The sequence below is a fragment of the Mytilus californianus genome, unplaced genomic scaffold (genome assembly GCF_021869535.1).
Source record: "Mytilus californianus isolate M0D057914Y unplaced genomic scaffold, xbMytCali1.0.p SCAF_8, whole genome shotgun sequence".
In the NCBI taxonomy this organism is placed as follows: domain Eukaryota; kingdom Metazoa; phylum Mollusca; class Bivalvia; order Mytilida; family Mytilidae; genus Mytilus; species Mytilus californianus.
Window position 1 is genome coordinate 4,634,652 of NW_026262734.1, and position 72,089 is coordinate 4,706,740.

The 72,089-nt window shown below is 31.5% G+C and overlaps 2 protein-coding genes across 2 annotated transcripts in view; one reads left to right on the forward strand and one right to left on the reverse strand.

Moving 5' to 3' along the window:
• Positions 1-45,910: 45,910 nt before the first annotated feature.
• LOC127711162 (cubilin-like) lies at positions 45,911-60,255 on the reverse strand. The gene is made up of 3 exons (XM_052217112.1): positions 59,359-60,255; positions 55,208-55,359; positions 45,911-48,943 (listed from the first exon to the last, which is right to left on the reverse strand). The coding sequence occupies exons 1-3, from the start codon at positions 59,816-59,818 to the stop codon at positions 48,776-48,778; spliced, it is 780 nt and encodes a 259-aa protein (XP_052073072.1). The 5' UTR covers positions 59,819-60,255; the 3' UTR covers positions 45,911-48,775.
• A 5,277-nt stretch (positions 60,256-65,532) lies between these two features.
• LOC127711847 (fibrinolytic enzyme, isozyme C-like) overlaps positions 65,533-72,089 on the forward strand; it is a 23,562-nt gene continuing 17,005 nt past the window's right edge. Inside the window, exons 1-3 of the mRNA XM_052218011.1 lie at positions 65,533-65,563; positions 67,396-67,454; positions 67,548-67,702. Of these exons, the coding sequence (XP_052073971.1) occupies positions 65,533-65,563; positions 67,396-67,454; positions 67,548-67,702 (245 nt within the window). The remainder of the gene's footprint in view (positions 65,564-67,395; positions 67,455-67,547; positions 67,703-72,089) is intronic.

Consider the following 72,089-nt stretch of genomic DNA (forward strand, 5'->3'; position numbering starts at 1 on the left):
TATTGGAAAGAGTTCAAAATATCTATTACTTTTAGCAGTTTAGTATTGTTTCACTAATAATGTATGATTTTGTAATCTGTTTCAATCCTGATATACAGTTAATTAATTTAATTTCCATCCTGAAAATGTTGTCCGTGTTTGCTTTTCCTTGCTTAGAAAAGAACCTTGATCGTTATAATCATTTCTCAAATAAACTGTTCCGGTTTCTCTGACATATTTGATTATAAACCCAGTAGAACAGGCGTCATCCTCATATGATTCCGTGTCTGCATGTAATGTTCCACAAATCTGTCCATCAACAACCAGCTCTGTTCCAAATTCTCCATATCCACCGTCTGTTATTCTAGAATCTACACAAAGTGTCCAGGTAAAGGCATACATTCCGCTAGATGGTGCTGTAAAGACACCTGTTTTCGTGATATAGACAGAATCTGAGTTTGTTTCCGTTTGGTCAAAAATCAGCGTATGCCCTTTGGTCAAAGATTTACTATGAGCTTCCACAAAATTTTCAGACATATATGCTGAAAATCCTATGAATGCTTTTTCATTTCGATTCATCCAATCTGAAATAATCAAACAAAATAATTATAGTATGATTATTTTTGACGATCGTTTAGCATGCAGATAAGGTAAATTGTAAATCATATATATGCATTGAAAAAAGTAAAATAACAAAAATACCGAACTCCAAGGAAAATTCTAAACGGAAAGTCCCTAAGCAAATGGTAAAATCAAAAGCTCAAACACATCAAACAAATGGATAACAACTGTCATCTTCCTGACTTGGTACAGGCATTTTCTTATGTAGAAAATGGTGGATTAAACCTGGTTTTATAGCTAGCTAAACCTCTCACTTGTATGACAGTCGAATAAAATTCCATTATATTGACAACAATGTGTGAACCAAACAAACAGATATAATAGGTAAAAATGTCAAAAATAGGGGTACAGCAGTCAACATTGTGTTATAATCTTAATCACTACAAAAATCCAGCAAATATGCCAACAAAGACAAACAAAAAGGCATACAGACAAAGCACATTAGCAAAAACGAAAGAATACAAAAATTTACCATAGCACAACAACACAATGACGGGATGTACAAGTACCGAGCCACGTCAAATGGATCACTACAAAAACAAGCTAACGTGTCAACAAAGACAAACAAAAAGGCATATAGACAAAGCACATTAGCAAAACATGTACTTGTTTCGGTATATTTATGCTAAGACATTTTTTTAGTTCGTGCTTAATTCAACCATGAAAGTTCATTTTTTTTAATTTCTGTCCTTAGTCCTGTTTTCTTCAATTCATTAATTTCATAAATGATAATTTTTTAAATGTTCAATATAGTACCATATGGTTTAAGGATGTTCGCTACTCAGTTTCAAAATAACAAGCTTTTTGAAAGACTGTCATAAATTGATAGTATATAAATGAAGGAACTAAAAAAGCAGAAAAAAATGAAGGGTCCGTGTGCTTGTTTTCGAGATATAAGCCAGTGAAAATTTGGCGGGAAATGATTCTCTCTAGATTTTTCATACATTTAACATTGGCACCTTTTTTCTTTCAAAAACATTGAAAAAATAACAAGGATTTTATAAGATTTTCGAATATGGCTTTTTAAACTATATGTAATAAAATTATGAAAAGAAAAGTAGGGGTTAGTGGACAAAATTTCTTAATGGAAAAATATAGATAAAACCAGAGGATTCCAAATATCTGACAAAAAATCAAAAACAAAAGGAGCGAACATCCTTAAATACATTTTGGTCAATTACCAAATAAAAAATAAACAAGGCGAGAAACAAAATAGAGAAATAACCAGAGATGGTGTCCCCGCTAAATTATAGTTCAACAAATATTGTGTCAAGTAACAGTGTTATTAAAGTACAACATTACGCAGAACACAGATATCAAGGAAGCAATCAACACCACATACCGAAAAAAATAGAAAAAAAAAACCAAAAGAACGGACCACAAATAAAAAAAAAAAAAACACAAACAAAACAACAGTCCAGATGCCACTACACAGAAGCGGGATTGATTTATTATTTCAATCTGTATTCAACTTAACAACGTGAAATACCTTGTGTAAAGTATAAGGTTAAACGTTTTTATACTATTGCATTGGAAGTCGATAAGTGGTTTATAAAATAGAAGTAAATTATTTGGTGAAAGTATTCGTTGTGTATTTGGTGTATTACCGAGCAATATAATTTTGCTTGCAAGGTAATCTTACCAAAATTCTAAAATGTATTTACTCGCTTTCTCTTCGAAGCTGATATGAAGAAATAGAAATCAATCATATAACTCATTTTAAATAGATTGATGAGAAGCAAACCTCATCTTATACTGCATTAGACCAATATCACATGTATCTTTTCTATCTTTTTGTTTCATTGTATATATCATGCGCTAAGTATTAACATATACAATGGAAACGGAGAATGTGGCAAAGAGACAGCAACACGACCAAAGAGCAGAAAACAACCCGAGGCTACCAATGGTTCTCAACGCAGCGAAAAACAATCCGCACCCGGAGGTGGGCTTCAGCTGACCCCTTAACAATAAGGTAAACTAGTTCAGCGAAATGTTTGCTACACTAAACACCGAAACATACAAAGGAACCAAAATTATATATAAAAAAAAAAAATTTTAACGACAGTCTAGTACGTACTTTTATCGGTACGAAATCTCTACAGAACTTACGTTCAATAAATCTTGTATGCTTTATACCTTTAAATGCTACTCATGTTTCTATCATGTTCTGTTTGCTTTTATAACAAAAAGCTTAAAAGAGTGTTCAAATATATTTTCCAAAATAATATTTTTTTTATTTCGAAATACATGCATATATCTATGATAACTAAATAGAACAAGTATTTAATTAATTCGTTTATGATTTGAAATACGCCTACTATCGGCTAATATAGTCGTTGCTAAATCAAGAAACGATTAAGAAATAGTAAGGAGTCACAATACCATGGCACAGAACAAGTATTGTGATATCTTGTCAAATATATCATATTCAAAATAAGTTTGCTAATTGGAAGGCTTGTACTAAATTAAGTACCGTTAATAGTGTCAAAATATTAAATTCAATTTTAGTAATAAAGAAAATTTGGGATGCACATATCAAGACAATTGAATTATCAATAGCATCCGGAAACAAGCAAGTGGCGTTAATGACAACATGTTTTGAAATTTTGACCTCTCAATAGGGAGAGTGGATGAGTATTTGGTATTGTGTTGTGATAGTAACAGCTAGCTTTAATGAAATGTTGATTTCCCATTCTGGCATCTGAAAATTGGAGATTTTCCTTCGTATGTTTCAAAATACTATGGAGAACATTGGTTAGAAAATATATTGAAAAACATTTTATTATCCAGTCTATTATATGACCCTTACCTACAATTAAAGATTGACCCTCTTTAATACCATGACATTTATAAAAAATTAATAACAGCATAGCATTTTAATCTCTTTATTTATATCTATTATTTATCTATAATACTAAAATAACGAGGTCAAATTTGTAAGCCGGCATGACGTAAATACAACGAATCAAACAATTCAACTGTATATATAAGTATTATAGGACAATGGTGTTGACTAAAAATTACACCATTCCTGGCCCTATTGTTTTCCACATAATTAATATTATCAATAATTAACAAGTTCCAGGTCGAATCGGATACCGATACCAATAGTATATGTCACATGTAGTTTCCGGTTGTATGTATGTTCTATATCTTGCTCCTTTGGTAGGAGCACCATCATGGGGTATGGTGTAAAGGCGGACATTTACCACACTGTATCGGTACAGATTTAACGTGAGCATTTCCCTAACCTGTTTACCAGCCTGCCCGTGACGAGTCTAACTACCAGAAAGTTAACCTTTCCCACAAACAGTAAATTCAATGCAATAAAACATAAGAACATACACTCGCCTGATTCGCTCATCTTAAAAATATAAAAATTGAAAAATATAAAAACAATTATATACAAAATAAGTTATAAAGTTGTAGTAAGAAAACCAGGACGGGTTCAAAAAGAAAGATTTTGAAGGCAGAGAAAACTGTGCATCTTTTAATCAGCATGACTTTATCAGGTGATAATACGAATACTGAAAATAAGGGGTTGGTACTCTAATTCAGTCACGGACCCGTGATGTCGCAGGTGTGTTCTAGTATCTATATATGAAGATCCAATAATGATGGAACACAAATAAGTTGAAACAAACAATCTAGCATAAAAGAGAAATGTTGGGAAAGATAATACAACAACTTATCTAAACAACGATACCTTGTACCCTCAGTCTTGTTATAATTACCCCTCAAACAACGATACCTTGTACCCTCAGTCTTGTTATAATTACCCCTCAAACAACGATACCTTGTACCCTCAGTCTTGTTATAATTACCCCTCAAACAACGATACCTTGTACCCTCAGTCTTGTTATAATTACCCCTCAAACAACGATACCTTGTACCTCAGTCTTGTTATAATTACCCCTCAAACAACGATAACTTGTACCCTCAGTCTTGTTAAAATTACCCCTCAAACAACGATACCTTGTACCCTCAGTCTTGTTAAAATTACCCCTCAAACAACGATACCTTGTACCCTCAGTCTTGTTAAAATTACCCCTCAAACAACGATACCTTGTACCCTCAGTCTTGTTATAATTACCCCTCAAACAACGATACCTTGTACCCTCAGTCTTGTTATAATTACCCCTCAAACAACGATACCTTGTACCCTCAGTCTTGTTATAATTACCCCTCAAACAACGATACCTTGTACCCTCAGTCTTGTTATAATTACCCCTCAAACAACGATACCTTGTACCTCAGTCTTGTTATAATTACCCCTCAAACAACGATACCTTGTACCCTCAGTCTTGTTAAAATTACCCCTCAAACAACGATACCTTGTACCTCAGTCTTGTTATAATTACCCCTCAAACAACGATACCTTGTACCCTCAGTCTTGTTAAAATTACCCCTCAAACAACGATACCTTGTACCTCAGTCTTGTTATAATTACCCCTCAAACAACGATACCTTGTACCCTCAGTCTTGTTATAATTACCCCTCAAACAACGATACCTTGTACCCTCAGTCTTGTTATAATTACCCCTCAAACAACGATACCTTGTACCTCAGTCTTGTTATAATTACCCCTCAAACAACGATACCTTGTACCCTCAGTCTTGTTATAATTACCCCTCAAACAACGATACCTTGTACCTCAGTCTTGTTATAATTACCCCTCAAACAACGATACCTTGTACCTCAGTCTTGTTATAATTACCCCTCAAACAACGATACCTTGTACCTCAGTCTTGTTATAATTACCCCTCAAACAACGATACCTTGTACCCTCAGTCTTGTTAAAATTACCCCTCAAACAACGATACCTTGTACTTACCCCTCAAACAACGATACCTTGTACCCTCAGTCTTGTTATAATTACCCCTCAAACAACGATACCTTATACCCTCAGTCTTGTTATAATTACCCCTCAAACAACGATACCTTGTACCCTCAGTCTTTTTATAATTACCCCTCAAACAACGATACCTTGTACCCTCAGTCTTGTTATAATTACCCCTCAAACAACGATACCTTGTACCCTCAGTCTTGTTATAATTACCCCTCAAACAACGATACCTTGTACCCTCAGTCTTGTTATAATTACCCCTCAAACAACGATACCTTGAACCCTCAGTCTTGTTATAATTACCCCTCAAACAACGATACCTTGTACCCTCAGTCTTGTTATAATTACCCCTCAAACAACGATACCTTGTACCCTCAGTCTTGTTATAATTACCCCTCAAACAACGATACCTTGTACCCTCAGTCTTGTTATAATTACCCCTCAAACAACGATACCTTGTACCCTCAGTCTTGTTATAATTACCCCTCAAACAACGATACCTTGTACCCTCAGTCTTGTTATAATTACCCCTCAAATCCTTAAATGATAGACATACGTGAAATTGATCCCCAGGTCACTCTCCGGGTAGGGGTAAATTACATCATACAACAACGGTTTGTTGTAAAGCAGGCTGTTACTACATCTAGCTTGAAATGGGACTCTTTATTCATATATGCAATTGATATGCCTAACATAATTCTGAAGGGTTACTCCTATGGTTTAGAATAACATGTATGAATATGAAAGAGTTCCTGATATATATATATATATATATATATATATATATATATATATATATATATATATAAAATACCGTTTCGATCCCTAACATCACTGAAGAGACATTAATTGTCGAAATCTGGATATGATGTTCAAATTTTTGCACCTAATGTTTGTGGTATACCATCTTTTCAACAAGTTTATTGTTTTCTGTTTGGTATTAAATTAATATTAAGATCCATTTCGTAAGATCTGGTGATCAATTTATTTGGCAATCGCCAATGGCAGTCAGCAGGGTTTAAGAACATCAGTTGTTCGACCTGTTAGTCAAATGCGTTTTGTTACAGTAGACTTTTTCACTTTTTTTGGTCTTTTGGAAATTGTTGTTTGTGCTGTATTTAGACCCCTCTACCAAGAAATTTGTTTTACATGCACACGTATAAAAATTGCGGTTTTTATCCAACGCAATCATAGGTTTGAACGTTGTTTTCAATTTAGATTTTTATATATTTTTTCGTTTGGGCTTGTATTATATTTTCCCTCGGGTTTATATGATCCGTTCATCCTATTTCGACTCTTTAAAATTCAAGAGTCTATCCTAAATTGAGGTAAATTATATGGCCTTCCAAATACAGTTTCGATCCCTAACATCACTGAAGAGACATTAATTGTCGAAATCCGGATATGGTGTACAAATTTTTGCACCTAATGTTTGTGGTATACCATCTTTTCAATAAGTTTATTGTTTTCTGTTTGGTATTAAATTAATATTAAGATCCATTTCGTAAGATCTGGTGATCAATTTATTTGGCAATCGCCAATGGCAGTCAGCAGGGTTTAAGAACATCAGTTGTTCGACCTGTTAGTCAAATGCGTTTTGTTACAATAGACTTTTTCACTTTTTTTGGTCTTTTGGAAATTGTTGTTTGTGCTGTATTTAGACCCCTCTACCAAGAAATTTGTTTTACATGCACACGTATAAAAATTGCGGTTTTTATCCAACACAATCATAGGTTTGAACGTTGTTTTCAATTTAGATTTTTATATATTTTTTCGTTTGGGCTTGTATTATATTTTCCCTCGGGTTTATATGATCCGTTCATCCTATTTCGACTCTTTAAAATTCAAGAGTCTATCCTAAATTGAGGTAAATTATATGGCCTTCCAAATACCGTTTCGATCCCTAACATCACTGAAGAGACATTAATTGTCGAAATCCGGATATGGTGTACAAATGTTTGCACCTAATGTTTGTGGTATACCATCTTTTCAACAAGCTTAAGTTTATTGTTTTCTGTTTGGTATTAAATTAATATTAAGATCCATTTCGTAAGATCTGGTGATCAATTTATTTGGCAATCGCCAATGGCAGTCAGCAGGGTTTAAGAACATCAGTTGTTCGACCTGTTAGTCAAATGCGTTTTGTTACAGTAGACTTTTTCACTTTTTTTAGTCTTTTGGAAATTGTTGTTTGTGCTGTATTTAGACCCCTCTACCAAGAAATTTGTTTTACATGCACACGTATAAAAATTGCGGTTTTTATCCAACGCAATCATAGGTTTGAACGTTGTTTTCAATTTAGATTTTTATATATTTTTTCGTTTGGGCTTGTATTATATTTTCCCTCGGGTTTATATGATCCGTTCATCCTATTTCGACTCTTTAAAATTCAAGAGTCTATCCTAAATTGAGGTAAATTATATGGCCTTCCAAATACCGTTTCGATCCCTAACATCACTGAAGAGACATTAATTGTCGAAATCCGGATATGGTGTACAAAATTTTTGCACCTCATTTTTGCGGTATACCATCTTTTCCGCAAGTTTATTGTTTTCTGTTTGGTAATAAATTATTAAGATTAATTTTGTAACTTTTTGTGATCCGTTTATTTGGCAGTCGCCAATGGCAGTCGGCAGGGTTTAAGAACATTTGTTGTTCGACCTGCTAGTCAAATGCGTTTTGTTAAAATATACTTTTTCACTTTTTTTGGTCTTTTGGAAAATGTTGTTTGTGCTGTATTTAGACCCCTCTACCAAGAAATTTGTTTTGCATGCACACGTATAAAAATTGCGGTTTTTATCCAACGCAATCAAAGGTTTGAACGTTGTTTTCAATTGAGACTTGTTTATATTTTTTCGTTTGGGCTTGTATTGTATCTGCCTTCGGGTTTATATGATCGGTTCATCCTATTTCGACTCCTCAAAATTCAAGAGTCTATCCTAAATTGAGGTAAATTATATGGCCTTCCAAATACTGTTTCGATTCCGAACATCACTGGAGAGACATTAATTGTCGAAATCCGGATATGGTGTACAAAATTTTTTGCACCTTTTGTTTGCGGTATACCATCTTTTCCGGAAGTTTATTGTTTTCTGTTTGGTATTAAATTAATAATTAAGATCCATTTTGTTACAACTGTGATCCGTTTATTTGGCAATCGCCAATGGCAGTCAGCAGGGTATAAAAACATTTGTTGTTCGACCTGTTAGTCAAATGCGTTTTGTTAAAATATACTTTTTCACTTTTTTGGTCTTTTGAAAAATGTTGTTTGTGCTGTATTTAGACCCCTCTACCAAGAAATTTGTTTTGCATGCACACGTATAAAAATTGCGGTTTTTATCCAACGCAATCATAGGTTTGAACGTTGTTTTCAATTTAGACTTGTATATATATATATATATATATATATAACAAGTCTAAAAGGGTACAACATCACCAAAAAAATAATAATAAAATGAACAAATGTTAAATATTTCGGATAACAGATATCCTTCGTCAGTATGATCACGATGTAAAATGAATCATATCAATCTATTCTGATTATAAAACTATAACAATCTTGAAATTTATAAAACAGTCAAAACTGAAAATCATAGAGACGCTTGTACAATTCTAAATTTTTTAAATATGACGTAGGTTATATAGCTATTTACAACAGAGAATACAGAGATATGCTTCAGATAAAAATAATAATGTGCAATATTAATCAGATCATATCGCACATTACTATATATATATATATATATATATATATATATAACCATTTTCTACATAAGGAAATGCCTGTACAAGTAAGGAATATGACAGTTGTTTCCCATTCGTTTGATGTGTTTGAGCTTTTGATTTTGCCATTTGAGAAGGGACTTTCCTTGGTAATTTTGTTATTTTACTTTTTCTATCAGTAGCAATTATTAGCATGTGATAACATCTAAAATTATTACTTTTAACACAAGTTTTTAAGCCCCCTCCCCTCCCAATCCCCATCCCAATCCATATGATCATACATATACGAACCTGATTTAAGTGTTTGTAGTTGTTGATTAAATGACGCCCACGAATCCGTAAATGACTTCTTAGTTTTCGACAACTGACTTCTTGTTTCATTAAGTTCGAATTGATTCTGTATAGCGATATCGTTTAACTTTTCAGTTTTGCATGAACAAAGTCTTATCGTGTTTTCAAGTTCATTTTTTTGTTTTTTCAAGACAGAAATTTCGATTTCATTATTAATAACTCTTTTTAGTAGATCATGGGTATTTCCTTTCATCACGTTAAATTCCGCTATGAAGTCTGAGATGTCTGTTCGCTTACATTCAAAATTCTCCGAACTAAGACTAAACACAAATCCATTACAGCAGAATGACAGAAAAGAAATTATCACAACTAACCACGTTTTCATTTCACCAAAATTAACTTGTAGATAATTTTTATAAGATGTACATGAACGAGAGATTATGTCAATGCTTGCAAAGAGCAAACAAAATATGTTGCATCAAAACAGTCGAGATATTTTAGAGACTTTTTAATTCTATCTTACACGGGATTGGCCATCATGTTGAACTGAACTAACGGTTATCACCCTCTTAAGATCACGACATGATCAAGTGGAAAGTACTTATGATGGTTATTGCAGAGCATTTTCATTATTGAAAGGCGGCCTTTAAAAACATGTCATTAGTCATAAATGTATTTGAAATGGAAAACAAAATGTGGCATATTAAAAGATATAAAAGTCAATAGAAATAGAAATAGAAAAAGAAATAGAAATATAAATTCTTTATTTGACCAATCATGGATCCTTGCGGGTTTTAAATTTCATACAATGATCCCAATGATTTTTTTTTTATTACAATAAAATGATAAAATTCGACATTATAGAAGAATGTATAGTCAGTGCATGCACGTTAGAGAGAATTAGATTTTAATAGGGGAGACAATCAATCAATATTGTAAGGATTAATTCCCTTTAAGCAGTATCTAATAAGCTTTAAAGATATTATGCAAAGCCCCAACTAATTCAATATGAGGGTAAGTTTCTCCCAATATAAACATAGAATACAAGTTTCACAGTTTCAAACGGTAAAATCATTAAAACACTACCATTTTATTTTGTATAATCACATTTGAAGTATTGAAGTTGGTCCATTTATAGTGAAAGTGTGTAGAATCAGAGAATACATTTAAGTTTAAACGTCAATTTGACAGCAAATCACCATTGCAAGTTGACCGAAAACCAACAACAGATGGGCGTCTGCTGGAAGTCTTGCCTGCTAAATTCAATAAACGATTTATAAAACTAGTTAAGAAATATGTTAACATTCTTTGTGATAAAGGTCTTGATTTGTGTACCAGAAACGTTAACACTGATAAACGAATAATATAAATGACGTCAAGGTCTTACAATTGCAGTCAGATTGACAAGTAAGCCGTAAAAATGAGAGTATAGGATGAGTTTAAAACCGAAAAACTGACGAAAGGACGAAAACTTATCACTGTTCATTCAACCATGAAAATTAGGTCAAGGTCAAGGTCAAATGACCATTTTCAGACATAAATGTATGCCTTACAAGTGTCATAGTTAGAAATTGCACTAAATTTCCTTTAGATTTTTATTCTTTATTAACTTAACTTGTCAAAAGACGTCTAATTACATAAAGTATTTATTTGTTAACCACTACAAAAGAACTAATGGACATTATATAATTTAATCTGTCGCCTTGCTTTTTCATAGACGAGATAATACATACAAGATAACTTGAAAATAATATTTTCTTTGTTTAGCAGATTTACACCTTATATTTCTGTTTTAAGATAGATAATAAAGTGAAAGAAAACTTGTGAACCAAACTTCAAAATGTTATTAGCCAAATATAAAATTAAATTTCCAAAATGTCCAAACTATTGGACATAAAAATAAGAATATTCCCTATAAAAACCTAAAGGAAATTTAGTGCAATTTCTAACTATGACACAAGGACTGTATGACTGTATGACTCTGAATAACCGAGAAACTGTCGTTTTAGTACGAACTCTTAACATTGAACAACGGAAATGTGGTCAAGATCAAGTGACCGTTAGAATGATATATACACCTTATAGTTTTACTATATAAAATCTTGTCATAACGCACAACAAATTTGTAAAGGAAGAAACATAAATCTTTTATCTACTCAGGAAAAGGGACAATATTTTTTTCCGACTAAAGAAGGAAATTTATATGAAATTATCTTATAACATTGGAATAGAAACAATCTTTGGATTAACTAATTTCATTTAGAAAAAAGACTACACTAATTTTCGAAACGTTCTTCGTCTATAATCTAGCAAAACATATAACTAAAAGAATATAATTGTTCTTTCGCAAAACATTTTTTAAAGAGGTGAAATAAAAATAGTCAGTGAAGCAGGAGTTGCTGACCCTTCAGGAGCACGTGAAGTCGCTTAACATATTGATTAAGTGTGTATTGCGCAATATTTAATTTTCTGTGTAGTGTTTTGTGGATGTTTTTTTTATCTTATCGACCTATGTTTCCATTGTCCATCGTACTTTTTATACATAAGCAATACCAGAGTTATATTTCTTCTCGCATAATTGGCTTTTCTTAAAACGAAAAATGGAGTATAATTTTCTAACATGAGTTATAAGAATTCTATGATAAAACCAAAGAAAAAAAATAAGTTAAACTGTTATATTTTGTTTACGTTTGAGTATTAGAAAGGTGGAACAATAATAAGTGGAAGAATTTATGTCAAACATTTTAACAAATTGTGACTTAAGTGACTAAGACTTAACACATTCGTGCTTTTGAGTACTGCTTCCCTAATTTCTTGATAAGGTTTAAAGTGCATGGGAACCCCGCTACTGATATAATGAAGTACTGCTCATGAACCATATAGATATATATATATATATATATATATATATATATGTGTTTTTGTTAACTGACTGACATTTTGCTTGTCAAACAGTTCAAAGAAAGAAAAAGTCGTGCGTTTTTGCATTTGTCCGTGCACACTTTTGAACTGTTACCTTGTAAACTAACACGCTAAAAATCGGACTCAGCGTGTAGGTCTAAAACAGGGTTCAGTATTCATATTTCATTAATATGTTCTCGTCCTGATATTAATGTGCTATTAACCACTGGACGTAAAACACAAAACCATCATTATTATCATTATCAGCATTATCTAAATTGTTTGGAGCTCCATGGTACATGATCTTTACATAAAGGTCAAGACAAGAGGTCAAATCAAATATGCATTAGACGGGCGTAACGTACGGTCCAGGCGCAGTTGTTTATCCATTATTATTATCATTTTATACTGTCTTTCATCTTTTCGTGCGAAACTAAACATTTAGAGTAACACCTCTCCTCTGTTGTCTTTTATTTATTATAGAAATCGATTTTGCTTGGATACAAATCGCAAGTAGCACCCCAATATCAACTGGTAAGTAAATTATAATTTGAATATGATCGTTTGCTCAGAATAGATTCAGGCTGCCAGGAACCATTGTCGGTATACTATACAAATAAAACATAAGTTTTTTTCCGCCTGCATTTGTTTATAATAAAATGATCGATTTGGCATAAACAAAGCTTTATCTTTCATTTATATCATACCGAAATGCCAATCACTGCACCATAGGTCAAATTTGTAAAAAGTGTAATATTGATATTAGTCTCAGTGAAATGAATCATATGTAATATTGAGGGATAGAGCGAATTTCTAAGTTGAGTTAGGACTGAGGCATTGACATTAGAAGCATACCTGTTGTGGTTCCATCAGTCACGCCAAAAAACAAAATAGCTGCAATCATCTTTTCCCAATGAGTATGTACATGTATTAGTGCAGAAATATTCAATAACAGCAGGAGCAGATTTAGCAATTAGCATAACTCGCAAATAGTGAAAGTTCATTGTTAAACATTATTTTCCATTCTTTACGTTTTGAAAGATTGATTTTAAGTACGGAACAGACCCTTCTATGAGAAAGACAAATTTCAAAGTATATACAAATCCATAAGTACACAAAAATGTACTACAATTTGAAAATCTTTTAAATTTTTACTATTTCTTGGTTACAAATATGGACACAAGCAGATGATTTTTGTCTCAAACACATCAAATGCTACCACAAGCTAAACAATACACTGACCCTGGATTAGGAATATCAAAAATGAAATTCATAATTTTCCTCTGTGTTGTAGGTGAGTAAAAATCTGCATTACTCAGTTAACTGATTATTTTGGCGTTTTGTCTTTGATTTTTGTCGTCAATTTGGGATGGTGTTCTTAACAATTTATTTCTACCTTTATTTAACGAATTATGACTTATTTGTTGCTATAGCTTAATTAGATAAAGGAAAAGTAATGTCTTATGATTTATACTGATAAGATTTAAATACTTTGTCCTTTGGAAACGCGTGTACTAAACTATATGCTTGGTATATCTGAGGGTTTTTAGTCCATACCATATACAGGTATCGTAATTTCTGCTCCTTGCTAAGTCTTGTCTAGTCAAAAAGCAGAGAAATACGAATAAAACTTACAAACCGTGTAATAACGAACTTTAAGGATAAATGATTACGACCGTCAAGTCTGATGTCTGTCTTCTCTCAGTATTGTTTGCGTGAATAAATAATCCATATAGTAAAAAATTATACGTTTATTAAGATTCAATAATAAATGTACATTCTCTGGAACAGCTGACATCTTTACGTACATGTTCACAGTTCCTACGTTTTCCCAGAACAACTATATAGTTTTCATAAAGTGCGGAGCTAATAAAATAACCAAAAGACAAACAACAATATATACAAACACTAGAGACGGAGAAACACGAACCCAACCAAAAATCGAGGGTGATCTCAGGTGCTCGGTCCGGAAGGGTAAGTAGATCCTGCTCGACATGTGGCACCCGTCGTGTTGTAAGTACAAACCCGGTAATAAGTCTTATTCGGTAGCTCGGGGGAAAGGAGGACGGGATTGTGGTTACAACGATTGTAACATATCCATCGTCATCTGTTAAACAGATATTGAATAACGGTCGATCAGACAAATCGTGATGGGATGTTCGAAGGGATGATTTCAACTTCCCCGCTTGGAACTCTTGGTTTAATGGCTTCCTTTTTATCAGTAACCCTCTATTAAGGAACTCGTGATAGGAAACGCAAGCCCTGGAATATCGTATCAACTGGGAGATATATACTCAGCCAATCTAGGCATACCAATCCTTCAACTCATAAGTGTACACCTTCGAGTACTCGCTTAAAATATTGACCTAACGGTAACGTTTTACTCAATTCATGACACATTTGTGTCATATTTGACGTTAACGAAACAGCTAACAATTTAAAGTGACTTGTGAAATAATTGTTCATATAATATACTTGAAACTATGAATAGCTACAGAATAACTTATACAAACTCTCAAAATTTAAAAGTAACAATATTTCATTACTAGGGAATCATCAGTGCACAGATTCACAACAATATTTTTACAGGGTGACAATAGAAATGCAACACCTATCCGTATGTTGATTGAAACATATATGCTACGTTTGGAGAACGTATTTCTCAAACAGACCGTCGGCATTTCTATTGGAACCAACTGTTCTCCTCTACTATCCAACTTGTTACTTTATTCACATGATATACAGACCTCATAAAAGTGTTGAGTGAAAAGTTGTTGTCATTTTTCTTTAACTTCACGTTCCGATATATTCAAAATTATAATTTATTCTATTTAACCGAAAATTAACTAATCACATTTTCAGTTTAGTGGTCACATATCTTACATCTAGAAATTCACAATTGGGGGAAATGGAAATCAAATTTAATTATTTGTTTGCGACCTAAGCGCGGTTAAGGATTTTCCTTCATCAGAAACGCTCAAAACCAAACATTTTAAAAGCTAGGGATCCTTAAGACATAAACACATATCTTTATGAGGGTACGTTAAGACAAAAGAGATGATGTTAGCTTTCCCCTTTGAATTTTCCATTTCTATGTAGCAACATTCAAGCAGCGCCTGCATATTAAATATATTCTTCCCAATTGAAATGATATTTCACAGCTTTTGTTTTCTATGATATATACTTGCTGCTTACAAGGAGGATATTGAACAAAATATTTATAGTGATGAAGTTGAAGTCTTCTCTTCGAAGGTCTTACGGTAGCCATCATCAGATTGTTGAACTTTTTTAAATATCTGTGTCACAGATTATCACGGATATCTTCCAATTGTTGTAGCCATTCTCCCGTCCCATTATCCTCAATTGTGTTTTTACCAAATAAATATGCCGAATACATACTTACCATGAATAACATGGCAGGTGCCTCATGTGGCGCAGCATTTGCTTACCATTCTGGAGCAGATGAGATCACTCCGATTTTTGGTTGGGTTCGATTTTCTCAATATTTATTTTTTTATAAGGTGATGTGTAGACTGTTCGTCCTTTCGTCGTTTTCATTTTTCCTGATTTTGGTTGTTTCACTTCGAAGTATAAGTTTATGATTCTCCCTTTGGCATCTTCTGCCTCATTTTTCATTTAATAAAAATCCGAATCAATAAAGCTTCTTTGAAAGTTAAAATTTTAGAATATGCCTGCAGAAATTTTTTTCCAGCTTTTTGAATGTACCAATCAAAAAATCATTTTCTAACATAAAAACTTGACAATTTGCACTTAGGATCGTCCCTATAGATAAATGAAAATGCATTATAGGAATTTGAAAATGTTTCTTGTTATCTTTAATGCTTATTATCGAAGGCCCTACGGTGGCCTATAGTTGCTTACTTTTACGTTATGTTGTCTTTGTTGGAGAATTATTTCATTGGCAATCATATCATATCTTTTTATTTTTACAATTACCTTTAAAATATATACACTATACATAAAATTGCGAATGGAAACGGGGAATGTGTCAAAGAGATAACAACCCGACCAAAGAGCAGAAAACAGCCGAAGGCCACCAATGGGTCTTCAACACAGCGATAAAATACACTATACATGTATTGATATACATTTCACAAATAAGAAGATATTTAAAAAATACAAGACATGATAATTTAATAAATAGATTTTATAATATTTCTTTAAATTGTAGTTATTACATATGAAGAAGTCTTGATTTCTGAAGAGGAAGAGCTGTCAAATCAAGCCAAGCTAAACATATAGCTTATTAAGATTATCATTAAATATTGTACTATGATATTTCTTTTTTCTTTGGTCTTTCAATAAAAAATTTTGAAAATGTCTTGTATTAATGCGATCATTGATGTCTGGTTGTGTTTTTATAATAGAAAAAAAAAGGAACAAAACGAAGTGTAAATAGTTGCTTACTTTTACGTTATGTTGTCTTTGGTGGAGAATTATTTCATTTGTAATCATATCATATCATCTTATTTTTACAAAAAAAGGAACAAAAAAGAAATTCAACTTAATAGTTTTAACAGTTTATCCAATCGGAAAAGTTTAAAAAGGAAATAAATTATAATTTTTTAGATTCTGATTGTTAAGCAATTTGGAAGACTACAATGGAATATTTTAAAAACAAAATCGAAAACACGAAAATCGCTGAAAATATTAATTATGCTTGCTTTAATTGAGATTAAATAAAAATCTTCCCAAAATTTTTATCGAGAAATGATACAAACATATCATGCAATTAAGTCCAAAGTTGATTTCAATATAGATGTCAAGCATATCTATAAATATCCATTGTTTTGTAATCCGGTTATTAATACGAAAGGCAAAGCATTTTTGTAAGAGAATTTATAAATTCCGGTAGTGTTCAAATCAAAGATATTTGCTACGAATTCATTTGCGGTTTTCTTTCAGAAGATTCAATTGTTTAAAAAGTACAAGAAAAAAGATTTATGAAGTCAAACTTCTCTGACAAAGTATTTCACAGCCGCCCACATCAGACATATTCTGGATGAAGAAGCACTTTCCTTCAATGTATTTTCGTACCCTATACCGGGTTGCCAATCGATGTCATATCCCGCCTGAATGTATCACTCTAAACTACAACAAACACTATATTTACGCTTGATAAACTGCAACGTATAAGCAAGATAAATAGTAACATGTGTATGTCATACAAATCATGCCATGAGGATATGTTTCACCTTGGGAGAAATTGTCAGTAACATATCGATATCAAAAAGTATTTTATCGACATAATACACAATGTACTTTTATAGATACAAAATATCCAATTATGCATTATGATCAGCTGATCTTAAATAGATTAGGTTGGTGCAAGAGCAGTTAACACATATTTTCTACTAAATGTTACTAGATTATCAGTATATATTAAGGTAGATTCATGGTATACCGCCATCTTGGATTGTACAATCGCAGTACAGAATCGGTCTAGTTATTTGCCCAAATCTGCAAATTAGGAGACAGATTTGCAATTTATTTGTCACACTGTTTATTTATTTAAAGAGAACTTGGTGATTTATTGTATTATTCAAAATTTTCCAACAAATATTAAATTTTGTGTTTTGGAATCATTTTTTTCAACTAAGCCATTTAAGGGGAGATAACTCTTTTAGTAAAAAATTACACTGGCTTGATAGGGAAAGTTTTTATTTTTACTTGTAGCAAGAAAACAAGTTCGGTGACACCATTTTTTCTTTTTATTTTCTTAAAACATGTTATAAAACCTATCTTCTCACAATTTATTTCAAAATTCTATCTCATAGATTTCTTTTTATGCATACAAATGTGTTTTTTCATGAACAATCTAACCAGATTTAGGAAATTTTCAACAACTCATAGCTTGAAAAATAGCACGGTGACCCATACTTTTTATTATATTTTTGAAAAAAGCATAGTAAAATCTTCATTTTAGCAAAGTATAAGAAAATTCTATCTCAAAAAATATATACCGATGATCTACCTTAAATAAGACAAATAAAAATTTACGAAAAAAAAGATGTAAGTACAAAAAGATTATTTATATTTACAAAGCACAAATATGTTGAATATGAATACACATATTACAAAAGGATCAACATATTGATTGTTTTTATTAAATATTTTGAGGAAAGAATCCACTCCTGTTGTATATGTATGACACAGGTAACTACACACTTTTAATTTAAAAACGTCTCTCCAGGAGTTTTACTGTACATAAAATTAAAGAGTTACTCCTCTTGCTGTAGTACATGTATTTAACTGTGCCTGTGTTATGTAGTTTATATTTTAAAAATGATAATTTTTTTTAGCTTTTGTGTAGACAGTTAACATAATATCAAGTTGGAATTTGGTAAAGATTTACACTTAAGATAACACTTAACATGGTAAATTACCAAATGTTGTGTTTCCAATACAAGTGAATTCGGAGATTTACCGATTCACTTTTATTGTATACATAATGAATAAAAGTTTATTGTAAGAGAGAAAAAACAGAATAGGTGAAGCTTTCAAGTATGACATATATATGATAGTCCGCTATTTTTGTAATCCGAACACAACATTCAACGGTAAAATGCTACTGTTTGACAAATTCATTCACGCAAGCATTAAATCTATTTAAGCTCTAGTTTCGAGTACAAAATACACTCACACAGAATTAAAATAGATCGTCTTAAAAGTGGGCACCTTTAAAAATGCAGAGTCATTTATATAACATACGAGTTATTTAACAGCAGAACGTTTTGGGTTTAGTGAGCGGAGCTATCACTGAGCATTCATTATGCTCAATGTGTTATTCATTGAGACCGTGACATAAAAACCCTACAAATATTATCTAAGCGAACAACGCCTGTTACATTCGGTCCCGAGAGGCGGATAAGGATTTTGCAAATACACATGGCAAATAATTTGTATTGAGAATTAGATTTGGAAATTAAATAAAATAAATCGATATAACCCTTTGTATGGTGCATACAGGAGAAGAAAGGAGTCCAGTTTTCCGATGTTGACACCACTTGACAGGACTTTAGAAATAGAGATTGTGATACATGTATCAAGGTAGAAAGCAGGCATCTGTTTTATTTTTAACTTGAATCAGTTAAAATTATAATTTATCCCATCTAACCGAAAATTAATTAACCACATATTCAGTTTAGTGGTCACATATTTTACATCTAGAAATTCACAATTGGGGGAAATGAAAATAAAATTTAATTATTTACTTTGCGACCTAAGCGCTGTTTAGGATTTTCTTTCATCAGAAACGCTCAAAACCAAACATTTTGAAAGTTAGGGATCTTTAAGACCTAAACACGTATCTTTATGAGGGTACGTTAAGACAAAAGAAATAATTTTAGATTTCTCCTTTGAACTTTCCATTTCTATGTAGCAGCATTCAAACAACGCCACCTGTTTTATTTTTAACTTGAATCAGTTAAAAAGATAAGATATCATACTAAAACAGATGAAAGTAAAAATTATGAAAGTATCTTATCAGTATCTTATGATTGTGGGAGTAAATGCATCAAATTTGGTATAACATGTATAAGCTGTTTATGGAAATGATATTTTATTTCCCACCCTTGGTTCTGATATAACTGACCAAACGGCTCATCAAGGGTCATATTTGAGGATACACACGCATCTGATTGAGACGAAAATGCCATTTTCTAACCTGTCAGGTGCGTTTTTCCCAGCCGCGAAAAAGCAATAACATGTCATCACCAGATGTATGGAAAACAACATAAAAATGACAAATGACCGAATCATTTGATGACTCCTGTTATATCTCGAAAATATTAACAGATAGGTAGAAACTATAAACAGCAAAAATGATCGGCAATACAAGATAGTTTGACAGGTGAGCGGATTATGCCCTAATGAGCCTCTTGTCTCCAGTTGAAGTCTGAATGTTTTTACTTATATTTGCCTGCTCTTGTTTTATTACATTACTGTCTCATGACCTCCTCATCTATTTTTTTGCATGTCACATCAAGTCATGCTTTTCTCATATAGAAACACTAATAATATTTTTTTATATGTTTTGATTGTTGAAGCACGTAAGGCGACGTCCATTGTTTTATGGTCTTTTCCAATAGTCGTATTTTTGTCTTTTACGCTCGAGCTCTTTAATATTATGGAAAAGAAATAAGTTACTAATCAATAACCGAGGAGGCAACAGGACATAGGATGACCCTTATCCCTCAAAAAGATACAGACATAAAAAAAGACTGAACAAATGAAGACTGGTTGAATTCTTTTGTACATTTTTTTAATTTTATTATTCTCATAATTCCAATGAAGTGCGTTTTTAGTTGCATTTTGTTTCTTTCTAATTTTTCGCTTCTTTGTGGCATTCTATATTCTTGTTTTTGGTTATCTAAAACATAAAATTGTGTCCATAAAATAAAATTAAATGGTAAAGCTTTTAAGAATTATGTTACAACAAATTTATGATCTTGCGAACGTTTGTTTCCATCTTGATAAGTTTAGTTTCCATCCAGTTAATGTTGTCCATGTTTGATTATCTCTGCTCAGAATGGTACCTTAATGAACATAAATGGTTCTCAAATAAGCAGTTCCACTTTCATTGATCTTTTTTATTACAAATGCAGTAGAACAGTCGTCATCCATGCGTCTTTCTGTGTCTGCGTGTACCTTTCCACAAATCTGTCTTTCATCAACCAACTCTGCTCCAAATTCTCCCCAATCTTCATCACGTATTCTAGAATCTACACAAAGTGTCTAGGTAAAGGCATTCATTCCGCTAGATGGTGCTGTGAAGACACCGGTTGCCTTGTTATAACCAGAAGCTTCGTTGGTTTCCGTTCTGTCAAAAATCAGTTTGCTCCCTAAGAACAACTTTCTACTATGAGCTTTCACAAAACCTATAAAAATAGAGATGATGACCCCCACGATAGGCTTCGTATAAATAAACCTGAATATCATTAAAAGCATTTTCTGAAAATATTATACAGGGTTGTAAATATTATTAACCTATCTAGTCATAAAGTACTCTTTTTACTGCACCAGATGCGCATTTCGACAATCTTTTTCTACAGATATGTTCGAGGTAACAATATTTGAAATTCGAAAACCTAATTCAAGCTTATATAACCGGAAAGGACAGAAACATTTCGCCGAACCTGGTCAGGGAATTAGACCTATGCATGAGAGGATACATTCCTTAATTCAAAATTATTATCTAAGATTTACAACAGTAAGAGTCAAAAACTGAATATCCGTATTTGCCTGCCATTACTATTACTATGCTACCTGGCTAGTTATACCCTCTGGGGCTTACAGTCCACGAGCAGAGGTATCAACCCAATTTGCTGTATGATTATATGCAGACTTTTTGAAAACACAAAATCAAATATCCACGAAAATGAAAGTTTTCCACAATCCATGAAAATTGGCACCCACGAAAATAAATGAATCCACAGTATTTTCAAGAAGTTTGCTTATTGTGAATAGTATAAACATATTGTATTGATTACATTTAGTTAGGAAAAAACAAAGCGACTAATGTCGTTTGTACATTATCGTTTAATTAGTATGAAAATAAATATTAAACATACTTACCTCCAGTTTTATTGACCAAAGCCGGAATATTTGTCCCAGAAATATTTTGTTTTGTCATCAGCAACGCATAATTCTTTTCGATTTTCACTTCAAGTTCAGCTAAAATAAGTTGTATATAAAAAGGTGATGTTCTGATGTAAATTAAAAAAATGAACTACTCGTTTTTTTTTACATTTGGTATTCTTAAAAATAAGTGATTTGTCTATTCCTGATTGTTCCACTTTTTAATTTATTTTTAGATCTGATTGTCCCACATTATTTAATGGTGTTAAATGTTCTTAACTAAACAATGTAATTGTTGTTTGTTTTAATATGAATTTAAGAATAAAAATTAATTATTGCATGAGCATACTAGTTTAGTAGTTGATATTAATTTCACAAAAAATGAAATGTTGAATAAATTATCAAATAAAATGCACTACATAATATTTTTAATTCATATAATGTTAGGTTTACTTTTAAAACTATTATCAATAACATAATGACAAAACAATCAGTACATGCACAGCAAAAAAAAAAAAACACAAAAAGCAAAGGAACAGCGCTTTTATTGCTGTTCTTCATCTCAAAGTCGTATATGTCATAGTATACTTGTCTTACATTATCCGTTGATAAATCAAAAAGTAATTAAGAAACTAAGGTTCCAACTCTACATTAAGAGGTGACCTTAGATGAGTAAGGCTTACCTTTTGAAGTCTCTTTTTGTCTATAGCTCTTAACGTATTCAGTATTTAAACTTCTTGGCTTTCAAATGTTGGGGTTTAAGCGTTCCTAGTTTAGGTAAATCTAGAAAAGCGATTCGGACGCATTAATACGGAAAAGTGCTATTTTCATCATCTGTTCATTTGGGGTCACTTTTTAAAAGTAAGGAGTCAAAAAACCATGGCACATAAAAAGTGTTGTGATATATTGTCAAATCTATATTCAATAAGTTTGCTTATTGTGAATAGTATAAAAAATATTTTGTTGATTGCATTTAATTTAGAAAAAACAAAGCGCCCAATGTCGGTTGTACATTATCGTTTAATATAAGTTTAGTTTGAAAATAAATATCAAACATACTAACCTCTAGTTTTATTGACCAAAGCAGGAATATATCTGTAGCAGAACTATTTTGTTTTGTCATCAGCAACGCATAATTCTTTCCGATTCTCACTTCAAGTTCAGCTAAAATAAGTTGAAAGGTGATGTACTGTTGTAAATTTAAAAAAAAAGTAAACTTCTACTCGTTTTATTTTTTACATTTGGTTTTCTTTAAAGTAAATGATTCGAATATGTTTAGAAATCAAGGAGGGACAATTAAAAAGCATAGGCCACAAGAAGAAGCCATTGCCTAAAACAAATATAAACGAACAGACAATTAACGTTTATTCCCGATTGTCCCACTTTTAAAAAAAATTGATTTCTGATGGTATCAAATGAAAAGTTCTGATTGTCCCACATTATTTAATGGTGTTAATTGTTCTTAAATAAATAATGTAATTGTTGTTTGTTTTGATATAAAAAATGAAAATTAATTATTCCATGAGCAAACTGGTAAAATGGTTGATATTAATTTCACACAGTTAAATATGAAATGTTGAATAAATCATCAGATACAATGCACAACGTAAGATTTTTAATTTATACAATTTATCTATAATGTTAGGTTTATTTTAAAACTATCATCAATAACATAATTTTCAATTTCACTACTTTTTTTAAATTTCATTTTTCTTTCTTCTTTGGCGTACACAATTTCAATCCTGGTATCTATGATGAGTTTCTTTATATGTTCATGAGCACTTAGACTAAAGGGTTTTGATATGGATTTAAAAAGAAAAACTATTTACTTACACAATGATAGATAATAAGATATTATATCAAACATAAACGTGTAATATAACGTACAAGTAAAAAGAGGGTTAGGGCTCAAACCAATGGAATTAATATGTAAGTTGCCAAATTGAATATGCATATGAATAGATGGCTGGGAAAAATTTACAGGACATCTTAAAATCTTTATTGTTCTATTTGTATTCTATTCAATTCATTTACATATTATCTAAGGAATCGTAATTTGTAAGAGTGACAATGATTGATTCAACGTTTTATTTTTGAAAAGACAAACATAGCATTAAGGGGAGAACATATTTTAAGATCGGCTTTTCATATCATTTTTAGAAGGAAAGGCATTATGTTTTATTTCTTTAATTTCATGAATAAATTCATTATCAGCGCAAACTGGTCAAGTCGAGAACGAGTGACCGAAATATGTGAGGATATTCTTATAATGCATTGGTTAATTACCTGTAATTATCGGCTATACACTTACACGAATATGTTAATATACAAAAATTCCCGATTGTCAAACATCTAAACTTACCAATTGTCCCACACAATTTTATTACTTTTTTACCTGTAGTTTTAAAAAGTGGGACAATCAGGAAGACATCCTGCATTAACAGAACACGGATCTAAACACACTAAAGATTGAGCAACACATAAAACACAAAGTTCATTGGATGATATTGAAAAAGAGTAACTAATTCATTATAAAATGCATTAAAAATGTGCGACTCTCCTTGCCCCTTATAAGATTACTAAGGGGCATAATACGGTTTTCAACAATAGAAAATCTGACTTGAAATATGTAATATACGAGAGTTAAACTATATTTAGCTCATTTCATATTATTGTCAATATGGAAATGAATCATCTAATAACAAATATGTTTGATTTGTTAAAGAAATTTTACGTGAAAATATCAATTTTTTTTTTACATTATTTCAACTGCAAGATCATTGCAGAAGCATGTATAAGAATTAAATTACTAATTATTTTGACTTACCACACACTGTAAAATAAATTACAGCCAATATCAGACCAGACGTCACCAACGATATTGTTAGTGTCAGTAGGAAAAAAACTAACTACTGCCTCCACGAAATATTTACTCTATTGTCCTTCTTATCATGGCTTATGTTAATCAGGTCGTATACCGGGTCATCATGTTCTGTTTTAATCATGTTGTATGCCTGCTCTTCTCCATGGCTTAGGGTTAGTTAATATCATTCCATTTCTTCTCTTGAAGAAACACCCTGTATTTTGTAGTTTTAATTTTTACAATATATGGTTTCTGATCTAACCTTTATAGGAATTTAAAGTAACACTAAGGAAGCATTAAACATTAACCAATGACATATTCATGTATATAGGACCATATTTTTACACAGTACGGACTGTAACCTTCTACGCCAAATCATTCCGAAAGTTTGGATATAAAGTTTTAGTAAATGAGTAAAACATCCTTATTGTGAACTCATAGCAAGCGGAATTTAACACTCACATGTACTTCTGATTTTAATGATCGATTAGATTGTATTTCTATTGTGATTATTTTAACCTAATAATTGTTCAAAGTGTAGATTTTTTTTCTATTATTCTATTAAGATAATCCTCTTTTTAATCTTTGGTGATCTTTTAAAGCTACAATATCATGAATATCATCTAGGTAGTAGAAAAAAAGCCTTAGGTTAGTTTTGACATTTTAGAAGATTTAATCCTCAGAAAATGTTCAATCTAATCACGTGTTAAATGTTGAAGTCAGAAGAATCTAAACTTGTTTATTCATGAATGTTTTTTTAATATGGTAGGGATACCTGTCCATAGGAACTTTTCCTTTAACATTTATATATTTATTAATTTTTTTTGTGTAACTTGTATTTTATTTTTTTGGTAGCAGCTAATACATATGATTTATAGTTCCATTAGTTCTTCCTGTTGATATAATAAGGACTTCCGTGATATATTGTTATGCTTACAACTAATGCAATGTATTTTGTCAAACTGACGTCATAGTCTGAAGTTTACGTATTTTGTTTAGATGTTAAAGTTCTATTAACGACCTATAAAAACACTCACCAAAGATGCGAGGCTAACAATTGTGTGTACAACTGTGTACGCAAAAAGCACGTTGCGTCTTTAAAAGACCCATCAGTGACGCTCGAATCAAAAAAGGTTAAAAGGCCAAAGAAGGTACGAAATAGACGGTAGGATGAGAAACACGGAAAACAGTTTGTTTGCAGAAAAAGGCGCTGATGTATATGAATTTGTTGAACGTATTCAAAAACGGGTTGTATTTGTTACACTGTAAAATAGAGATAGATATATTAGCTGAACAATAGGGAAGCAAAACGTCAAGTGGTTTATAGCAGGAACATATATATTGACGTTATATATACTATTCCCAGTTTATAGTAAACATATTTTCAATTATACTTATGAGCTTTGTCATGTAGAAGTAGCGTGTCGTTATCATTCCATACACATGCATGTTAACGTAAAACAGACCCACAGATAAGAAAAAAATTCCCTTGGTTTAAGACCTTCCTTGTAAGCTGCAACCCTCTATCGAGGAAATCAATATAGGAAACACAAGTTCAGGAATATTGTATCAGTTGGGAGATATTGACTTCATATGCTGGCGCTACTGTAATGTTGCTATATAGAAATGGAAAGTTCACAACTAGAAAGCTGACATCATTTTTTTAGGTAAAGTTTTGTTCTCAACCGACCCTCTTTTTCAATTTCTAGATGTTAATCAAGGTATTCATTGTTTTTAATGAATTGATAATCGGTTTTGACCAGATTTATAATTATTTATACATGTGCGTATTTATACTTCATCAAATTTTATTTCGAATTTAATTAGAATCAATGACATAGAGGTTATACAGAGCCCCCTGAATATGACTTCACTTGTACTTACACTAAAAGAGAGGAAGATGATAACCAAAGACAACCATAGATGAAAATAACATTCAATAAATTTCGTGCGTCTGAAGCGCTTTTTTTCTGATTCTAAACTTCATCAATAGAAACGCTCATTTCTTAACATTTTATGCAAGGAGGTATAAATACTGAAACTCGTGATGATCTTTATCTCTAAAGGAGACATAACTAGAATAGCCAAATTTATTTTCGGTCAACTTTCATTGAGGGGGTTGAAAGCTTAGTTTCTGAATTATGACTAAATTTATCAACGGAGAATGTAACAAGAGATTTACAAGATCTCGAATCGCTCGACTGGTATAAATCAATTAAGAAAAGCGATTCGCTTGCAGTCAATTTAGGTTTGTTCAGTCTATATGTAAGTCCCAAATCTATGTCCTTCCTTTCCTCAAATGTGTATCCTTGTCAACAAACGTATTGACGTCAGAATCAACATGTATACCCTATACTTTAAGGAATGTGTTAACCTTATTGTTGAAGGTCGTACGGTGGTTGACTATTTGGGGCTAATACTCTCCTCCCTTGTTAAAAGCCCCTGGAGGATATTTGATTCATTGGCAATCATATCCCATTTCCCTTTTTTTATGATGGAAATGCTGTCAGTACCTGCGAGTATACTCTCAGATCTGTAATTAATGTCTTTTTGCTGTCGGGATGTATAAGTTCACTGCCACGTCCACTGTGTTTTTCTTAAATGTATTTCTGCTTTGTATCCATCTGATGAGTTAAGCCAATCAACTGATTTTTATAATTCTTATGCCGTACTGTTACACCACTGTCCCAGATTAGGGGAGGGGTGGCGCCTTCAGACTAGTTTTACCCCGTCACATTCTCTATTTGCCTGTCCCAAGTCAGGAGCTTGTAATTCAGTGATTGTCGTTTGTTGCTGTATATCATATTTGTTTTTCGTTCATTAATTTGTACCTAAATCAGGCCGTTAGTTTTCTCGTTTGAATTGTTTTACATTTGTCATTTTGGGGCCTTTTATAGCTGTCTATGCGGTATGGGTTTTACTTTTTGTTAAATGCCTTACGGTGACCTATTGTTGGTATTTTCTGTGTCATTTGGTCTCTTGTAGAGAATTTGGTCATTGTCAATCATACCACATCTTCTTATTCTTAGTTTGACCTGTACCTCTCCAAACGTTCCCTAATCGAAATACAAAGGATATGGGGTATTCATCCATGACACAAAATCAGGTCATGCACAGCAAAAAACAAACAAAAAGTAAAGGAACAGCACTTTTATTGCTGTTCTTCATCTCAAAGTCACAGTGAGGCCGTCAACACGGAGCAAAAAAACTCCCACCTCATTGAAAATACTTATAAAAAAATACCAGGTATATTTTGTACACCTGAGTTTATAGAGGAATTGGTCAGCAAATAACAGAATCCCTTTATGGTGCCTATATAAAAATTCAAATTTTGATCAATTGTTTTACATTATCCGAAATTTGTATGGAAATCGAATACTTCCTCAACTTATCCAGATCTCCCCCGAACTATCTGTACTGAATTTTCGCAGATCAAAGATTCTTGAATGCTAGTCAGAGCTAATTTGTCTTCTAAACCAGGATCTTTGTTAGAACGCTCTTGCAAGGCTCTTGCGAACAACATTTTGCTCACTTAGACTTAAACAGACACAGAGAACGATTTAAATCATGATTTACAATGTACCTTGTATGACAATTAATTCTATGTGCCTCCTTAAATATGGTAAGAAAAACAGACATTTCAAAACGTATGAATGGTCATCGTTACAACTATTTACAATGACTGTACGCAAGACCTTTCACTCAGTCAATATTTGAGATATTCCGATCACAATACGGCAGATCTAAATCGACTGAGTACCACTTTCATTGCCCGCAGTATGACTTTATTGCGGGAAACAAATCTATTGGATGAGTTTTGGACACGAACGTTTTAAAAAAATGATATCATTAGATGATATCATAAAGGAAATTACATATTTTTGTAAGTGCATGCTTCAGCATGTCAAAGTGGTTCAATGGTGGTACCGTTTAGGACGACTATTCAAAAGGGACCAGCTTAAATATAAATACTGACCTTTAAGAATATAACTCGAGTCCTCTTATCCATTGATTTTTTCAGAAACATGAGTGAGGTCTAAGATAAATGAGATGTCCTTCCATCATATGTTGATATGGTTCATTACTATAGAAGATATAAACATTACCCATACAAAATGCGTATTTCTTTTAGAAAATCTTCAAATTTAAGTATATGATGATATAAACTGTGTATTTTGTTTTTAAGATAAAAAGTCTGTACAATACATGTAAACTATATTTTTTGCCTATTTGTACAATTATATGCGCAAAAACAATGCATATTTAATAATGTGTTACGTTATAATTAATGTGAAATTGTTATATTTTGAGTGTATGTCTCTTGTGGGTCACTGAAATATAAAATCTTGAAATTTGGATCTTAATACTAAATTTGTCGGACTTTTAAGATTGCATTACGTTTAAGTCTGGTTTAAGACTGTTTGTTTTTATAAAGTGATAATTGCATCCAAAATGTTTAAACAAATACCAAACATTAGTGTTTTTAAAATCAATTTTTCAACTTAGCCATTTAAGGGGAGATAACTTTTATAGTAAAAATTTTATATTGGAATAATAGTGAAATTTTCATTTTTTACTTGTAGCAAGAAAACAAGTTCGGTGACACCATTTTTTATTTTTATTTTCTTTAAACATATTATGAAACCTATCTTCTCATATTTTATTTCAAAACCAAAGACTTAAAATTGGTCTTTGCTGCTTCTCCGATAAGCACGCGGCATTAAGGAGTATAAGCAAAGACTGGTCGACTCTGAGTCAGAATAATGTGTCCGAGTAAAGTGACATCACGACCTACGGTCTGTTACCTTGTGAACAAGACATTTAAAAATCCGGTTTAGCTTGTCGGTCTAGTACAAAGCAGGGTAAATAGTCATACCACATTAACATGTTCTCGTCCTGAATATGCATATTAATTTGCCGCTGGATGTTAAGCAGCCATCCATCATCATTATCATCAAAACTATAACGCTTGTTAAGAAATTTAAATTCCATTAGATCATTATACATAAAAAAATATCTAACTATATGCTTTATTAGTTATCAATGATGAATATTATACAAAAAATGTTTGTCTTTTTGTCAGTTATGTGTGCAAAAATAACTTGTTTTTTTAATTATTTGTTCAGCTATGATTATTATGAAATTGTATTTTTTTTTTGGAAAAATGGCCCTTGAGGGTCCTTGATTTGCTAATAAAAATCTAAATTCTTGAGAAAAAACGTGTATTTGTATGACGTTCCAAATTAGAGCAGAGCGTGCAAGTCTAGAGCAGAACGCTTCAGTGATGTTTAGGGTTTTCTTCATCATTATTAGTTGACTTAATAACTTACAACACGAGGAAAAAAAACAGTATATTAAATTCACGAAAGTTTGACAACAGACTGATGACAAATTGTATTACTGATCAACAGACAGTTTAAGTGTTATTTCTATGAAAATATATAGTAATTTGCATTTATTTCACAGGAAATAATTGATTTGCCATAATATTGCTTCCAAAATAGTGGAGTGACAAATCAAGAAAAAAAACGCCTTTTTTAAGAGTTTAATAGCCCGACATACCTCAAGGCTGAAAATCCACATGATGATATAGTAAACATTATGCTATCATTTTAGCCCTGTCATAGAGTTTTCCCGCAGTGCATTTTTTTTGTAAAATCGCGATAAAGTGTTACTTTTCTATTTTTTTCTTTTTAATTATCTAACTCGGGAACGCTTATAATTTATTATCATCATACTTTATTTCCTCCTTTAGGAGATTGACAAAAGACAACATGCATATATACTATGTACAATTATAAAGTTTTGAAATAATAAAAAAAGAAATGTCACTTAATATTTTGGATGGAAAAGTCCTGTTTAATTGGCACACTGAGTGCCAATTAAGAGTAAACAAAAGAGTAAATTTTGAATTATGCTTCATTTGCCAATTTCTGACTACAAAAATTTGTCAAATACAACAGAAAATTGGCATGAAGGAAAATTACTCTTTTAGAGACAACAGATGTTAGGCAAGAAAAGTTTAAGGTCGCTTTTATGATAAATTTGATTCCATTAATTTAGAACAAATAAAGTATCATAGGTCCTGTTATAAAGCCTATACAAGAAGAATAAATTTAAAAACAGTACGAACAACGTGCTATTACTCTACTCGATCAGTGGACTTTTCTTAAAGTAACTTCATACAAACATGACCAACTACTGAGTCCTTAATAAACCGATAGATGCCACTCGGCCACCGAGGCCCCTAAAACTCCGGAGATTGCCCATACATTTGATAAAGGCCGCCTGTCACAATCTACTTTTTTTCTGTATTTTAAAAAAAGACATTTGAATTAAATATCATTATTTATAAAATAAACGTGAGTGGCAGCTAGAGTAAATTGATAAAATCTGTTTGAAAGATGATTAAACGTTGATTTCCGTAACCTACCGTACCAGTACTAATTTTAGATTGTCATTTATTGTCTTGAGAATAGAACATCATATCAAAATGGAAAGGGGGCATGACAGGCCATTGTGAATTTAAAAAAAAACTAGGGCCGACTTGTATCATCATGATTTAGATCAGATACGCGCTGACATCCTCTGATGACATTTGAAGATATTTATGAACAAATAGGGTAGCGTTTATTATCTTTACATCGGTGATAGACCTGTATATATTAGTATCTTAAGTATAAATCAAAAGCAGATAGTAAACGATCCTCTTGAACACACTTGTAATATTTCCTCCTGTTGTTCATATTCAATACAGATGAAAAATTACTGATAAAAAGTGCAAAACATATATATATATATATATATATATAAGTCTGAATTGAAAACAACGTTCAAACCTATGATTGCGTTGGATAAAAACCGCAATTTTTATACGTGTGCATGCAAAACAAATTTCTTGGTAGAGGGGTCTAAATACAGCACAAACAACATTTTCCAAAAGACCAAAAACGTGAAAAAGTATATTTTAACAAAACGCATTTGGCTAACAGGTCGAACAACAAATGTTCTTAAACCCTGCTGACTGCCATTGGCGATTGCCAAATAAACGGATCACCAATGTAATAAATGGATCTTAATTTTAAATTTAATACTAAACAGAAAACAATAAACTTGCGGAAAAGATGATATACCGCAAACAAAAGGTGCAAAGGTTTTTGTACACCATATCCGGATTTCGACAATTAATGTCTCTTCATATATATATATAGTGCCTAGAACTAACAGTCATTAAACTTAACTTCAGAACATAATCTATGTACCTAGAAAAACATGAACTACATTATACAAATGTTTTAATAAGAGACGTGAGGAATATGTAAATGAGATATTGATGTTTAATATTATTTTAATTCTACACATATATCATTAAGACATAGAATACGCTAAAGTTTCCTGTACACGTTTATAAATAATAAACAAGTTTGTAGAACTGATATACAAGTGCAGAAGATGGTCAGATGTAATCATTCAGGTACAGGATTGTGTAAAAGTTCGTATTTTGATCGCCAACTTCGCCAACTTTTACGAAATCGTTACTTTTCGCCAAGCTCGCCAAGTTCACAAACATTATTTTTAGGTACTGTTCGCCAACCTCGATAAGTTCGTCAACATTTTTTTTTATGTACAGTTCGCCAAGTTCATTATGTAAATATAGCTGTATCAAAGAAAATTATAAGTCAAGTACCATCCCTACACCAATCTGTGATTTGTTATTGCAGATAATTTAAAAATTCTATCCGGTACATTTTCTTCATCTCCTTAAGACATGATGTACAATTTAACCCTTTGTAAGATTTAAGACAATGCTCTTGATTAGAATCACTACAAACCAGTAAAAGTCTGAAATGGCCTATATCTGTACTCGACTGTACTGATTTTTACTTGACCAGTCTGGATTGGTCTGAATTTTACTCGATATTACTCGACCCCAATCTTTACCATACTCGACTGTACTGATTTGTACTTGACCTTTATCTTTGCCATTGAAAACAGTCTGAACTATTACTCGACCAGTCTGAAATAGTCTTAACCCATTCTCGACCTGTATTCGACCAGTTCTCGACATAATTTTCAGTCTGAACCATACTCGACGTAAGGTCTGAACAATACTCGACCAGTCTGAACCATACTTGACCAAATAACCTCTACCTTTTTTTTAAATTGTAACTGTTTAAATAACTTTCTTTTGAACTGACATGACAACAGCCACAATAAAGTTAAGACATATTAAAACAGATTTTTACATCCTTTATCAAATTTTAAAGTCTGAGTCTTGTTAAAAAAGATTTTCTTTTACCTGAAAACCACACCTGTACGGAGGGTAATAAAACCTTATTAAGGTGCTTTGTTTTGGCATGTTTTTTTTTAACAAATCTTAATTCACCTTAATTCTTAAATAAAAACTACATAGGCTTTCATGGTTGTACATACAATAGTTATATAACTATCTTTTTAACCGGTCTCTTAAAACACCGCAAAAGACCTCCTTTGTGCACAAAGGAGCACAATGTAGCACAAAGGACCACAGAGGAGCTTTGTAAGAGCACAAAGGACATACAATTGTGTATGTTATGGGGAAAAAAGTCATTTCATACAAAAAAAATATTTATTTTTATTAAATATTAGCATTAAATCGGTAAGTTGAAGATTTATGAAACCTTGTTCAAAAATCGTTACGGACAGCATAATTATAAGATTATGGCATTGTTTTAGATTAATTATAACGAAGATTTTATCATACATTTGTATTCTAAAATATTGCAAAACATGAATCTAAAAATGAAGGCTTGCCATTAAGCAGAAAAAAAATTAAACATACATTGTTCGCCAAAATTGATATTCCACAAATAAAAACTAATTGTATAATGAGGACTTGGTTGCTCTTGGCATTAACATAGAGGTATTCTTTACAATTTATTATCAGTGTTAAAACGCAGTCTTTACAAACAAGACTGTCACAACTGTTTCAAATACAGTTATTTGTACTTAATCAATATATGAAATTAAAACAAAAGGAAACTTCGAAATTAATACTGATCACACAAGGGGTGACCAAAGACATCGTCAAAAAAAGTAAAAAGGGAAAAATAGAAACCATTGTACTCACAATTTAAAAAAAAAACTATAAAATGAGAGAGTTCTTTTATAGATTTGTTTTTAATTGCGACGGTTAGAATTTCGAAAGGAGTTATGATTTTATCAATCTATATATTTACTTGGTTATTTATTTATTTAACTGAGGTTACAAAAGCCAACAAAATCACGCTGTATGCATATAATGAGGTAAAAAGTCATTTCATATGAAAAAATAAAACACATGCTTTTTGAGAGAAAAAAAAATATCCCGACGCCAAAATTTCCCCATTTACGGTTTAAATAATTTTTGTTTTTTCAAAAAGTGATTTTAATGTTTCAGATTTTAATGTCAATAAAAATGTATAAATTTTATTTTCATATATTTTTTTAGCTTTGAACCCCGAGATACGGTATTATTTGCATCCGATTCCTTCATTTAGTTAACATTGTTGTGTGCCTAGTTTGTGTAGGTCATTGATATTTTATCAATTAACGGATAAATAAAGGCAAATATGAATGAGCTCACTCACTACTTATGTGCCAAAATTAAACACACTAATTGGACGAAGCACCAAAATTACACACACCAAAATAAAACACATGCCTTTTGAGAGAAAATCGCCAAAATATCCCGAAGGCAAAATTTCCCGATTTACGGTATAAAATAATTTTTGTTTTTCAAATTGTTGTTCAAATTTCTAGCCAAGGTGAATATCTGTTGTTAAAAACAGTTCCTAAATTGATAAAATATAATAGATAGATACAAAAAATATGTCTAGGTTGGTTAAGACTTGGTCGATTATGTTTCAGACTAGGTAGAGTATGCTTCAGACTAGGTCGAGCATGGTTCAGACTTGGTTGAGAATGGTTAAGACTATGTCGAGTATGGTTCAGAAACGTGTAAAATGGTTAAGTACTGATCGAGTAAAGGTCGACTACAAGTTCAGACTGTTTAGTATAGTTCAGACTACAGTCGAGTAATATCAAGTAAATTTCAGACCAATTCAGACTAGTCGAGTAAAAATCAATACAGTCAAGTACAGATATAGGCCATTTCAGATTTTTACTGGTTTGTAGTGAATTCGACCTGGGGGATGACAGGGAAATATGAATATTTCCATCTCTAAGCTTCTCCCATCCAGCAGTAAAACCACTGCTCAAATTTAATCTGTGCGGGATATATAGATACGCAGCCACGACTTGTATGAATGTAACGTTGAATCCAAAACCTCTTGTCATTGAGATTGTCACGCTCTGTTCTTGTTAATGAACACTTACGACAACTCTCTGAGTGTTCAATTTATGATGTGCCTTATCCAACACAATCCATATTTTGCAGTAGCAGTCTAAATTCTCCATAATTCATCCAGTTTAAGTTACTTCTCAAGACAATACAAGACAAGACAATTTTATTATTTAAAACCACTGTATACACATTGGTACAAAGAATTAAATAATAATACATAGTATACAAAATAAGAATGTTACAATTACTATGCAAGATCATTCAGTTATTATAATAAATAAAAAAACAACAGATAGACAAAGGCTAACCAGGAAGACCTGCTAGGGAATTTATAATCTTTATAAATTTACGTATATTTTTTAACTTATTTCCATGTGTTGTTTGTTATAATTTATAAAATTTAATTACATTAACTCTGCTACAATAACAATTATCCAAAAACCGTTTTCTTGAGTCGTTTAGGGATCTACAACTCAAACGAAAGTTAAATTCGTCACCTAATTCTTGACATTGCTATTGATTATAATATCTTCTTTGTCTATCTAAACCGATCCATCTACCAGTTTCAATTGGTAATCTATGATTACCAGTTCTAAATCTACAAAATATAACCCTATCTCTATCTGGTAATATATCTAAATATGTTCGAATTAAAACTTATCTTTATATAATCTGTATGCTAAGCCTTTTGACGAATTACATATATCTGAACGCCAGTTTTTTTTGAAATTGGTCAAATAACTTCAGTTTTAAACTATTATTTAGCAATGTTGTGCTAAAGCCAGATTGTACTCACCAGATATTACTATAACCACATGTATCAAGAATTTTTTTATAAAAATAACCCATTGAGACGTACAATTATTCTGTGAATATTTTAAAAACATAAAGTTATACAAAATGTGTGACAACTTATTTTCTTTGTCGTGAACATTTCTAGACCAATAAATTACCATACGCAGTTTAATGCAGACTGCCATGGGATACACACCAAGTTCGCCGTATACCATAAAGTTTGGAGTCGACTTCTTCAAGTTCAGTAGTAGCTTGTAAAATTTCAATAAAATTGAGAATGGAAATGGGGAATGTGTCAAAGAGACAACAACCCGACCATAGAGCAGACAACAGCCGAAGGCCACCAATGGGTCTTCAATGCAGCGAGAAACTCCCGCACCCGGAGGCGTCCTTCAGCTGGCCCCTAAACAAATATGTATACTAGTTCAGTGATAATGGACGTCATACTAAACTCCAAATTATACACAAGTTTACTCTCTCTATAATATCTGTATTACTGAACCCCCACATTCTTTTCAGATACTACCACTAGTCTTTGATTTACAATTAATTTGTTCTCGTCCCGAATGTGCAAATTATGTTTGCCATTGGATGTTAATATATAGCAATCAATAAATTTGACAGAAAGTCCTATTCATATTTAGACTGATTGGGAGTCTCCATAAAGACTGTGCAGAAAAATATATTATAATGCGTATTGCAGAAAATTACAATATCCATGTAGACTTGGCGAATTTGTACAGAGTCGAGGCAACTTATTTTGGGATGAGGATATGCTTGGTGATCCCTTATCATACTTTTCGTACGTCATATAAATAGTATGCTGTGTACTATAGTGTCCTCAACACGTAAACTAAACTCTACTACGTAGGCATTCCAATTTTAACCCTTTTTTACCTATGTGTGTGTGTTTAGCGTAAAGTTTGAAAGTTTACCTATGCTGCTCGCAAAGAGAAGTTTCGTTCAGTATAACTGATGTTTTGAATACTTTGAGTCGGATCGAGGCCAAGAAAATTTGAAAATTGTGTGATTTAAGAAATGTCGTTAGTTTTAGTTGCGATATTTGATATTCGTCTGCCAAGCGGCATAACTCAGATCTATATAGTAAGCACTATGTGTTTTACTACAATGAGTGTTGTTCTCTTTGTTACACGTATCGAATAGAGAAAAAAAACCAACAACAAAAACATAAAATTGGATGCCTTAATATATTATTAAAAAGTGTTACGGAACAGAATAATGAATTTTGAATAATCATCATGTAATTTTGATACAGAAGCTATTAACTGACACCATTTTCATCTTCCTTTTGAAACTTTAAAAATTAAGTTGGATCGCCTATACTACGGTCCCATTGATACAAATCAATGTGTACATGTACATTAAAGATAAACAAGAATGTGTCCATAGTACACGGATGCCCCACTCGCACAATCATTTTCTATGTTCAGTAGACCGTGAAATTATGATCAAAACTCTAATTTGGCATTAGAATTAGAAAGATCATATCATAAGGAAAATGTGTACTAAGATTCAAGTTAATCGGACTTCAACTTAATCAAAAACTACCTTGACCAAAATCTTTTACCTGAAGCGGGACAGGCGGACCAACGGACGGAAGGACGAACGGACGCACAGACCGAAAAACATAATGCCCATAAATGGGGCATGAAAAAAAATGTGTACATGTACATGTAGTTTAATTCATGTTTTTATAACACATTCGAAAGTCAATTTATTAACATTGTGTGAGAAAGTGCTTTTAAAACTATACGTATTTTGAACGTGCATTTTATATATTGATTATTTCAGGAAGACGCATGTCCTGAATACAAATGATTATAATAATATTATGATTAAGTTATATTACAATTTATTAGTTCAAAAATAAAAAAAAAAATGCTCTGTTATAAATATTCATGTTTAAGTAGCCTTATTAAACAACCTTTAGACCTGAATCAATCAACATACACACATATACTTGGAAATGTTTTATTCTGATTTACTGAATGATTGATTGTTTCTTTTCTTCACCGTCCATAATCAAGTTGTAATAATGTTTTTTTGTGATTCATTTAAGTCTCCAAAATACAATTTGTTTTCAAAAAGCTGCACCAATTGAGACTATGTTTGTAATTACAATATCAATTAGACGATTTGGTGCAGTGCTTGTATGAAAGGAGCTCAATATTCATGGCTCAATACATTTAATTGCCATGAGTTTGAAAATGCGTGAATGAATTTATCAATTTAGCAGACATTAAATAAACACATGTACGATTTGATTATATACTTAACATACGTTTGTCTGAAATTTCCCTAATCAGTAACACTGGGGGCCAACAGTTTGGAGAGTCAAACATACAAAACGTAAAAGAGCACCACAAACCAAAATGGACTAAACTGAACAGCAAAACTGCCTAAGTTAAGCTTTGCTCATTTTGAAGACCGTATAGTGTCCTATAGTAGATAACATCCTCGTCCTTTAGTTTCTTTTGGATAATTGACTCATTAGCAATCACATCACATGCCCTTATTTTTATTTTCGTATTACAATTATTAAGTAATCAAGTAAACAGAAAACAGTACTATAAGCTTTGATCAGTTTTATGAATGTTCATATATATTTGTCAATTAAGAATTTGTTGTTGATGGCAATTCTTACAAATATTTGTTAAAATTATCCACAACTATTTCCGACACGAGACGACTTAGCGTGTGACAAATTGTCTATTTTATTTTGGCCTATATATATCTGGTTATTGGGATATTAGGTATCTGTATTTCCTTTTTTTAGACAGTAAATGATGTCCTGTGTGTTAACTCCAGATTCATTCAAAAGAATGGAAAGAATTCTGAATTATAGCGTATACTCGACGACAAAAGACCTGTTAACGAATCAAAACAATTGGAAAACAAATTAAATACGAAATTGAGCATTGTTGATAAATTGTGATTCGTTTCTTTCATTCAAATTTGAGTCTATATTTTATGATAACCGACACATGGCTAATTATCTATAGATGTATTTATTAACCGGATGTTGTGTCTGTAATTAAATATTCCTTTGTCTACAATACACATCATGATAGCAGGTTGATGTTGTTATTCTGCCTGAAACAATTCTTGTATTTTTTAGCCTTCCTGTCCGATTATACCCACAAATAACAAGCATCTAAAACCATCAATTCCCCTAAGTGCCAAAAAAGCCTAAAACAATCTATATAAATCAACATTTTATAAAATTAAATTTATAGAAAAATGGAACATATCAGTGATATTTCATGTCAACACGAAATAGATGATTATTGAGCTGGTGATATCCTCGGGAACCAAACGTCCCATAGAAGTGACTACAGTACTTGCAACTTTAGGCGTTACTGTTTTAGCGATCAATCAGCGGTCATCGATCAGTCACCGATCAGTCAAGTTCGCGTCAAACTCACGTCACCAATCCGTCAGACTTATAGTAAAAGTATTTGACTGATCGGACGGATCGGACGGATAGGACCGATCGACCTTTCTGACGGATTGAACTCTACTACGTCACATGATAAACTAATACAAATTACGAAATCTTAGTTTCGTTTCATTTAATTAAAATGGCGACATGGAAAATACGAAACATTCAAGTGCAAATGATCAACATCTTTTTTTTATTAATTATTTAGCACAGTTTTAAGAATTTAAAAAGAAAAGAAATATGCATATAAAACTAAATTTAAATATTACTATTAAAAAATGGCCATTTTGGTTTTAATTAAGGTTATATTTTTTCAAACCCGGACATTTCTAAAACGGTGTTGATCGCGATTTTCAGTGATTTTATTATTTTCCGAAAATACTCTTGAAAATAAAATGAAATGATCATTTATTGCAAATTTCGATGTGTTATTTTTAAATATTTTTAAGTATTTTATCCTTATAATCTTAAAATTCTTTAAACAAACTTATCTCGAGGCCATTAAAATAACAAATCACAAATAAAAATAAAAATGCTGCAAATTCTCTTAAAAATTTAAAATATTGGTAATTTTAAACAACGAGAACAACATTGTAGTATATTTTTTCTGATAGTCTTTTAACTTAATAAAAAATAATCAATCCTAAGCTATAAAAAGTACAAAAATCCAATGACGGTCAATAATTTCCATTCAAATAAAGGAATTATTGCATTCTATTTCAACAAAAACAAAGGTTTATGCATATCTATCCTTCTTTATTCACATTTTATTTAAAATTACTTATCTAAAGGCATTTATAATGACTGATAGCAATTGCATTGCACTATTTCTGATATAAAAGAAGAAATATTTGTATTTGTATGCAATGCGAATATTAGATTTAGTATCTGATCCCTTTAATTCAACATATTTTATGAAATGCAACCAATCCTGATGTACAAAATGTACAGAAATCAAATGGTGATTCATTATTTCTATCAAAATAAAGATATTATTGCATTCATTTTCAACACCAACAAAAGTTTAAGCCTTATTCAATATTAAAATTCTAATGAAAAAAATAATCTTGACGCCTTTGAAATAATTAGTTACAAATAACATTGCATTATTTTTAAACAAAACAAGAGAAATTGGTTATTTTAAACAATGCGAACAACATTCAAGGATATTTTCTATGATCTTCTTTTACTTTTATGAAAAACAACATGAAAAGTACAAACATCTAATGACAGTCAATAATTTCCATTCAAATAAAGAAATTATTGCATTCTTGTTCAACAAAAACAAAAGTTTATGCATATTTATCCTTCATTTATTCACATTTTATTAAAAAATACTTATATAAAGGCATTTATAATGACTGATAGCAATTGACGTTGCATTATTTCTGATATAAAAGAAGAAATATTTGTATTTTTAAGCAATGCGAACATTACATTTAGAATCTTTTCCCTTAAATTCAACATATTTTATGAAATACAACAAATCCTGAACCATAAAAAGTACAAAAAGCCATAGGCGTTCAATAATTTCCATTAAAAAAGAGAAATTATTGAATTCTTATTTAAAAAAAACAAAAGCTTATGTATATTTATCCTTAATTATTATTTTTTATATAACAGTACTTATCTGAATGCATTACTTATGACTGATTGCAATTGACGTTGAATTATTTCTGATATAAAAGAAGAAATATTTGCATTTTTAAGCAACACGAACACAAATTTAGTATCTTTTCCCTAAAATTCAGCATATTTTATGAAAAAAAAAAAACAATCCTGATGTACAAAAATAACCAAAATCAAATGACGGTTCATAATTTCTATCAAAATAAAGAAATTATTGCATTCTTATCTAACAAAAACAAAAGTTTATGCATATTTATCCTTCAATTATTCATATCTTATATAAAAGTACTTATCTGAATGCATTATTATGACTGATTGCAATTGACGTTGAATTATTTCTGATATAAAAGAAGAAATATTTGCATATTTAAGCAATGCGAACAAAAATTTAGTATCTTTTCCCTGAAATTCAGAATATTTTATGAAAAACAACCAATCCTGATGTACAAAAAGAACCAAAATCAAATGAGGGTTCATAATTTCTATCAAAATAAAGAAATTAATGCATTCTTATCTAACAAAAAAAAATGTATGCATATTTATCCTTCAATGATTCACATTTTATACAAAATAACTTTTCTGAAGGCATTTATAATGACTGATTGCAATTGACGTTGCATTTTTTCTGATATTAAAGAAGAAATATTTGCATTTTAAGCAAAGCGAACAAAAATTTAGTATCTTTTCCTTGAAATTCAGCATATTTTATGAAAAACAACTAATCATGATGTACAAAAAGTACCTAAATCAAATGACGGTTCATAATTTATGTCAAAATAAAGAAATTATTGCATTCGTATTCAACACAAAACAAAAGTTTAAGTATTATTCTCCTTACATTATCAAAATTCTCACAAAAAAACAAAATCTTATTGGAGGATTTTAAAATAACTAGTTACAAATAACATTGCATATTTTTTTATCAAAAGAAGAAAAGAAAAATCGGTAATTTTAATCAATGCAAACACCTTTAAGTATGTTTTCTCAGATATTATTTTGATTTTATAAAAAACAACCAATCCTGAACCATAAAAAGTACAAAAAACCATAGGAGGTCAATAATTTCTATTAAAATAGAGAAATAATTGAATTCTTATTTAACAAAAAACAAAAGTTTATGTATATTTATCCTTAAATTGTTCATATCTTATACAAAAGTACTTATCTGAATGCATTAATTATGACTGATCGCAATTGAAGTTGCATTATTTCTGATATAAAAGAAGAAATATTTGCATATTTAAGCAACGCGAACAAAAATTTAGTATCTTTTCCCTGAAATTCAGCATATTTTATGAAAAACAACCAATCCTGATGTACAAAATGTACCGATATATCAAATGACGGTTTATAATTTCTATCAGTATAAAGAAATTATTGCATTTGTATTCAACACAAAACAAAAGTTTACGTATAATTCTCCTTACATTATCAAAATTCTTACAAAAAAAATCTTATTGCAGGACTTTGAAATAACAAGTTGCAATTAACATTGCATTATTTTTTATCAAAAGAAGAAAAATTGGTAATTCTAATCAATGCAAACAACATTTTAGTATCTTTTCTCAGATATTATTTTGATTTTATAAAAAACAACCAATCCTGAACCATAAAAAGTACAAAAAACCATAGGAGGTCAATAATTTCCATTAAAATAGAGAAATAATTGAATTCTTATTTAACAAAAACAAAAGTTTATGTATATTTATCCTTAAATTATTCATATCTTATACAAAAGTACTTATCTGAATGCATTAACTATGACTGATTGCAATTGAAGTTGCATTATTTCTGATATAAAAGAAGGAATATTTGCATATTTAAGCAACACGAACAAAAATTTAGTATCTTTTCCCTGAAATTCAGCATATTTTATGAAAAACAACCAATCCTGATGTACAAAATGTTCTGAAATCAAATGACGGTTCATAATTTCTATCAAAATAAAGAAATTATTTAATTTGTATTCAACACAAAACAAAAGGTTTAGGTAAAATTCTCCTTACATTATCAAAATTCTTAAAAAAATCTTATTGGAGAACTTTGAAATAACTAGTTACAAATAACATTGCATTATTTTTTATCAAAAGAAGAACAATTGGTAATTTTAAACAATGCGAACAACATTTTAGTATATTTTCTCAGATATTATTTTGATTTTATAAAAAACAACTAATCCTGAACCATAAAAAGTACAAAAAACCATAGGCGTTCCAATAATTTCCATTAAAAAAGAGAAATAATTGAATTCTTATTTAATAAAAGCAATAGTGTATGTATATTATCCTTAAATTATTCATATCTTATACAAAAGTAATTATCTGAATGCATTAACTATGACTGATTGCAATTGAAGTTGCATTTTTTCTGATATAAAAGAAAAAATATTTGCATATTAAAGCAACGCGAACAAAAATTTAGTATATTTTCCCTGAAATTCAGCATATTTTATGAAAAACAACCAATCTCGATGTACAAAATGTAACTAAATCAAATGACGGTTCATCATTTCTATCAAAATAAAGAAATTATTTAATTTGTATTCAACACAAAACAAAAGTTTAAGTAAAATTCTCCTTACATTATCAGAATTCTTAAAAAAAAAATCTTATTGGAGAACTTTGCAATAACTAGTTACAAATAACATTGCTTTATTTTTTTTCAAAAGAAGAAAAATTGGTAATTTTAAACAATGCAAACAACATTTTAGTATAAATTCTCAGATATTATTTTGATTTTAGAAAAAACAACCAATCCTGAACCATAAAAAGTACAAAAAACCATAGGCGTTCCAATAACTTCCTTTGAAAAAGAGAAATTATTGAATTCTTATTTAATAAAAACAAATTTAAAGTGTATGTATATTTATCCTTAAATTATTCATATCTTATACAAAATTAATTATCTGAATGCATTAATAATGACTGATTGCAATTGACGTGCATTATTTCTGATATAAAAGAAGAAATATTTGCATTTTTAAGCAACTCGAACAAAAATTAAGTATCTTTTTTCTGAAATTCATCATATTTTATGAAAAACGACCAATCCTTATGTACAAATAGTACAAAATAATGAAATAATTGCATCTTTAATCAACACAAATTAAAGTTTAAGTATTTTAATACTTATTTTTTTTAAATTCTATCAAAGAAACTTTTCTTTAGGCCTTTTAAATAACTAATCAGAAATAACATTGCATTATATGTTATAAGAAGAAGAAATATTGGTAATCTAGAACAAAAATTAAAACAACACTCTAAATTAATTAAACCAAACAAAGCTGTATGTATCTTTACTGTTCTAATATTTATATTTTCATCATCTAACGACAACAAATAGTCTAAGAGTACATATTTTAAATGATAACATTTTATCGCTTTTTAGTGGTACATAATTAACGAGTAAAGGTGTCTTCGTAGAGGTCCGCGTGTATCGACTGTAAATAATGTGGAGTTCGTTTTACATAAGAATTTTAATTATATACGTATCCGTCCGATCCGTGCATACAATTAATTTACTGATCGATCGCTGACCGTTGTCACAGTAACTCTCACATAGCCTATTTGACGTATCTGACGGATTCTATGGGTACTCGATCACCGATCAGTCATCGATCAGTCAAACATCCGTCACCAATCATTCACCGATCAGTCAAGTTCACGTCAAACAGTAACGCCTAAGGTTGCAAGTACTGTACGACCCAGTAAAAACTGTTATCAATTCAGCGATTCAGAACCAATTGCATTATGCATTTGGTCATTTTAAAATAAAATCATGAGAAAAAAATTTGGTACATTTATGAAATTAAAACTTGAAGTTTCAAAGTTAGGAACTGAAATGCAATAAAATATGTTAAAAAAGGCGTGTCAGTGTATATCACAATCTATATAATTTCAGGCAAGAGATTAGACATATTTGATAAAAGTCATTATCGTATAATAAAACAGTCTGCAGTGGCATGAACAGGTTGTAATATGATTCAAAGTCAAATAAATCCAGATGTAATTCAAGATATGAGGCAGACTTCTGTAGTATCCTTTATCTCTAGTTCGATGGGATAGATTCGTTCAACATAGTCACCAAATTTTGTATTATTTAGTGAGAGAACATCATCTATATAGCGGAACCTAAAGTTAAATGATATTGCTAACTTCTTATCTTTCTTCCTAAGAAGTTCCTGTATGAAGTCAGTAATAAATTTCCTCTAAGCTTGCGCTAGATCCATCCGATGTAAATTTAACTTGCATATATTTGACAATCGATCTTAATTCTGGAATAAGAGGCATATTTCAAGAACAGTAAAAAATACAGGGAGCAAACAGCAAATTTTGCAATTTTAAATTTATGAAGAGGCATAACACAAGAACTGTGAAAGTGACACCACCCAAATTCAAACTTGATCTGTGTTTGGCGGATTTATGCATTTTGTATAATTTTCATAACATTTGGTTGTAAAGTTAGAGAACGGAAACCAATTCCGGCAGGTACGGACGGACAGGAGTAAAACTTGATGCCCACTCCCCCTAGCGACTGGGGCAAAATGACGCATGCTCATGTTTGTCCATAGCCAGGAACATCGCCAGTGGCTGCTTTAGTTACATCTTATTTTGTAACCTTTCGTTCTTTTTTAGCTGCAAGTATATATCTCCGATAATTGTGTTTGACAATTTTTAAAACTCTGTGTGATTAAAAGTTTTAATTACTTGGCGACCATCGTCGTCGTCGTCGTCCGTTTTCATTGTAAACAATTCTTCAAAAATGTTTAACCACTAAACCAATTGCGTCCAAACTTGAACTGAATGATCACCAGGGTATTAAAGAGAGTTTGTGACAATCGACCAAAATTGCCGCCATGGTTAGAAAAAAGTATACAATGGAAAAAATATATTTATTGACTAGTATCTTGAAAACCATAACCGATAGCTAATAGAGTCAATACGACACGGGCAAAATGATTATAATGTAAATATCTATACCTACTTTTCATTCATACAAAAATTAACAAACATGACTAATTTTCGAGTTTTTGCCAATCATCTTGTATCCTTTAAAGGAATTGTATATAGCATAAATTGTCAGATATATATATATCAAATTATTGCCATGAAATGGCAATTTTTGACAAATTTTCAAGTGTTTGCTTATTATCTTGAGACCTATAATAAATAAATAGAAATTAGAAAAAAAAAAAAAAAAAAAAAAGATCAGCCATACAAAAACTAAAAAAAGGCGAAATGCCCGACCCAATGGATGACTTCTTTAAGAGTTATCGCCCTTCAAAAACGTGTTTGCACTAATTTTAAATGTTTGCCTATTATCTCGAAAAGTGGTAATTGTAAACAGCAAAAATGATTGGCAATACAAGATATTTTGACATTATATCTTAGACAATAATAATGTATTAATGATAATAATAATTCACATATTTGTCTACAAAGTTATATACCGATTACATAATATACATTGGACAGTAAAACAAAAGGACACATACCCAGCCAAAGTTGGATTATGAGACACTTTATATACATCATATAAACTATATAAAAACTAAAATACAAATTGTAGAACTTAGTAAAATTGCAACATGGTTAATCATCAGGTGCCTGTTTATTGAAGATGTCCTAGGATCTGTTCTTAGAGCCATCTAAGGAATAAAGTGAGATAATGTTATGACCGACTTACAACATGTCTAAGCATGCACATCGAATCTATCTTAGGATTATCTTATATTTTTTTTAAATGCATCAAATTTCACCAGTAGCAATAATTATAAGATTAAAAAATAGAATCATTTTTAGTATTATTGTAAAGATAATAAATGATATTTATCTAATAATTGTGAAATCAAATTTTATGAAACAAAAACAAAAAAATAAACAACGTTTTAGATAATAACTGAACAAACTAATTGTAAATATTGACAACTATAATAGGTAACAATCTCTATATATTATTGAGTGAGTTTAATTTGTAGTGTCACAGTTTTATAATTTAGAGAGTTCAAAGTTGTATCTCGTGCATCATCTCATATAAATACGGAGTATATAAATTATTTCATTACGGATCACAGGCGCTTGGGGAATGGATCCCCTTTTCTGATTTTTTTTGGGTGTTTTAACTATTTTTTAAAATAAATATTTCTTAATATCTTAGCCTATGTTCATTTATTTGATATAATTTATCTATATATAATGTCCCTCTATTCGTATTTTCCACGTGGAAACTAAGAATATAGGGACATCAAATGCATACTTCTGTTATTGTAATATGTTTTGGATAAGAGCAAGAACACATTAAATATGTGAAAATAGATAAAAATATTAAATAAAATTGAGAATGGAAACGGGTAATACCTCAAAAGAATATTTACGAAATTAAAAATTTAAATACACACACAAATTCATTATTTTAGAAAAATTGGCATCCATTTCCTAAGCGCCTGTTTTACATACCTGATAATCCATTGTAACATCAATGTCTCCCAAATAGTTCCAGTGGATGTTATGGTCCCTAGGCGGTCTATTGTTACAAACATTATAATTACTAGCCCCTGAATAAACATAGGACGACTCCTATGACGTTGCTTAAGGTAAGACATGTTTTATAAACCACTATGGACAAAGATATGTGTTAAAATGGTCTTGGGAAATGTTCTAGTCATAAGAGCTCTTCAATAAGCAGGCCTTTGGTTTATAATAATAACCTCTCAGGTGAAATAGAACATGAATAAAATTTAAAAAAAAAACGGAAGTATACAATCAAGAGTGTAAATTGCTTTTCAATACTCGACGTCTTCCTATCATATTATACACCAAGTTAGATAACTCGTATTGTAATTTAGCTTTCTGTTTGAAAAACATGGTAAAAAATTGATAAAATGTATTTGATGGATGTTTAGAGCAAAATAAATGATTGTCCTGAATAATAATTAGCACGATATCATAATAATGAATCAAATTATTTTTTTATGATTTTACTAAAACAATCTTGAACTTAATACAAATTGATAACCGTTTGTATAATTCAAAAATTTGAAAGTTGACAACAGAGACTGCGTAGATGTGCATTCAAAAATGAATATGCATTTCAGCGCAGTCTTTGTTGTAAATACTTAATCTGTGTCGACGTTCAAGACCCTTATGGGTAGTCAAGGTCGTTAAAAAACCCCTTCATCAACTTTGAAATTTTAAAATTAGAAGTCAAAATATTATAATAATTATCATGATTATGATGTTTTTAAGAACGAACATTTCCTAACATTACATAGGTTTTCAAAAGATTATTCTTTCGAATAATTTTTTAAAGATAATATGAACAGTAATTTTCATATGTTAAATCAATGTGGCTGGTCACAATGTAAGCACATAATGACAGTTTTTATAATGTTTTCCAGCATTTAGTCCTACAAAAGATCACTACAGGTTTGGACAAACTACATGTTAAATTATATAGTTATTTACATTTTTTAATCGGATGATAAATATCAACCTTCGGTTAAACCTTGAGTTTGATTCAAAGATAAAATAAATCCAGCTGACCACAGTTGAAAGTGTCCTTCAAATACATAGTCGAAGCTTACAAACCTTTGCCCTTATAGCTAAACTTTTGCTCTTTAATCAGTATGAACATTCTTACTTACAAGTAACAGACTATATCTAAATTAAGACATTAAATTTCCACTGCATGTTAGTACAACTGAGGTAAAGTCTGTAAGCCTCTGACATTGATAACATGTTATTTAGATGTTATTTTGTAAACGTATGCACTAAATCCCGTTTTTGTTACAGAACCGTCTGATGTAAATGTAACAAACATATATCGTCCAGTCGATATCATTTCTGGAGGTAGATTCTTTCCACTAAAAGATCCGATGAGATCAGTTGCATGCACTGCATCGTATACCTACAGTAAATGAATTGATAATGCATTGTTAAGAATACCTCCTATTTGTATTTGGTATACTATCATGCCGAACGAGGAATGAATATTGAAAATATGTTATGTTTTCATTTGACTTTTGTTGTTGAAATAGAACTTTCTTGATACGCTGGTAGTTCGACGACTTTAATAAATTTAGAACCAAAATTAACTTCGCTATTCGTACTTAGTAATCATTTGAAGGAAGGGGGTCACGTGATTGAACTAACAATAAGTGTTTTTGTTCCCCAAAACTTTTTAAAGTTTGTATAGTTATTCTTATGATATGGAAATTATCGCAAAACGTAAATATTTTGACTTGAGTATACGATATTGTGCATATTTTCAGTAGTTGGAGGTGTCTTATACACATTTTATTAGCACTAGTTAACATTTGTTTTGTTCATTAAGACATAACTTGAATATACTCCGGTTCAAAACGTTACGCCTAAAAGAGTTCATAACACATTGCATGAAGTTGGACTTTGTGCCTTTTAGGTGAAAGAGTAAACTAAACCTACTGTATAGTAAATTTGACCTATGAAAATATGTCACTGAATGAAACCTGTAAACTAATAGAAGAGACCCACAAAAGAATTGAGGCTGGACAAGATGGTCCTAATACTATTATGGATTTACTTTCATGATCCTCAAAGTGGTAACTAACATTGATACCAGAGGCAAACCTTTTGGAGTACAGCAGCAATTTCCGGGTGGAAACATTACTTAATCCTTTTATGAAACTGGCAGAACAGGATAGAAAACTATTATTAGTCACAATGGTCAGAGCCAAACTATATATCGATTGGAAGCAGTTCATTCCTAGACTAAATTCAGAAAAGCCCATTTCGAAAATCCAAGAACGGGTCTTTAGAGAAAATGAGCGCAAAGGTAGCGGAGAGAACGTTGGATACATGGACGTTCTGATGACTCCATCCAATGGCAAGTAAAATGGACGGTAAAAGTGACAGCGTACAGGGTCTTGTTCTGATACACCTCATTAGAAAAGCCAAGGAGAACATACATTTAAAACAATAAATGAAGCAGAACAAAACTATTATTCTTCTGTTAATAATATTAATATCAATGACTATAGAAATGATACATGTACAAATATAGATATCATGTTTTAAATATCATAGGTCTTAACTGTTGTCGAATTAAGAAGAGATTCAACTATAAAGAATTTAGAAATTTAATAAAAATCTGATGATATTGACACAATTAAGGTAGCAGGGTACGAGTTCCATATGAAAAATAGAAATGCTATAGCTAAAAGGCGAACTGGGGGCATCATTCTTGGCTATAAAAAACAAAAAGCAAGTAAAATAAAACCATCATTTACAAATCCTAAAAACGGGCTCTGGTTTAAAGTTTCGTCAGAATTTTAAGTTTATATATACCCCCAGAATATACCGCCTGTTCTTCACATGATGCATTTAGCCAACTGGAGAGCGAGTATATACATTTCTCACAAAATTACAAAATTGTTACCTTAATCATATTAATGGAGACTTTAACGGACGAACGGCCAAGGACGATGACTTTTTCCTTTCAACAGAAAACCATAAAAACAATGCGGCGAAGTTTTTAGAAATCGACGTCCTGACGCTTGACTCACTGTGACTATACCACGAAGGTATGGCAAGCATTTTTTTGATTTTTACAAAGGAAATAAACTCATCATAGATACCAGGATTGAAATTTTGTATTTGCGCCAGACGCGCGTTTCGTCTACAAAAGACTCATCAGTGACGCTCGAATCAAAAAAAGTTATATTGGGTGGAAAAAGAGAACATACAGAATTTTACCAAATTTGGTTTATCTCACAGATTTTGATGAAATTAACTCAAATATTAAGTTTTATAAATATTTCATGAAGATTTAGAAATCCTAGGCCTTAACTATGATGACTCAGCATAAATTCACAGATTACAGTATGCATAGTTTTACTTAAATCCCTGAATGCAAAATAATTCATAATATATGCATATTTGGCAGTTAAATTGTTTAGAAGTGCTTATATTTACTCTTCGCAGTCATTGAAACTCATAGATCCTTCCTGGATATAATGGGTGGGGTGTTTTTGTCCTGTCAATAACCCAAAAGTAAGCCGTAACACCTAAATCTACTTTTTTGTCACCGCAACATAAAAAACACAAGCTAGAAATACAAAAATATCTCAACAAAACTTACAATAGTGTGTCCTATCCTGAACATGTACTAAATATTCCATATTGCTAGAAACAGCAGAATAATTTAGAAAATGTGAGGCCCCAGGGGCAAAAAACAGAGAACATTCAAAGAAACACAAACAGATATTACAAAAAGTGCATGTGGTTATAGGCACAAAACAAGAACAAAAAACAATAAACAACATATAACAATATAATATATAAAACACATATGGTGGTGTGGAGAAGGCTAAAACAATATACAGAGTAACATTACATAGGGTAATGCTAAGTTGTTTTTAAGTGCAAATTATTCTAGTAATGGTAGCCACGGGTCCCAGCAGAGGTTAGCAATGTGAAGAGGCTTTACTTTAAAAAAAATATTCTTTTCTAGTATTGGATTTTCATTGAGATAATTTTTGAGCCCTGTAAAATTAACTTGATTTTCACATAGTTTTGTTCTATAAATAAAGAATTTTGATAATAGTATTATTAAATTTTTTATTTTATTATATTCTGTTTTTCCAAAATTTCCAAATGAAATTATATCCATGTTAAACGGAATTATTATGTGTGTTTGGTTATAAATCCATTCACCGAGACTAGGCAAAAAGAAAAAAAGAAACTGGGAAATTGAAAAAAAACGGTTGAACAATGATTGTCATTTTGAAAGTTTCAAAAAAAGGTAAAAGAACATTCAAAACAAATAGAACAGAAAAAAGTTTTCAAGACTTTAAAGTAGCTGAAAAAAAAGATACAAAAAAGTTATGGATCAAGCTATTCTTGATCACAAAAGAAAGTTGTCAAGGACAATTAAAAATTTTAAATTAAATAATTCACAGGAATTCTGGAAACTATTAAAAAATGGTAAAAAATTGGGAGCAAGCAGACAATCAAATTGAAAAACGTTTGAATTTTTGAAAGCGTTAAACGAGGAACTATGACAAACAAGACTTAAACATACCATATAATACCCGAACGATATTAATTGTCTGAACAAAAATATAAAAGAACATTTTAAAAGACGAAATTAAAAATGTATAAAAAAAAACATAAAAACAATAAATCCCCTGAGGAAGATTAAATTGTCAATGAAGATATTAAGGCAACCGAACATATATTCATAGACGTTAACAACGCATATTTAATATTATTTTCGTAAGAGTCCGGATAGTTGGTTTATTGGAAATTTAAGACCGATTTTTCAAAAACAAAGTTGACAAAATGGACCACAAAAATCATAGACCAATTATAGTTCTGAGTTGTCTTTGGAAACTCTTAACTGCAATTTGAGTGAGCGATTAATTTAATTTTCAGACGAGTTTCCTATCTTGAATGAAAATCAATGTGGATGTCGTAAAGAATATTCAACAACTGGTGATTTGTTTATAATTTTTAACATTTTTAAAATTCTATAAAACAAGAAGAAACATGTTTTGCGCATTTATTCATTTTGAAAAGCTTTCGACAGAGTTTGGTGGGATTGACTATAATATAATTGTTAATATGTATAACAGTACAAAGTCTTGTATTTCTTATAATGATTGTAAGTCAGAATTTTCCCCCTGCAGTAACGGTGCATGTAAAGGAATAGATTTATCCCCTTTTCTTTTTGTCTTATTTATGAATGACATTGCGTTTTTCTTTTTTTTTTTTTATCAAACTGCAACTTAAATGGACTGAAAATAATTTTCAACGAAATTGAACTCATTGACAACCTTAATACATATGTAAAGTTATTTGTAATCTTATATGCTAATAACATTGTGCTAATGGCAGAATCACCAGCAGATCTCCAAAAGCATCCTGACTCATTTCAAGATGACGTTTCCATATGGAAACTGAAAGTTAATGGTTAAAAAAGTAAAACATGATTTTTTTTTCTTAGAGAAACACTTCCAAGGAACCTTAGTTTCAACTTGAACAGAAAAGAACTAGATATATTGAATAGCTTTAATATATATAATTATTTATAGATATAATTGGACAGGAATAGAAACTTTAAGAGAGCGAAACAGCCCATAGCCAACAAAGCTACTAAGGCTTCTATGAGGTCCTTAAATTAGGTAGAAATCACGACCATGCAATCAATATACAGCTCGAATTATTTGATAAATATAAAAATCCATTTTACTGTATGGGTGCGAGGAATTGGGTTTCAGCAATAACAAAATAATCGAAAAAGTCCACTTAAAACTTTTTAAATTGCTGCTACATGTAAAGTTTTCTACACCATCCTATATGATATATGATGAACTTGGGAGACATCCTCTTTCTGGAAAAGAATCAAAATTGTCCAAAATTGTCTAAAACTTATGTTTTTAGTTGTCAGTTGTGAATGGAGAACGGCTTTTATGATTAGATCATATAAAACATATTTGGAACACACAAATTTTTATGAAATTGAATTGGCAGCGTCTAACAGTTACTTGAAACCTTAAAGATCAATTTGAACAGATTTGGCATTTATTGTTAGAAGAATCACCCAAAGCTGTAAATAACAGAGTAGGAAGTTTATTTAGATATTTTAGATAACAAAAATCTTTGCAGATTTATTACAACAAATCATACATTACCAATAGAAGCTGGTAGATGGTATAACTTATACCATGGTTGCTTACCAAATTTTGTCAATATAATGGAACTATAAACAACTGATACACAAGTGGGAGGTTTAGCTAGCTATAAAACCAGGTTTAACCCACCATTTTCTTCGGAAAATATCTGAAGTCAAGAATATGGCAGTTGGTTTTCACTTGTTCCGTTGATTGATAGCGTTTGATTTTGTCAGTTTTTCTGAACTTCCACTTTTTGAATTTGCCTTGGTGTTTATTATTTTTGTTATACTTTTTTATAACACCAACAGAAAGTGTACTCTGTGTAGTAAAAATAAATCGGGGATGAGTTTCACGTTACATTAGAATGTCCATTTATTGGCGGGAAAGAAAAGTGAACATACAAAAATATACATGATATAGTTAAACCAGACCAAACATTTTAAAGTATAAATTATTGATGTCATCAAAAAAAAAAAAAAAAAAAAAGCGTATTAAACTTTGCAAATTCATCAAAATCATAAATGAAGCTGTGTGTACTCCAGGCTAAATCTAGTGTTAAACCATCCCTATTGTTTTGTTGATAAAATGTCTTGTACTATTGTATATTATTAATTATTGTATATATTGTACATATGCATTTCTCTATACCTTGTCAAAATGATGGTTTATTGAGAATGTAGTTATATGAAAATGTAGTTTAATTTTTATTTTTAAATAATAAAGATCGATAATTTAGTCGAAATAGGTTTTGCGGTAAATCAATGCGTTGGATATTTAAAAAATGAGGCGGAATAAACAAATGGGATATTACAAATGCATTCAAAACTTTAATCCTGGTATGATTATTGTATGCATTAGACATAAAAGAAAAACAACAGATCACAATAGCAAAAAAAAAAACAACAACAAAAAACACGAAAATCGACGAAAGGATAAAAAAAAATCTACAAATCACTGAACAGCAAACTAAAGACTGAGAAACACACAAACCCAACCAAAAAACAGTGGTTCCACGAATGTGTAAACGGACCCTGCTCTACATGTGGCATTCATTGTGTGTGGAGTTTAAAGTTATTTATTTAAGGAATGACTGTAATATTTTTTCTGTCTATGAAGAAATAACATCAAAAATGTGGTGCACACTGAATAACCCGCGTAGCGGGTTATTTTAAAGTGTGCACCACATTTTTTATGTTATTTCGAATAGACAGAACAAATATTACAGTCATTTCTTATAATTTAATTCTTAATTCCATTTTAAACCGGAGTAAATCATGAAAAAACGTTGATGACGTCAAGGTCACATGACAAAATTATGTCTATGAGCTGATAAACAAAACAACATCAGCCAATCGGAAGACGCGTTACATCCAAAATTAAATTATTACTTGATGCACACTTTTGTACATAAAAATAATATTCAATCTTTGCGTCCTTTTTTATTGTTTGTGTTTTTTCTTTTCAAATACTATTATCAGTACGATCAAATTATACGAAATAATTTAGAATCTACAAACCTTTACAAAATCACAACAGCCCTCAGTGCTGAAAATCGTAAATTGTAATTTGGCTGTATATCCACTGCCAACATCGATACTCCAATTACCATTTAGGTTATTGCTATATGCTAATGGATAGCCAGGAGATGTTATCTTTTTATAAAAATAATCTATAATTGAACACAAATTTTTAACTATTTAGTATATTCATTGTTACAGAGAATGGTATATTTGGGTGGCTAACGTTTATTCGTAGGGGGAAAATGCTATGTACTTTTAGCGATTTGGATCCTTTCCGGTAGGAAAAGACTATAACAAATTTTCAAATGCAATTGAAATCGCCAGTACATTTTCGTGGTAATATAATGCCGCAAAGTTAAGCCTGAATGTTTTATGCTCGTAAATAGAATTTCGTTTGTTTCTTTGGACATCCCCTTCACTATGTTTGATTTTTCAATTTACATTGGAACATTGTGATTTTGGCAACCTCTTATTATCGAGAATCCGCCGGGTGAGGCAATCCAAATAAATAATCAATTGTCAAAGTTTAAGTTTACGTATTTATTTTAGTATCGGGCCTGTCGAAATGTCTCTCATCATCAAGTTAACTTGACCGCACTAGTCTGTAGCTGTAACATGTCATTTCACATATGAAAATTTTGTCCAGTAACAGATTTGGGATTTAATTTCGTTAAATCGTTAAACAAAATGATTGGTAACAATTGGTTAGACTAAGTCAACTTAATATCGGTTATGTAATTGGTTGTGTTTTAAAAACAGCCAAAATGAGAATATTTTTAAAATACATTGATGGATTTGGCTAATACATGTTCATTAAGGTGATATAGCTCATTACCTGTTAGGGTTCTTGTACATATTTGGTTTTCAAAATATTCGGCTTCGAGCGATCCTGGTGAAGATTAATCAAGAAAGGCGTTTTGGAAGTAAAAAATGTATTAAGTGTTATTTGCATTCTTATCAAATGCAGCAGTGAGCCTTTGTACATTTGAAAAAGGAGAAAGTTACCTGTAAATATTTTAAGCATGCTCTGAAGCAATCCCCCTCCTACCCAAGACAAATTTAGTGTATTCATTTATCATAGTAATAGAACCGCAGTATTTAAATGTTTGTTAGAAATTTTTATGATAGACTGAGATTTTGTTGGAATTATTTCAGTTTGCAAAACATATTTTATCATTCAAAAAGTGAAATTGAAAATCATTAGTCTTGGTACTACTGTCGATTACCTTATGACATACATTGTTAGCGTTGTAAGTATTACTAAAAGAAGACGCCAAAATAAATGGTGCCAACATTTCTCTTTTGTATTCACAATCAACTACCACTATTAGCAATCTTGGTAAATGCATGAAAGGTCAACAATTGTAGTGTAGATGTTTTTCTGCTTTGTATCGACCTGATGAGTTAAGCCTTTTTCAACCCATTTTTATAGTTTGTTCTAATGTTGTACTGTTACACCCCACTGTTCCAGGCTAGGAGGAGGGTTGGCGCCTTCAAACATGTTCAACCCTGCCACATTCTTTATGTGCCTGTCCCAAGTCAGGAGCCTGTAATTCAGTGGTTGTTGTTGGTTAATGTCTGTCGTATTTGTTATTCGTAAATTGCTTTGTTATAAATTAGGCCGGTAGTTTTCTGAATGGAAATGTTTCATATTTTTCATGTCGGGGCCTTTTATTGCTACCTATACGGTATTGGTGTTTCCCATTGTTGATGGCCGTACGGTTGCCTATAATTGAATACATCCGCTTCATTTGAACGTTGGTGTGTAGTTGTCTCATTGGCAATCATATCACAGCTCCTTATTTTATAATACTAAACTTTGTGTCGGCATTTATCAAGATGACCAACATTGCTGCTTTTTATTCAGAAACATATATAAATACTTGTATTGGTAATGATCAGGTACCTAATGATAAACTGTATGACAAAAACATTATCAATATAAGTTTTAAAATTAGAAGTTACTAACATATTGGCCGGCATTTATTTAAAATTCCAAAGTTTCTTCTTTTATTGAGAATCATTTACCGGTATTGCATGTCAGCAATCTTGACACCTCAATATGGAGTATATTCCTGACGAGGTGAACAATATAAGTGTACATTTTTATTTTCAAATATTAGGGGTGCCAGAATCTCTTCTTTTTGTTGATTATTAATTTTGGATTTGCTTTCATTTTCTAATTAGACTTGGCATTTTGGCTTATATTTATATACTAGTATATATATATATTTTAAAATTGCACGGCCATTTATTGCATATATTTTCCCTATTTTCTTAAGAAATGACTGATCTCTAAATAACATTTTTTCGGCTCGGATTGCATAGAACAAATGTTAGCTACAAATAATGTTCGTTTTGTCGACATGCGGGTTACTTATCACCAAGTGGGGGTGACATATTTTGTTACAGGGGTTTTGTTTGCATCCGAAAAGATACCCCCATTCATATAATGACTTTATGTCCAAAAATCCGATCTATTCGTATGGCTAACATGAAAATATGGTCCTATTCATATTCACTGTTGGTTAAATGTAACTGTAAAAAATTGGAGATTGATGCTTTCATCACAGGAATAAATTTATTTTATATTCATAAGATATTTTGACCCATTAATATATTGTTAATAAAATCATAACAATTGATTCAAATCGCTGGAACGTTGTAGATGGACAGGATAGCACAAAAACACAAGAGGTTCATAGAATTATTCATCATTGTTCCCGACATTATATGTTACATTACTTATTGGTGCAACTATCTTGAAAGGACTTTGTTCTTGAATGAAACCGAATTATGGACCTTTATATCTACAGGAGAAAGAATTTTACACTAAAGGGTGCTTAGAATTTCTCTGTATGCCATTTAGGAGTGTGAAGCTTCAAGGCAGGCAGAACTACTAGTATTCCACCAAATACTGAGATTATCATAAGTAGACCTTAATACATTTCAAAGATGTCATCAAATTTGATAAACAAGAGGGAGGTTATTAACTATTATAATAAGTTTCAAACATTTCTACAACAACTGTCACCTTCCGACCAAATTCCTACCTCATGTAGGCTTCAACTAGAATGTGGGGTTGACCATTGGGCATAACGGTCTACTACAGAAGTCACGTAACACACACCTATAGGGTTAACGGAGGAGAATAGATGTGATCATCACATCAGACTATGCTTCATATATATACATATAAATCTTCTGACATTGAATGTATAATGACTCGATGATGGTGTGTAACACTAATATAATAAAAAGAAGGTAACTATCCTTTTTAAATGGATATTTATTTTCCAACTGACGTCGCTGACATTGACTTAGGTCAAAACTTTTTCACTTACTGGAAATTCCCTTATCATTTCATATAAAAACACATTTTTTATAAACATTGTAAAAAACCTGTTCTAGGTCCGATTTTCATGAATTTTTTAATGTTAAATTAATAAGTGTACAGTTTTTTATGATTATTTGGAAATATTTTTATGACATGTCATCACTGAGAAATCATTATTTGTAAACAAATATTGAAATTAAGTGTCTTTTTTTTTATTATATAGATAGGATATGATTTTTTCGTGAAGAAATTCATATTTGTCTTTAAACCGTGATTTTCCTAAAATATATATCATAAATATATATCAGACGTATTGCAAGAAATGAAGACATATTGTATTCAATGAATCAAAAAACATTCAATTTGGAAAAGAAATATCTTCAGTAGAATTTGCATTATAGATTTCCTTTTTATATGAAATAATTGGATAATTCCGATAAATGAGACACTTTTGACATAAGACTACAATGGGAAAAGAGCTTCTTGTGATACTAGCGGGGGGAGGGTTAGCCTGATCTTGGTTTTCCCCTTCCCGCTGACGGGGACAATGGTATTATTCCAATCTTTTCCGGGGGGAACTGGATCGATTCAGTTCTTTTCCCCGTTAAAATTGGCATGGGAGAAATGGCTATAGGACACCGGCTCTTGTCGCCAGCTAGTTTGACACTGACTGGTACTCATTATTCATATATCAAATCGTTATGTCTCGTTTAATGATAATTGTTTGTTATCTAGGTATCAGATTAATATGTATGAACATAAAATATCTCCCCGAACGATTATACTATACTTACATGATAAACATACAAACCTGATTTATTTCTACATTCTGTAAGATTTTCCTCACGTCGTAGGTTTTCCTGTATCTCTAGACGATGACTCAGTTCCTGTATTGTTTCATTTAATAACGTCAAAGACTGACTAAATGAAATCATAGTTTTCATTAACGCAGCTTTTGTCTCATTCAGGTTGTCATATTTCTCTTCAGTGAAATCGTTTAACTCTTCCATTTGACATGCCATATATCTCTTTATGTTTTCAAGTTCATTTTTCAAATATTTTTCTCGTCTTTTCAGATCTACAATTTCAATTTCGTTATTCATAACTCTTTTAAGTAATTCATGGTAATTGTCTTTCATCACGTTAACTTCCTCTATGGTGTCTGTCTCCTTTACTACAGCATTCTCCGAACTTTGAGTAGTAACACCAGACACGTATCTGGTGTAGTAGCACGAGACAAAAGATAATATAAGAACTAACCGCATTTCCATTTCACCAAATTAAACTTGTAAATAAGGATTCTAAAATTCACATTAACGAGATAATTTCTTTCTTTGTAAGTAAAACGTTGCACACAAGACGTTGAATGAGGAAATTCTAATCCTATAATGTATAGAAGTACATTTTACACTTGCAAAAGCCAAAATGTTGCGGAAAACCGAATCTTCGTTACCCTCTTAAGATCACGATATAGTGAAATTGAAGTTACATCACAATTTTTACATAGCTTCCTGGATACACGTTAACTGAATACATGTATATGATATTAAGTGACCATTTAGAACTTCCAAATTTAAAAAAGATACGCAACATCAAAGCAATGCAAAAAAGATGGGGAAAAACCTAAACCTTTAGCAAGTACACTTCCCAAAACTCAGATTACTGTATCCGAAGTTAGTACGATTAGTCATTTTTGAATATCAAGTTAAAACAGTGATCTATTTAAACTTTAACGTTTTCTTCTATGTCAAACCCTTCACCTAATTTTACAGAAGTGAGTGCATACTTAACTGTTTAATTTTTGAAGTAATGTTTTCCTTCTTCCTTGTTATGATTAAAAGTACATGGGGGGGGGGGGGGGGGGGGGGGGGGCGGGTTGGGGGGGGGGGGGGAACCAGTTACTGAATAGCTTGATAGACTTATGTACAAAAAGTTATATGTTTGTTTACTATATATATGGCGTGTAGCATATTGTAGATGTCCAATACTAATAGAAATTGCAAGTTCTGCGCATATGCATTTGAGCGTCTAGAGTCGTTATACCCCCGCTTTAAAAAAGTGGGGGTATACTGTTTTACCTCTGTCTGTCTGTCTGCCCGTCCGTCCGTCCGTCCATCCGTCCATCCGTCAGTCCGTCCATCCGTCCCATGAATATTTTTCAGCTATACCGTGTGATGCGTTTTCAGATTCATCACTCAACAACTTCCTGTTTACCGTACACTTACATCATATTACACATGACATCCATTTTTCTCAGGAACTACATTACAAGGATTTCCGAAATTTTGTTTCAGGGTTAATACGAGTCAGCTATACCGTGTAATGAGTTTTCAGATTCATCACTCAACAACTTCCTGTTTACCGAGATATTTGGTCGGGGTATCATCAGTGAGCAGTAGGTCGCAGTTTCACTTGTAATATTTGTTATATTTAGACATGTGGAACAGGATCTGCTCACCCTTCCGGAGCACATGAGATCACCCCCCCCCCAAGCTTTTGGATGGGTTCGTGTTGCTCAGTCTTTAGTTTTCTGTGTTGTGTTGTGTTTTGTTTGTATTTTTCTTATTTTTCCATGGCGTTATCTTCGACTTATGAGTTTGAATGTCCCTTTGGTATCTTTCACCTCTCTTTTACACGCAGCAAAGTGACAAAGGTCGTGAATTTACAGCTCATTTTATATCTGAACCAATGCTAATGTGGCCAGAACTAGTAATTGTTCACGGGAAGCCAATACATGTACATCTCCAATCACAAGGTAGTATAGAGCGGTCAAACGGAAATATTCATGACATACTTACTGCATGGATGAGGAACAACGAATTCCCAGTGGTCAATTGGAATCAAATTCGTACATATACAGAAGAATTCTACTCTTAACAAAGGTATTGGACAAGGTACAAAGGCTAGAAAAACTTAAAACTGTGAAACAGTCTGTGCCATAGTACCGCACCGATTAGTAACAAATAAATTTCAATACAATATTTTATCAATATAACAATAAGAAGATGTGGTATGATTGCAAATGAGACAACTATCCAACAAGTTTACATATATTTTAAGAAGTTTATTCAATGAGTTTTAACATAAATATTTTACTTATGATCGTATTTCATATAATTGACATTTAAACTTCAGTTCTTATTATTTCATGATGTATAAATAAATTTCTTTTTATTTACTCTCATTTTCCCTTTAGGCATTAACATTAATGCCTAGACATAATTTTCAGGATTTAAGTTTAAATCCTAGGATTTAATAGTAATGACTAACATTATTTAGGCAATATACTTACTGGGTAGGCGTTAGCTTATTGCCTAGGATTTAAGCTTAATGCCTAATTTCACTTATTGCCGCTAACATATACATGAGAGAGAGAGAGAGAGAGAGAGAGAGAGAGAGAGAGAGAGAGAGAGAGAGAAAATACATTTTGACTGAATTTCAACCAAGAAAAAGTTACATTTAAAAGAAATATCTCCTTTTGCGCATAATGTATCATTATGCGTATTGTATACTGTCCACAATGCCCACAGCCAAAGATATTATTAAATAGTAGAATATTAAATGTTTCAGGGGATTTTATATTCAGATAACTGGAACGATCAACAGTTAAACAGTTACAGATTATAGAAACTTTAACGAAATCTCTCTAATTAAAATATTTCTAGACTTAAGAACAAATTAAATATCATAGGAAAGCGTTTTGTGTTTTCACCCGCTGACAAATCTGCAACACTGTTGGTTGGTGGTGTTTGACATAAATACTTTTTATTGAACTACTCAAAACTGAAATTACAAATTGGAGTTCTTTTATTAAGATTCTAACACAATGTTGACTGCTGTACCCCAATTTTTGACATTTTTACCTATAATGTCTGTTTGTTTTGCTCACACATTGTTGTCAATGTAATGGAATTCTATGCGACTCTCATACAAGTGAGAGGTTAAGCTAGCTAAAAAACCTGTTTTAATCTACCATTTTCTACATAAGGAAATGTACCAAGTCAGGAATATGACAATTGTTTTCCATTCGTTTGATTTGTTTGAGCTTTTGATTTGCCTTTTGATTAGGGACTTTCCGTTTTGAATTTTCCTTGAAGTTCGGTATTTTTGTTATTTTACGTTTTCTTATATACGTATAACCTATACTGAATGAAGATAGCATATTTCTAGAAGAACAGACTTTCTGGTCTGCAATACTCTTCAACTTTGTACCTTCTTTTGCATTTTTACTTTATCGATTAGAGCGTCACTGATGAGTCTTTTGTAGATGAAACGCGTACAAAGTTTGAAGCCTAATATATGATGAGTTTATTTGCAACATAATGAGCTCATTACGAACAACCATGACAAAGCCTATGTTAAAATCAATTTATATTTTAAATTAACCTTTTCTGCAGTGTGAAAAACTTTTGTAAGTCTTAGATAAGCAATGATTCTTTGTAGGTTGGTTTGCCCTTGTTTGCAATTAAAACTTCTGAACCCGATTGAATACACTACCACACAACCTTTATAATGTTTTTAAGATTTCCTATTTAATAGAATGGTCTTTTGATGAATCTAAATTTAACTATATTTGTTGTAGAAGATGCAATTTCTTTTTCAGAAATAAAACTAACAAAACGTCAAATGATTTATGTTCCGATTAGAAATTACCGTGCCCCTTTTTTTTTTGTCTGAGTTATTCCGTTACTGTTATAAATTCAAATTTATGGAGAGAAAATCATAAAAATCCAACAAACCACAACTTGATAGACATTTTTAACAATAAGATTGATTGATATTTGGTGTTTCACGCCACTTTAAGATATAAGACATAAAGCTTTATCTAAAACCGGTATATGCTATTCAATTACAAACATAAGCTCTGAAGAGCTTTTTAAGCTTTCCGGACTAATGACTATATCGTGGCGCTCAATTGGTGGAGGAAGCCGTAGTGCCTGGAAAGAAAAATCGACCTTCGGCAAGAAAACTGACAATCATAGTCAATTAAGATTGGAGTCGAACGCATCTGCCACGTGCGGGGTTCGAATTCACAATTTCAGTGTTGACAGGCTAGTGATACAGTATATACAATACTTCGACTACTTGGGAATGGCCAACGAGTCTCTTAAACAATACGAGCAAATATTTAGATGATATCTTCTTCTTAAGCTATCTAGGTTTTTCTAAATATACCAAAACATAGGCATTCTGCAATCTGAAGTAATATATCCAGCGTTGATGGTGATCGATAAACGTCTCGACTTTTCTTTCCTATTGTTATTTTCCTTTTCCTGAAGATGATGTTTCTTTTAATTGGGTACTTCTATGAGATTGATTTTCTCTCAGTTGGTTCGTATACATGGTAATATGTGCGTGACATAAAGACCATTTTACAGCAGGGATATAGATAGCATACATCGGTCACAACGTTTACCAAATTGCATTTCTAAATAAATATAGAGGTTTATCAAAAGTATGATTCCACATGCAAGAATTTAATAAAAAATTGATTTTGCTATAAATTATTCATATCTTTTATGAAGCTAACAAATTTAGGATTGTCCTCCAAATCTGTTTCATATTGATGAAAGTAATAAATCTTCTGTCAAGTACAAAAACCTATGTTAAGAGTTAATCGAAATCATGTTGAATACTTTGGGCTTGGTTTCAGAAACTGCTAACATCTCTAATTCGGCATAAAAGAGAGGCGGGAGTTACCAAAGTGATACTAAAACTCATAAGTTGAGGACAAACTGGCAACGCCATAGCAAAAAAACGATGTAAATTAAACTACCTTAAACCCGCCACATTTTATGTGTCTTTTCCAAAACAAGAACTTTGTCGGTAGTTGTCGTTTTCCATATCTAAATTACTTTCGTTATTTGAATAATTTTATTTTTTTATTGAATCTTTTCCAAAAACAGTTATCTTCTGTAACAAAATATCATGCAATCAGCAAATTAATGATATACGATACAGTTAAGATTAGAAATTATCTGTTGGCACTACAGATTACCTTGCCTTTTATTTTAAATGTGTGTGTCTTTGTTTATTGGAGTTAGGAAGTTCTATATATAGTTATTATCCTGGTCGTCCTTTAAATGTGTGGTAACTTCCGTTGAATTTCGGAATGTTTTCCCTTGTAAATCCAGTCAAGATCCCCCTGTTGTCCATATACTATACTTTTTAAAATTCAAATATTCTTTTTAATGGTTTTTTTTCAAACAAATATTCAATTAAGTGTAAAAAAGAGAAACCCATTGATCAACAATCTGATGAAAAAATACTGATTCAACCCCCGTGTCCCTTTAGTGCAACCAATGAGAGAAAAGCATCAACGACAACAATTTGAATAATAAGTAGACTTAGACTAAACATAACATCTACTTACTATACTAAAAATATTATGGCCTAAATATATGTAAAGCTTTATCTTTCATTATATCATATCGAATTGCCAATCACTTCAAAATAATGGGTCAAATTTGTAAAAAGTGAAATATTGATATTGGTCTCAGCGAAATGAATGATTTGAAATATTGAGAGATAGAATTAACTTCTAAATTGAGTCAGGATTGCATCGACAGTATAAGTATAATACTGCTATGCTTCCACCAGTCGAACCAATTTAAAAAAAAAATGAATCGCTGCAATCTTTCTTTCCATACACATGAATATATATTAGTGCAGAAATATTCAATAATAGCAGGAACAGATTCAGCAATTAGCTTAATTCGCAAATAGGGAGAATTCATAGTTAAATATGATTTTACATTCTTTACGTTTTGGAAGATTGATTTTAAGTATGGAACAGACCCTTCTATGAGAAAGAGAAATTTAAAAGTATATACAAATCCATAAGTATGACAATTTAAAAATCTATTTCTTGGTGGCAAATATGGGAACAAGCAGATGTTTTTTTTTGTCTCAATATAAGACCAAACACATCAAATGCTTATCATAAGCTTAACAATACACTGACCCTGGATTAGGAATATCAAAAATGAAATTCATAATTTTCTTTTGTGTTGTAGGTGAGTAGAAATTTGTATTACTCAGTTTAATTGATTATTTTGGCGTTTTGTCTTTGATTTTTGTTGTTAATTTGGGTTGTTTTTATTATGATTGATTTGATTGATTTTTGGTGTTTTAACGCCACTTTTAAGCACCGCTTTTGGGCTATTACGTGGCGGCCAGTTTTTATTGGTGGAGGAAGCCGGAGTTCCCGGAGAAAACCACCGACCTTCGATAGGAAAACTGGCAATCCTAGTCAATTAAGATTGGAGTCGAGTGCACCCGCACGAGCGGGGTTCGAACTCACAACCTCAGTGTTGACTGGCTAGTGATTACAGTAGTAACTACTTAGACCACTCGGCCACCGAGGCCCCTGTTTTTATTATGAAGGTACATTCAAACTTATAAGTATACAATGCCATGGTAAAAAAAAGAAAAAGACAAACAGCAGTACACAAAACACAACAAAGAAAAGTAAAGACTGAGCAACACGAACCGCAATCCGTGTCACACATGTGTGATGGTTGAAGTTTACGAAACAGCTAATAACTTAAACGGAAACATACATTAATTGTTCATAAAATATTCTTGAAACTATGAATAACTACAGAATAACTAATAAAAACTCTCAAAGTACAAAAGTAACAACACGTCAGTTTACACATTTAAAACAACATGTATACAAGATGCCAAAAGAAACGCAACACCTATCAGTATGTTGATTGTAAGTTTGAAGAACGTGTTTCTCAAACAGACAGTTGACATTTCTATTAGAACAAACGGTTCTCCTCTTCTATCCGACTTGTTCCTTATTCACATGAGACGGACCTCATATAGGGTGTTGAATGAAAAAGTAAAAAGTAGCTAGCAGTTTTCTTTAACTTCACGTTCTGTTATATTTAAAATTTAGTAGCTACAATGTATTCATATATACTGTACCATCAAACCGGAAATGAAGGTAACCACATATTCAGTTTAGTGGTCATATATATTGACTTAAATCTAGATATTGACAATTGGGGTAAATTCTTGTGACCTAATCGCTTTTCTGGATTTACTTTCATTGGGAACGCTTAGATAAACCCAATGTTTTGAAAGCCTTATACCTTATCACGTTTCTTCTTAATGGTAAGTTTAGAAAAAAAACTTAACGACAAAAGCGACGAGTACAGGTTTCCAATTTTGAACTTTCCATTTTTATTTATCAACATTGAAGCAGCGCCTGTAAATTGAATGTTTACCCCAAATAAAAATGATATTCAACAGCTTTCGTTTCCTATCTTCATTTCCTTGATATATGATTGCTGCTTACAAGGAGCATATTGAACAAAAAGTTCATAATGATGGAGCTGAAGTCATTCCTTCGAAGTTTTTTATGGGTGCCATCATGAGCCTGTTGAACGTTATGGAATATCTGTGTCACAGATGACCACGGATACAAGTATGTTCCAATTGTTGTAGCCATTGTTCAGTCACACTTTCCTCGATTGTGTCTTCACTGAATTAGAAATAGTACCAATCACAAAATTAATAACTGATATGAAAACTTAACAATTTTTGCGATTTAAGATGGTTCCTAAAGATAAATGAAAGTGCATTATAGGAATTTGAAAATTATTGTTATTTGTAATGCCCATTATTGAAGGCCATACGGTGACCTATAGTTGTTTACTTTTAAGTTATTTTATCTCTGGTGGAGAATTGTCACATTTTCAATCATACCATATCTTCTTATTTTTATAATTACCTTTGAAATTTACACTATACATGCATTGATATACACTTCACATATAAGAAGATATTTAAATACAAGAAATAATAATAAGTTTAATAATAATCCTTTAAATTGTAGTTATTACATATGGAGGAGTCGTGATTCCCGAAGATGAAGAGCTGTCAAATCAAGCCAAGGTAAACATATAGCTTGTCAAGATTATCATTAATAGGTATTTACAACAAAGCATAATTCAGCTTTAACTGTTCCATCTTAATTGTTACTTATAGAGGATTGTTGGTGGTAGTGATACAACTATTGGAAAACACCCTTGGCAAATATCTCTTCAGAGAGGAACCGGAAGTTCCTGGAGTCATAGTTGTGGAGGATCTATCATTGATGACAAATGGGTAGTAACAGCTGCGCATTGTGTTGAAGGAAGTTCGTAAGTAATCAAATAATAGGTCAAAGTTTAAAAATGCTAGACAAGGATTTTAAGTTGGTGACAATCTTATATGTACTTGAGATGAAGATACGATGTGAATAGATATAAGAAGATGTGGTATGAGTGCCAATGAGACAACTCTCCATCCAAGTCAAAATTTATAAAAGTAAACCATTATAGGTCAAAGTACGGTCTTCAACACGGAGCCTCGGCTCACACCGAACAGTAAGCTATAAAGGGCCCCCAAAAATTACTAGTGTAAAACCATTCAAACGGGAAAACCAATCTATATATAAAACGAGAAACGAGAAACACTTATGAACCACATCAACAAACGACAACTACTGAACATCAGATTCCTGTTAATTTAATCTTCATTATAGATGACATGACTTAAATTTAGCCATTGCGAATCTAGTTTAATGGAGGAACATTTCAACAGTACCTGCACTTGGCTTTTTTGTGTCAGTTACTACAGTACTCTAGAGCTTGCGTATACATTTTGTTTGCTTTGACTAAGGGTGGGTTTAATATGTTTAGAAAGGCTATTTAACCAACGGATTTTTATGATAAAGTTATGGTCCGTTTTTTTAAGTTTTCCCGAGGCAAATATAATTTGGTTGACCATCGTGAAATATCTTTTTAAAATGACCCGGTTCATAAGGTTTGTTCGATTTTTAGTAGCCGTTCTCCCTTCCTCGTTGGTTAATGACATTCCAAATACGACTTTGTGGAGGTTTAAATTGTCGTGAGCAACACACAAAACTACGGATACAGGAACTGTTGTACCTTTCAGGGCACTTGAGTTTGCTCCCAGTTTGTGTTGCGCAATGTTTAGTTTTCTGTTTCAGTGTGTTATGTTTTTTGCGAGTGTTGTTTCCTTTTCAAGCCATTTTCTTTTGCTAATCGAGTTATTTCTCTGTGTGTAAATTTCTTTTGTCACCAAAATATAAAATTGCACGTTCAAGTAAAAAATATTTTCTTGTTTTCTGTCTAGAAGTATTCATAAATAAAAAAGAGTTAAAAATGTATAATTAATAATTTTCCTGTGTATTTGTTGATACATTAAGGCGACATTGGTGATCCGCTTTTAAAATCTTGTAAACATCTTTATTGACCCAATACCAAATAGGTTTTCAAGTGATTTATAATCTTAAATTTGATTTGAAATGAATTATTTCATGTCTTATCTGTGTATGTGTCTTTGACGTTTGTGTTTACAATCACGGAATACCATAATATCTGAAAGTTTAGATCATATAAACTTGGTTCAAAAGATCATAACTTTTCCTAGCCTTTCGTTGCCAGGTAATTCTATCTAGCAAGTTAACGGGCTTAATATGCAAGCATATTTGCCTTTAGACGTTGTGCAACCATCATTCAACAATTCAGTTATATACGCATGAATGATATCAATAGTACATTACCTTGGAGTCTGTTGCACCAAAACAAAAAAATACTTATGGTTTAATGAGGATCAAATCGGAATATATATTCTTTTAGATCAGCATCCATACATCTTCAAGGTTTTTTATTTTTTGGTTTTATTCCTATATAAATAAAACCTTGAAAATAATTTCAAGAGACAGAATGTCCACCATAACTTATAATTAAGGTGTTGGACATAGCAAATGGACGCCATATTCACATTTAACTATATCTATCTAAACTGATGCAGTCAGTCTATAAAACCCTTTGAAAAAGTTTCACAGTAAAGGTATTTCAGCTTTTACACAATTACATTTCAAATGCAAGTACATGAAGTAAGTCATTTTTTTTGGTTCTTTTTTTGTGTTATTCATTATAGATACAACATTTTGCATACCAGCTGTGCATAACATTTATTAATTCTTTCTATGATATTTATATAAAACATCAAGAATCATCTTTTTGTCATAAACAAAATTGATTGTACCATACGAATAAGTAATAAGATGTTATTTTGAACAGCTTTATAGGAATATTGATCTGAATGTTAAACTTATCTTTATACTTTGGTGTAATTCTGTTGAAAAAACAATGTTATGGCATCACCAAATACAAAATTATCACCGTAGATTAATAGACATGACCAAAACGCCGGCCATGATCTATTTACTGTTCCTGAGCACCTGCGATTTCACCGTTTTAGTAGGGTTCTATGTCTTATTTTGTAGACTTGTTTTTCTTTCTGTCGTTCTTTCTGTCTTACTAGTTATTTTCTTCTACTTCTGATTTTATTATTGTCTCAATGGTAGCTTCTGTCTCTCCCTTTTCTAAACAAATGGTCAATAGCTAACTATGCGGTATGGGTTTAATCATTGTTGAAGGCCGTACGGTGACCTATAGTTGTTAATTTTTGTGCCATTTGGTCTATTATGGAGAGTCGTCTCATTGGCAATCATACACATCTTCTTATTTTCAAATGTAGAAGGCATACAACGTAATTTCTTATAAAAAACCCCTGTTCAATTATTACTTTGATAACTGACGGTGAATTGGCAAAAATGGAAAACAAAAAGCATAAGTATTTTGTATAATAAAAGTGTCGTCTTGAATATATGCATATAGTAATTGCCACTGGACGCATAACAACATTCCATCATCCACTCTAAATTCTGATATTTTTGTAAAATCAACATAACCAACTAAATGGCACGTATAATAGAGGCGTTCCGATAAGGGACACAAGTTTGTCTTTACTTGAGTATCATACCTTATATTTATATTTAATGACTGAACTATGTGTAACTTGCAATGACGCATTTTTGACATCTGAGTTATGTTTAGTTGAGATATTAGCAGGTAAACGAGCGATAACTCAATGTCCAATTATTGTCACGTAAACCAACTATGTCTGTATGGGTTGCTCACACACAATTGTTGTCACGTAAACCAACTATGTCTGTTTAGGTTGCTCACACACAATTATTGTCACGTAAACCAACTATGCCTGTTTAGGTTGCTCACACACAATTATTGTCACGTAAACCAACTATGTCTGTATGGGTTGTTCACATACAATTATTGTCACGTAAACCAACTTTGTCTGTATGAGTTGCTCACACACAATTATTGTCACGTAAACAAACTATGTCTGTATGGGTTGTTCACACACAATTATTGTTTCGTAAACCAACCATGTCTGTATGGGTTGCTCACACACAATTATAGTCACGTAAACCAACTATGCCTGTTTAGGTTGCTCACATACAATTATTGTCACGTAAACCAACTATGACTGTTTAGGTTGCTCACATACAATTATTGTCACGTAAACCAACTATGCCTGTTTATGTTGCTCACACACAATTATTGTCACGTAAACCAACTATGTCTGTTTAGGTTGCTCACATACAATTTTTGTCACGTAAACCAACTATGTCTGTATGGGTTGCTCACACACAATTATTGTCACATAAACAAACTATGTCTGTATGGGTTGTTCACACACAATTATTGTCACGTAAACCAACTATGTCTGTTTAGGTTGCCCACACACAATTATTGTCACGTAAACCAACTATGTCTGTTTAGGTTGCTCACACACAATTATTGTCACGTAAACCAACTATGCCTGTTTAGGTTGCTCACACACAATTATTGTCACGTAAACCAACTATGTCTGTATGGGTTGTTCACACACAATTATTGTCACGTAAACCAACTATGTCTGTATGGGTTGCTCACACACAATTATTGTCACGTAAACCAACTATGTCTGTATGGGTTGCTCACACACAATTATTGTCACATAAACCAACTATGTCTATATGGGTTGCTCACACACAATTATTTTCACGTAAACCAACTATGTCTGTATGGATTGCTCACACACAATTATTTAAGAAATAATTCATGGGGGCTTGAATATATCGTGATTTTACCACGGGTTGGCCCTTTATGACAAATATTTTACCCTGAGCGATAGCGAGGGGCAAAATATCGGCATAAAGGGACAACCAGTGGTAAAATCACGATATATTCAAGCCCCCATGAATTATTTCGATTCTAATAGGACAAATACGGCAATTCTTTTGGATCGAAGCGCTCTAGGTGAAGACATTATTTGCCGTTCCCATAAATAAACGCACTATTAAATTGACGTAAAAGAACGGAGCAAACTGAATAAATGGCATGCTTAAACTATTTACAATAACATATTTAGATAGGTTTGAATGAATCTAAATGATAATTGTATTTATATATCTTATATGGAAACAAAAAATGGCTTATATAACACATTTTAGCATCGTTTGTTTACGTTTCCTTTGTAACCGGAGCTAGTTATCCTGTCTTGTTTTTCATGTAATTTCTGAATTGTTTATTTGTAAATGTTGATGTCTTGTTTTAGTACGGTATGATTGTTCAAGGAGATCAACCTAAATAATATATTGGAAGATTCAAA

Excerpts from the sequence above, each read along its gene's own strand:
- LOC127711162 (XM_052217112.1), bottom strand. The coding sequence starts at position 59,818 with ATGGAAATGCGGTTAGTTCTTATATTATCTTTTGTCTCGTGCTACTAC. Across the intron at positions 55,360-59,358 it reads AGAATGTAGAAATAAATCAG|ATTATTTTTATAAAAAGATA; the intron begins GTTTGTATGTTT and ends GTTCAATTATAG. Across the intron at positions 48,944-55,207 it reads GCTGTTGTGATTTTGTAAAG|GTATACGATGCAGTGCATGC; the intron begins GTTTGTAGATTC and ends CATTTACTGTAG.